At 31.7% G+C, this 72,089-nt stretch overlaps 4 protein-coding genes across 4 annotated transcripts in view; 2 read left to right on the top strand and 2 right to left on the bottom strand.

Moving 5' to 3' along the window:
• The window catches only part of LOC129965764 (WASH complex subunit 1-like), a 14,810-nt gene extending 6,089 nt beyond the window's left edge, over positions 1–8,721 (top strand). The window contains exons 3-6 of the mRNA XM_056079929.1: positions 3,024–3,238; positions 3,515–3,972; positions 4,693–4,777; positions 8,290–8,721. Coding sequence (XP_055935904.1) covers positions 3,024–3,238; positions 3,515–3,972; positions 4,693–4,777; positions 8,290–8,456 — 925 coding nt within the window. The 3' untranslated portion in view covers positions 8,457–8,721. The remainder of the gene's footprint in view (positions 1–3,023; positions 3,239–3,514; positions 3,973–4,692; positions 4,778–8,289) is intronic.
• Positions 8,722–19,624: 10,903 nt separating this feature from the next.
• Positions 19,625–32,210, bottom strand: LOC129967056 (uncharacterized). The gene is made up of 5 exons (XM_056081702.1): positions 32,061–32,210; positions 27,701–27,837; positions 24,015–24,103; positions 21,353–21,454; positions 19,625–19,824 (listed from the first exon to the last, which is right to left on the bottom strand). Exons 1-5 carry the CDS (start codon positions 32,205–32,207, stop codon positions 19,691–19,693), a joined length of 609 nt encoding a protein of 202 aa, XP_055937677.1. The 5' UTR covers positions 32,208–32,210; the 3' UTR covers positions 19,625–19,690.
• Positions 32,211–37,675: 5,465 nt separating this feature from the next.
• On the top strand, positions 37,676–51,459 carry LOC129967070 (apolipoprotein D-like). Its single transcript, XM_056081732.1, has 5 exons — positions 37,676–37,846; positions 42,061–42,185; positions 43,658–43,734; positions 46,026–46,160; positions 50,604–51,459. The coding sequence occupies exons 1-5, from the start codon at positions 37,706–37,708 to the stop codon at positions 50,756–50,758; spliced, it is 633 nt and encodes a 210-aa protein (XP_055937707.1). The 5' UTR covers positions 37,676–37,705; the 3' UTR covers positions 50,759–51,459.
• Positions 51,460–56,853: 5,394 nt separating this feature from the next.
• LOC129966124 (apolipoprotein D-like) lies at positions 56,854–69,182 on the bottom strand. The gene is made up of 5 exons (XM_056080508.1): positions 68,980–69,182; positions 61,480–61,607; positions 59,630–59,715; positions 58,478–58,573; positions 56,854–57,021 (listed from the first exon to the last, which is right to left on the bottom strand). The coding sequence occupies exons 1-5, from the start codon at positions 69,091–69,093 to the stop codon at positions 56,897–56,899; spliced, it is 549 nt and encodes a 182-aa protein (XP_055936483.1). The 5' UTR covers positions 69,094–69,182; the 3' UTR covers positions 56,854–56,896.
• Between the last annotated feature and the right edge of the window lie 2,907 nt (positions 69,183–72,089).

Raw genomic sequence — 72,089 nt, 5'->3', positions numbered from 1 at the left:
GAAATCGATTCCATTTTTTATTAGTAAATAATAGATATAACTTAACTAACATCTGTTATTTATTTTTTCAGTGACTTATAAATGAAGACTTATTCATACATTTCGTTGATTTGATTTTCAAAATATCTTTAAAACTACTCCTTTAGAATTATAAAGTACTCACCTCTTTGTAATTGCATTTATGTAAAAATATGTTACTGTTCTCTGTTTCAAGGGAAGAATGTCTATCGCTCTGTCGTTCTTAAAGCATCTCTCTACAGTAATAATTTTTCTTCTTTTGTTCCAATTAGTGGTTTTTGCATGCTTCATCACACCTTTTACAGGTAGCATGCTAGATACAAATATTAACAAGTTAAAAAAAAGACACATAGGTATCATATAATCCATCAAGAATTTTTAGCCAATTCTTGGTTCTAAATTCTAAAAATTTTCCATATGCTACCAAAATATGCATCTGAAACTTTCTCATTTAGATATGTCAAGTATATCATTAACTGATTTTTTACTGATCAAATCCAAAATTCAATAAAGAAGAACAGTTTTATTTTTAAAAAATTATATTTGCATGAATTTAGATGGATAGATAGACAGACTTTTTCAGATTTCATTCAAAATTTGATACAAATAAGTGATTTTGATATAAATATCATATTACAAATTTCATCCTTCTAACTAGTTCCATTTTTAAGTTTATCTGTTCTCAAACAAATGAGTGCAATTTGATTTTTTTTTCAGATTAAAAATGATCTGAAATATGAAAATTCATTAAAATCTAGTGCTGAATGGATTTGAAAGCTATAATTCTTTACCCTGAATAATTCATATACAGATTAGTAAAAGATGTTTGTTATAAATATTGTTTCATCATCGTAAATATTTTTGTCATGCAATTCTTTAGCTATACAATTTGAATTCCACATCACTAATTTAATTAACTTTTACTTTTGAAATATAGTCAAATTTCAAATTTTATTATGTTATTAGAAAAAAAATCATTAAATGTTTAACATAATTAAAAATTTAATTGAATTCTGTGTAAAAATCATATGTGTAATGAATTCGTTATAATAAAATAATCCTATGAAACTTTGTAACTCTTATCCGATTAACAAGAGTTTCTACCTCAACTTAAAATTCTATCCTAATAAACATCAATAGTTTTATTGGCTTAAAATGTTCTATTTGATATTCATATCTCACCAGTAACCTTTTTTAATGGATTAAACCACATATCTATTTTGTAATAAAAATTAAGGAGTTACTAGAGGGGGGGGGCAGGAGATCAACTAAAGAGGTTAAATTATGACTTGATTTGAGAAATTATTCAAATGTTTGAAAATTTAAATAAACAATAAAATTTTTATAACTTGAAAAATTTTGCTTGTATTATGGATAAATCTGAGTCGTGGTCATTATCGGAATGAAATTTCTGTGAATAAAAATGAAAGAAAAGTCTTTTTTGTTGTTAACAAATTAATAGTTGCTTAATATATATTCCCAGTGGGTTAGTTCCTTTGGAGGGGTGGAGTAGAATTTTCATTAATCAAAATTAATTATATTTCAAGAACTGCTGTAAAGTTTGGAATAAACTTTGATATATATATATATATATATATATATATATATTATAAAACTGCTGGAATTTTAAAAAAATCTTGATTTCCATAATGGAAAACTTAAGATACTAATTAATTGACATGATTAATTAAGTTGTTGATTAAAACAAACCTGTACTTTCGAATCATTCCCACTGACACCAATTTTGTGAATAATATGATAATAAATAACAATTACAGAATTTTGTTGTTGGTGGTGGTGATTGTATCATTAATTTATTGAGTTCTATTTCTGTGGGATTTTTAATTTGTGTGATATCTAATCAGTCTTTAAAAAGTTTTTTTGTGTGTTCATTTCAACCATATATGGTGTTTAGATTTATTGCCTGTATAGGAAGACTAGAATATTCAACCTGGAGACTGTTGAAAAAGGATAAAGTTATATCTGCAAATGATTTGATAATAATGAAAATGCTTTTAAGTTTCTTCATCAGAATTCATATTAAGTAGAATGCTTGGGATTTCATTTATTCTGCAATATAAAATTGAAAACTTCTTAAAAGGATTTTTGTTTTTAGTGTATACATTGTATTTAGTGTATAGTGAATGTACATAGTATGAGAAATTTTTTTATTAAAAAAACCATTATATTTTATTGAATCATGTTTTGTTTTTCAATCTTTTTGAAACATTATTTAAATAAATAAATTAAATATTACATATAAAATTTTAAAGATAAGAACATTTGTTTCATTATACAAAAAAAAAAAAAAAAAAAGTTAAGCAGCATTAAAAATATACATTAATTAAACCAAATGATTTTAATAATAATACTATTAATTTATTTAATTTATAAATGGTATTTTGTCTAAGGCAATCAACTTCTTAATATATCTTGTGTGATGATCTTATTTAGATTTTTCTTATTGATTTTGATGAATTGCAATCAATTCTATTAAAAGTAATTAGAATCTTTAATCCTTATATTAATGTTCTTGTCTTTAAAAAAAAATAAGTCCACCTTATCTTGTTTCTCAGAAATGAGATTCCTATTTACCTTATCTTGTTTCTTAGGAATAGGTTTTCCTATACAGGATCCGAAATATATTAAGAATCAGATCATTCAAAGTCAAAATAAATTTTCATAAACATTGAACTGAATCATTTTAATTTTCCCTATCAAGGGATATTTTTAAGAATTTGCCCAAGATTATATCTTAAGATTTTAAAATTATTTACTCTGTTTAATTTGTTATAATGAATGAATGCATCTTTAAAAAATTCCTAAACTTATTTTGAACTTTTCAATGGTATGCGATGTACTCCTAGTTATCGTTGAATTTTTTAATGATTTGTTGTACTAAAATTTTTTTTATACAGATGATAAACCAATCCATTTTGTGGCTTAAATTTGATAATTATATATAAATTTGGCTGTGAATTTTTTTTTTTTTTTTCAATCTTTAGGTACAAAAAATACGTTGTTTTGGATCCACTTGGAGCTATAACTAAAACTAGAAAGAGCTTAGAAGAAGAAAAATCAGAAGAAATTGGTGCTGCTCCTCTATCTATCACCCAGAGAGAAACTATGGAAGCTGTTGAGAAAATAAATTATTTCTATAATCCAGGCCTAGGAGAAGTTCCAGAAATGGATGTGCCTTTAGCTTTACCAGATTTACCTGGTATGTGTAATTATCCATAGGCTAATTTTATCTGTTTTACCCTTTTCATTTACTTAATTCACTTATCTTCTATAATGACTTCTGTATAATTGCTTCTCTGTTAAATAAAAAAAAAGACTTTTTTGTGTGTGTTTGATATGTTCTGTATGTCTTCTGTGTTTAAAATCTTAGACACATTTAGAAATATCCCATGCAGTGGTATTAAAAAAAAAGTTTTTTTAAATAATAATTTGTAAGAATTTCTTCAACTAATAAATTTTGTTTTGCTTTTATTAGGTGTTGCTGATGATTTATTATATAGTGCTGATGTTGAGCCTTCCATTGCACCATCGTCTTTACCTGTTATTACCAGTTCTGTACTTCCTGAATTACCAACTGTTGTACCTGAAGGACCACAAGACAGTCCATCTTTTGAAGTACCTCCTGCTGCTCCATCTATTCCTGTTGCTAATCAGAGTGTGCCACATATGACAGCAACTGCACCACCACCACCTCCTCCTCCTCCTCCTCCTCCTCCACCACCACCACCTCCTCCTCCACCCACAGTTTCAGAAGCTCCAGCTCCTACTGATGATGGTTCTGCAGAGAAGAAAGCTAAGAGTCCTGAATCCTTACCACAACCTGATGATGCTCGTGCCAATCTGTTGGAATCTATACGACGTGCAGGGGGCAGTGGAAAGGCTAAGCTGAAAAGTGTACAAGATAGAAAAATTGAAGCTAAAAAGAGGAAAGAAGTTAGTCTCTCTTATTAGTTGCAAATGATATAGATTTTTGATTTTCCTATCATTCCTCAGAGATTTTTCATCCAAAAGATTTCATTAGAGATGTTACTTTTAATTCGGGTTTTCATTTTTGTCACATTCAGGTATTTAGCTAACTACCTGTGATAATCACTTATTTACAGAATTAGAAAAAATAAATGGATTTTGGAGATGTGATTAAATCAAGACCATTTTTGTAAATAATTCGTGCTGGGCAAACAGAGATGGATAAGATAAGTTAGCAGAAATTGAGCATTTAATGTTTTGAGGAAGAACAAGTCTCATGTGAGGGGTATGCGGTGAGGCAGACATTAGTGGCAGAGGGCTGTTGGGAAAAGAGTCTGAATAACTGATAACATTTTCATTTTCAGACATTAAAATCTTTCACTTCTAACTCAAGATTCTGACATTGACTAAATTAAATTTAATGTGGATAGAATAGCAAATGAATGCATTTATCAAATGATAATTCTCAAATATTTTATTTAAAATTCTTAATTATGTATTCATAATTTTTCCTGTTTTAAATAAAATCCTTTATACTTTCAGCATACCATAATATCTTTTTCTTTCTTTTTTTTTTTCATAATGAAGTTGTGACTGAATTATAATTTAAGAAGGAATTTATAATAGCTATTTATTTATAATGAATATAAACAGTTTTCATATGTAAAATGAAATACACCTTTTCAGGAAGAAAAAACTGTTGCTAGTGGTGGTGGTGACCTGATGAGTGACCTATTTAATAAGCTTCAGATGCGAAGAAAGGGTATATCAGGTAAAATATTTGCTTTTTAAAAATAAATATCAGATAAAATATTTGAAAATTTATCATTGTTTTTTAATTGCTTATTATGATTTATTGCTGTTTGTGCCTATACTGAAAAGTAATTTTGCAGATATATTATTTATAAAGAATAAAGGATGTTTTAAAAACATTCTTTCACTTTCATAGAATTATATATATAATACACTCATGTCCATAAACTAAGGATAATTCAGAATCACACAAAAATCGAACTCTAAAATACATATATCACCCGTATATGACTACACACATCTTCAAGAATCATATGCAAATTGAAGGAATCTTACCAGATGACACCGATAGTACGTCACAATGAGGAGAGTGTAAGAGAGTGATGTATAAGGAATACAGGCAAAGAAGTAAAATTATTTGCAAGCGCTTTATAAGCCTTTCAGTGCAATAACCACATAGTTATGCATAGGTCGCATTTGCATACTTTTTTACGTGGTAGAATTATCGGCCGTCTGGAATGTGGGCGTACTCAGCTGGAAATATCCGAAGAACTTCGAATCGCCCACTGTGTCATCTCCAGGCTTTGGCAACGATTCTAAGATTATGGTAATGTGAGACGTTGCAGCACAGGTCGTCCCCGAGTTATAACGCCGAATGAGGACCGGTATTTGGCAGTTACTGCCGAAAGAAACAGACGGAGCACAGCATCAGACTTGTCTCGTCAGCTCTCTTCAGCTACTGGTACAATAGTTTCAGGGCAGACCGTGTACAGACGCTTAGGGCAGATTGGTCTATATGCTCGTAGGCCTGTCAGATGTGTTCCATTTACTGCAACTCATTGTCGCCTGCGGTTAGCCTGGAGTAAAGAGCATGAATTGTGGATACCGCAACAGTGGGCTTGCGTGATGTTTTCCGATGAGTCCAGGTTTAGCTTGTAGTCTGATTCTCGCCGGACTTTCATATGGAGAGTGCCAGGTACCCATTACCACCAAAAGAACATCACTGAGCGACGCCATTACGGTGATGCAGGATTGCTCGTTTGTGGTGGAATTATTCTGGGTTCCAGAACTGACTTGCATGCCCAAATTAGAACCATGACAGGCCAAATCTATCGGGACTTCATTCTGGAACAACATGTACGTTTGTTTCGGGGCGCCATAGGTGCAGAATTCGTGTTTATCTATGACAGCGCCTGTTCTCGCCGTGCAAACATTGTGAACGAATTCCTTCGATCGAAGGATATCACCCGTATGGACTTGTAATGGTAATTTTTATTAATGATATCAAACATATAGCATCTTATTTGCTCTTTACCTTTTGTTTAATAAATAGGCTTTACAAATAAGTCGCATATTGTTTTTGCTTCTGACTCTTTCTTTTCCTGAACTTGCATTATCCTTAATTTTTGAACATGAGCATATATATATATATATATATATATATAAATGTTCCTGTATTTCTTATGTGTGTATTTGAAATTTAAAAAAATATTAAATAAGGAAAAAAACTAATTTAGATCATAGTTATTTATTTTTGCTAAGAAATTCAACTTTTTCATTGCATTTTAAAATGCATTAAAACTGCTTTAGTTTTATTAAATTCTTTATTTAACTTGTAATGTTATTTTATTTACAACTTCTCTTCATTCTATATTTTTGACTAATATGATTGATATTTATATTATTTTTTTAATCACTGTTGTTATGAGAACAGAACAGGGTTTTAGGAAGACTGATTTTCCAAAAGGCTATGAAATTTGAAAATTCTTTAATGCATTATATTTCCTCATTTTAATAAAAACAAACAAAAAAAATGAAAAGTTTATGAAATATTTATATAGAAAAATTTGTGCATTATACAAGGGGTGTTCAAATGAAAAGGTACGAAACGACACTGTGGGTATAAATGAAGACTTTATTCAAAGTATACACCGAAGGATTCCTTGTTCCCAGAATTCGTGTGGCCGTGACGAAGCCCAGTCCTTCACAGCGTCCTTGAGTTCGCCGTCCGAGTTGAAGCGCCTCCCTTTCAGATTTGTTTTCAGGGGACCAAATGCATGAAAATCACAGGAAGACTTGGCCGGGCTGTAGGGCGGATGGTCGAGCTGCTCCCACTTGAACTTGGCCAGTTCCTCGTGTTTGACCCGGGAGACGTGTGGACGCGCATTATCATGGAGCAGAACCGCGCCCTCCGTGAGTAGCCCCGGTCTTTTGTTCTTGATGGACCTGCGTTGTCTTCGGAGTGTCTCACAGTACACATCGGACTTAATGGTTCTTCTGTGCTCGAGGAATTCAACAAGTATCGGACTTTGGACGTCGAAAAAGACGGTGAGCAACACCATGCCTGCTGACGTCATGGTTTTGAACTTTTTAGAGGTAGATGACGACGTACGCTTCCACTGCATGCTGTCTCGCTTTGTCTCTGATTCGTAGTGATGGCATCAGCTTTCATCACCTGTGACGCTCCGCTCTAGGAAAGCGCTCTAGAAAACAATCAAACCAAACCAAACCAAACCATTAAGTCCAACGGCAGCGTACCCTCGCACCCTCACCCTTCTATCAGACAATCAGGAGTCCTGACACTCGCCATCTCCAAATCTCGTCGAAGACGGCCACGGCAAAGTATTGACCCTCAAGCTATGTGAAGTCTCTCCTTACCGGGGATAAGCCCCTGCCGGGGCTAGGCGCCCCGTCAACCCAACCTTTCGACCGAGGAAAGTGGAGTATTAGACTGCAAGCAAGCTGCAGAGCTAGTGATTAAATGCGCTGTGTTTTACGATTGATTGGCGATATTTGTTGATATTGATATTTCTTTTGATTTGTGCTTCTTTAGAGTTTTCCTGTTAGACTTCATTAAAATAAAGAGCTTTATTTTTGTAAAATCCTGCTTATTGTATTGCCTCCAAATACATCCACAAGGAAAATTTTGTAACACAATAATATATATATATATATATATATATATATATATATATATATATATATATATATATATATATATATATATATATATATATATATATATATATATATATATATATATATATATATATATATGTATAATATAACGACTATGCATATTCTAAAGGAAAGTATCTTTCTGGTAGATAAAAATAAAATTTATTAAAATTTCATAACCAGCAGATAAATTGATAAGCTTAGATATGATATCTAACAAAATCATTCTGCTATCGCGGTTTATATATAATATAAAATATAAAATTTCAATGCCTCTTACAAGATTGAAAAGCATTTATTAGAGACAAAGAATGAACAATAAATGTTTGTAGATGATACTGTTAATTGTACTTCTAGCTGTTATTTTTCATCTATCACTTTAGAAAAAGCACTGCTGCTGTAATGCTTATTAACAATTTGACGTCATCTTCATAATAAATTAATATGACAAAGAAGTGTTTAACCAAAAAGATTCTAGTTATGGTTATTTGTATTTTTTTCTGTCATTTCCAACTATTATTTGACACCTTTTTAGATATGATTAAAACCTTATTTTCATTACTTTAATTGTAGGTGCTAATCGTACTGGCAGTGTCTCTGAGGGGGGTGTCCAGCCACCTGCTTCAATCAATCCAAGTGCCACATTACAGAAGATTTCGGCTATGATACCCCCACCCCCCATCCCCAAACCGTCAGAAGACCACTCAGAAGGTAATGATGATGATGATGATTGGGATTAAAATACTCTTTCCTTAATGGTGAAAAATTCCATGGCTACCATCGTTTAATTTTTATACTTTGATTTTGTTTACTGTATCAATATTTATTTGCTTGAAGCAAATTTTGCATTCATTTCAGAACAATACCTGAATTCAAATTATGCAACTAGTAATCTTTTTATCTTTAAATTCAGCATTCCTAATGCATTGTATGATTGTGATATTTTGTAAACATGTACAAATATATTTTAGATACCTGAAAGTGGCTTAAATAAAATGTATTATATCTGCTATTGTATTGTATTTTATATGAAATCTTATCCATTTTATTTACTTTGTAATTGCCTTGTTTTTTCTTAAGTCATGAAAATGATAGTGAATATTTTCAGGAATTCCATCATGCCACCCTGAGAACAGGGACAGTCGGGAAAACACAGAGAATTTAAAAATCGCCTAGAAAAACCGGGAAAACGCAGGAAAATTTGAGAATTTTCATAAAAATAGAGAAAATACATAATCTGTTTACCAGCCCAGAATACCCACCAACGTTATTACAATATTGTTTGGTGAAATGTAAACATTTCCCAACAATTTTTCTTTGTTTTGTTTTTGAAGAAGAAATAAGAGAATTATAATATACTTATATATATAAGAATATATATATATATATATACCCCTATAAGAAATTAAAATGATCACTATGACTGATTTTGAGCATATTTAAATTTTTTGAATTGTGAAACCATTTCTTATAATGCTGTTAGTTGGTTTAAAAAGATCTTATAAAAGAAGTTTTTTAAAAAATCAGTATTTATTAATTTCATTTAATGCTGCTGAAGGTTACTTGTAGCAGCTGAAGTTTCATTCTGTTCTACATTGGTTTACAAAATACAACATTGGTTTTATTATTATTTATTTTTCAGTACCGCTGGAATTTGGATATTAGCATTGTTAATGTGTTTATAATAATCGTATGTTTTGAGTCGGGCAGTTGCATTTTAGTAGTCCCGCCTTTCTGTGATTATCTACCATATATGATCATGTATTCTGTTTTTTTTTAAAAACTATTTTATAGTAATTAAGTCAAGATAGAATTTGTAAATGGTGTGACGCAAAAAAGGCACAAGAAAGACTACTATAGTACGATCAAATCTAACACATTATTTCTGAGGCTATAGGTATTAATAAAGAAAAGGAGGTTTCAACATTTTACTTATTGAAAATTATCCGAATATTAAAGTTTTCATCAATAACTTCGGAACATAGAACTATTTACTTGCATAAAATTATTTAACACCATTTATAAATTTAAATAATTGTATAATATAAATAAATTTTAGTATCATAATAAATTACATGAATTTATAATTTATGCATGACTTTTGTCTACTAAGTGCATAAATCATATACCACATATGTTAGATGAGTTCTTTTCAGTTTTGAATTATCTCATGCAGAGATAAATAGTCATAATTATAAAAATGATTTTGTTGAAGCTTTGTGAGATGCAAAATGTAGAGGTTCAGTAAATTCGTGAAGAAAAATTTTTTGACTTTCATAATATTTTTCTTTTTATAATTTCCCTTGTTCATTAGGAAGCAATTTTTCTAAAATTTTAAATAGTTGAAAATAGAATGAAATTTTGGAATTTTCCTAGTAAAAATAGAATAGCAGAAAAATTTTTCTACTCTCAGTGGCGAGTTTTGACAATATACGGCGGAAGGCAAGTTATTTAGAGACCCCCTCTTTGGTAAAATCTATTGATAGCATGAAAGGAGTGAAAACTTAACTTATTTGCATTTTTAATTTGAGCTTAATACTTATTTTCTAATATCTGTTATTTAATCTGAATTCAATAACTGTGACTTGAAATATTGAAAAGTGTGATCCCCCCCCCCCCATTTTCTTTTGAATAACTATTTAAACAGAAATCTTTTGAAATTGCAAAACAATGCTATATGATTTTTTTTACTCCGTAAATTCAAATAGAAAAGTATTTATAATCGTTTTTTGACACTCATTTCTTTTTTTACTATCGGGTTAATTGAATTTTTCGAAAAATAAGGCAAGTATTGATCTAAATTTTTTAGCAGAATACCCTTCTATGTAGGAAAGGATATTCAGTTATTTTAGAGGAATTGTAAATTTTGTTCACATAAAAAAAAGACAATGAATTTATTGCAATCGCACAATTTATTTGTTATATTATTGAAAAGCTTTGAAGTTTTTTAGCAAATCCAAGAGTTTATATCAGTTGGCAAGAACTAAAAACTTATCTCCGCATTTTAAACATATTCGAAGAAATTAATTTATCTTTTTGCAATTGCTTTTCTTTCAATTAAATACGGAGGATACCATTTTATGACAGAAAGTGCGAATTTAATTTCAATTATATTGGGTGGGAAAATTGCCTACGTTTCTTAATTAATGTTGGAATTAAGATCTTATCTGATGCAGTTTTGAATATTTCAATTATTTCTATTAATTGGGGTAAAAATAAGTTTTTCTTACAAAAATCGCCAGTTTTTTTAAAAATGTACTTCGTTATTTGTATATTAACAGCATGCTAATATACAATGGCGAATTTTAAGCTTAATCGCATGACTCGGACAAACAATACTCAATAAATAATATGATTCTTTGGCGATTAATCGCCGTTCTGTGTTTAATACAAGTAGCTATACTTGGATAAAAGCTCTATCGTTTTTTTAATACAGTAACAGATAGTCAATTTCATGATAAGTATTTTCTTTGGACAGCAAAGTATGAATTAAATCTTTCTAGCAGTATTTAACCACATTCCAAGAAGATATCTACTACATTTCAAACAAACACCTGACAAATTTCGAATGAATCTCTGATGAATAATGAGATCCCGTAATGAGTGATTTTTCGCTTTTTTTGTATATTGTTGCGAAAAAAAAACACAATTTTTGAAAATAATTTGGTGTATTTTAAAAATGGATAGAGAATCGGGTACATTATGGCATGTGGTGTCAAATTGGCAGTTTTTTTAAACTATAAATATATTCAAAAAAACAAACAAAACGAAACAAAAACACACAATTTCTTGATATTTTTAATTGATCATTTTTGCATAATGTTGCCATTAAATCTTTCTTTATTTTTATTTCGTTCATTTTATTCAACTTTTTATTCTTTACTCCGTGTGCATTTAAACAATTTCAATTGAAAAAAGAAAAAAAAAAAATGAAGTTTTATTTTATATTTTAAAACCGGCAACATAAATTGCTAATGTTAGAAACAGTCAAAATGAGAGTTCACGTCATCGGAACTGCTTTGCTACTGTGAGCTGACTGAAACTTCATCTGGAAACAGGGGATAACAGCCATTGTTGCTATAAATCCCAATCTCCTTCTTCTTTCAAGTTTCAATTCGAGTTTGAAAATCAATTTTTAGCTCTTCACTTCTAAGCAATTGCAGTTATTGAGAAACTTTAAATACAAAAGTTATTCGCCTTAATAAGGCGCTCATTAATCGAGCAAGTTATAAATAAATGAAAATTTCACCCCTCCCACCATTTCTACCCAATTTGAGGTAAAAGGGTCCACATACGAAATCATCCGAGGTTTCTGCATTTCTTGCAACTTATTCTTAGCTGGTTAAAGTCCAAATAAAATTATTCTAGTTGTCTTGTCAACAAGACAGCTTGAGGAAAGCGTTACACGCATATAGACATGAGTTGTCCAAAATAATGGAAAAGCCTCGCTGAAAATAGTGATTTCAGTGTGATATAAAGAATGTGTTTCATATGTGATAGTAAAGAACTAAATTAAATACGTAGCTAACTTTTTTTTGTGTGTGTGTGCTGCATTGTTTCTTATAGTCTCAAGGGTGTGTACGAGTGTATTATGCATCCTTGTCTGCTTGATTTCGTTTCGGATGAAGCTGAAATGAGAGACTTGTCAAAATTTCAAAGAGGGAAGCTAATGGGAGCCCGTCTGGTGGGTGCATCGGTAACCACAGTGGCACATCTGTCGAGGTGTATTAATAGGCGCCTTGTCGAAGGTCATGACAGCATATAACGAGCATGGTAAAACAACATCTGATAAAACGAAATGTGGAAGAAAAACCAAACTCGATGCGAGAGACAGGTGGACATTAAGGAGGATTTTGACCACCAGAAGGAAGACCACGTTACCAACAGTGACTGCTGAACTGAATGAACACCTACAGAACCAAGTGTCAGTTCGAAGGGAATTACATAAACGAAACATTCGGGGCACAGCTGCGATTGTAAAACACTTTGAGACAGATGTAAATCGGAAAAAGCGAGTACAGTGATGCAAGGACCATAAAACCTGGACTGCAGAGCAATGGAAACATGTCTTGTTTTCCGTTGAATTCAGTTTCTCCCTATTCCCCACTACGGGACGGGTGTAGTGTATGAAACCCTCTCACAAACTACAATCCAGACTGCCTCCTTCCTACAGTGAAGCATGGGAGGGGGGAGTCCGCAATGGTCTGGGGCCTCATCTCGTGCTTTGGAGTAGGTTCCCTTTCACTTACATGGACAGGCCACTTGCAATGACTTTATCACTATTTTGGCTAACCACCTGCATTTTACGACGCAGGCATTGTTTCTGTTTGAAGACCGCACCTATCAGGATGATAATTCCCTGATTTACCGTACTTGAACTATTCAGTCATGGTTTCGGGGACACGAGGACTCAATTACACACTTTCCGTGGCCTGTCCAATTACCGGACTTGAATATCATAGAGCCTCTGTGGTCTATTTTGGAAGAAAGAGTGAGATCCCGTTATCCTCCTCCTGCGTCTCTCCTAGAATTTGGGCAATTTTTGCATGGGGAATGGTACAACATTCCACTTACCATCATATAGAATTTGTATATAGTCCATTTCAAGGAAGATTCAAGCAGTTTTAAATGCCAAAGGGTTTCCACACCATATAAGGTGCAAAACACTTCTTTTCGTATGCTTTTTTCCATTATTTTGGACAACTCCTGTATATAAGTTATGCACGAAACGAACTTGATCGATGAAGATCTGCAAAAATTTTCCCAATGTCGTCGTGTCATGAAAACCATTCTTGAAATCTTTTCATTTAATGTAAGTCATTGTGAGAACTTTGGATTATGGCTAATCAAACTTCGAATAAACTTGTAAGATGATCATCTGGTCAAGAACCAGGAAAGTCGCGGCATCTTCCTCTTTTTCATTGACATTAAAAAAAAAAAAAAATGTTGTTTCTTTCAATGTTTCGTAAGACGACTTTCCCTTTTTTCTTTTTTGATATTGATAATGTAATTATATTATACACTGTACATTGCTTCTAGTGATTCCTTTATATCCAAACCTGTAGTATTTCCTTAAAAATACTGCAATTTTGTAAAAATACAAGGACACCAGAAAAGCCACGCCATCATATATATTATTCATTCATTTCATCAGAAAAGTTGATGCAATATACAGAATTGAAATAATTCTTACATATTTTTTATTTTTTAAAACTTTTTTTAATAAAGTTATTTAAACTAACATATTTTTTGAGTTATTAAGCATTCATTGGATAAACCGTTTATTTGAATATTATTCATCAGAAGACAGACGCGTTTAGTTAAGTTGAGTTATATTAACGTCCCGTTTTAAAGCAACACTAGGGCTATTTTGGGACGGACCTCGTCATTTTGAACCGCGTTCAGATAACGAGGACGACACCTGAGCTGTCACCCCCTCTCTAAACTTGCACACCACACCAGCGGGAGGACATTTGGCTCCGACGGATTTAGCTTCTTTATGATGGAATGACTTTAAAGTCTTCGGTCTTTTGACGAAACAAGCACTTTGATAAATCTCTCCTTCAGCGCGCATTCCAAGTCCCCATCTTTCCTATATCGCTTTCGCTTAAGCGTCAAACTGTCATTCTACCGAATTTCACTTTTAAACATCAGCAATGAATTAAGCAACAGTTGGGGAATTTTCGATATATTCTCAGATTCTTGCTGACTTAGTGTAAGAATAAGCTGAGACTATTCCTTCAGACAAATGCAATTTTTTTTAATGTTCAAAGCGCGACGTTTGCTCATCATGAAGCTGACAATATATTTTTGGCAACAACTATTGAATCGAAGGAAGTACAAATACTGCAGAGGGTGGAAGTAACAATCTAAATGTAAGCGGATTTTCGTTAGTTTGGTTTTCTTCCTTTGATCCTACCACCAGCGTCTCGAAATTGATCAGCACGAGCGAATTGTGGAACCGGCGGGTTTTAAATACTGAAGATCCGTTTCAAACTATTTTGACCAGTACAACAGATGGATGGTTACGAACGGCGGCTGGTGTACAATTATGATAGCAAGATAAAAAGAGTGATTTCTGATAATTATTTATAATTATACTGTAAAATATATTGGCATCCGAAATTATATCTGTTAGCATAGTTTCTGAGAAAAAAAGAGCAGAAAACCTTTTTGAACTGTAATGATAGATAATACTACATAAAATTTAATTAATTAAAGGGTCACAAAAACACATGATGAATGGCATTAAGATGATATTTTTGAAATGGTAATAAAGGAAATGAAAACAAAAGGGAAAAAAGTCGTACAAATGTAAATACAGATATTGAAAAATATGGAAATGTCACTTTCATTTCAATTAAAACCTCGCTTAACGTGTGCAATTCGTTCCCGAATTTTATTCGTGATACAAAGCAGTTTTTTTTTTTTTTTTTTTTTCCCGAATGTAAATTGGGCCTAGGAGTGCCATTACGAAGAAAATACTCAAACAATGTCATTTATTATTTATAATGCATATTTTGCAAGAAAATTATCTAAAGACATTTGTCAGCGTTTCAAAAGTCGGCAAAGATGAAGCGCAGAATTATCATTAAATGTATTTATAGTGCGCATGGCTATCGCCCTATTAGGGTGATGCTTTTCAATGTATGCTGCAATAATTTCCCACGCTTTCAGCATCTTTCTTATTCCACTAAAAGGTTTTTGTTTTGTTGAGTTTATTATTTCTGCCTCTCCTGACCAAATTTCCTCCGCAGCTTTTTGCTATGACGCAGAATGTAGAACTGTCTTCGGTAGCTGAACTCCGTTCATCGATGTCTTTGCGACCCACGTTTAGCACCATCATCGTAGCCAAATACAAATTCTCGTCGGTTAAAGCTCCACAACACTTGCTCAAACCCCTCGAAGTAGTATTCAACAACGTTATCCGGCCAAAACTTCTTCCATGTAGATATAAGGAGTTCTATACAAACAAATGCTCTTTACAGATTGATGCAGGCCAATCTAGCATGTGATGCCGCGGTGTTGTCTTGTCACTCGTTCTACGAAATATCTATCGTTAATAGCACCACTTTTTTACATTTTGTTTTGCTCGTTATGCGAATCACTCACTACTGAATAAACTTTTCTTTTCTCAATTTTTGTGCGACGTCATTTTTAATAAGGCGATAGATCACCTAAAAAACAGTTGATGCATGCTATTAATCCACTAATAACTCTTGATGTGTTTTAGAACAGGAAACGATCTTTCTCTGCTTGTATTTGAAAGTGGCATGGCTTTCTGTCGAATTTCACTGTAGAGGAAACTAATTAAAGAATTTTTATTTAAATATTTCATTTTTATTTGTAATTTTTTTTCCATCGATCGAGAATCGCCAATGGATGCAAATGATTCTACTCAAATTCATCCCTTTAATAGAATAAATAAAAAAAATTGTACGCAATTCTTTTTATACTTTTGTATTAAAGGGTATTTCTAATGTATTAATATCATTTTAGAAATTCCTCGAATATTATTGCTTTTCAAATTATTTATTGGTCTGATTTTTTTTCTTTGTTACTTCCACTTGGTTTATTTCATTTATTTTCTTTCTTTTTTTATAATTAAAAAGTAAGCGAGACATTTTTTTGTGAACAAGGTTTAAATAACAAAAAAACAAAAAAAAACCCTACTTTATATAACTTGGTGTTTCTCAATTAAAACATTCTTAAATTTCAAATTTTGAGAGGCTAAAAATTCTTTATTTTAGAATCCTTACAATGTTCTGCTCATTGTATTATAAATTTTTCTAATTTTCTGTCTACAGCATCTTTACACCTCCAATATCACAGAAAAGAGCAGCAGTATTTAAAAATGGGTACACTCTTCAGAATTTTCACCTTTGATTTATTCTGAAGTTAAATCTTAATTGTAAGTTCAACAAAGTTTCAAATCGTTCATTAAAAACAAGCCTTATATTGAAATCTACTCGGTATGAAGATATACACCAAATTTAATATCCTGATCATCAACCCAAATGGGATCTCAAAATGAGGATGAGATGCTTCCGGCATGGTGGTTGGATCTCGCCACCCTGGAGGGTACACAAAAAAGTGGGGGTCTGGCTCCTCACATCGATGACGGGACGTACTCCTTAGGGAAGAGTTGTACCGTGGCCAGTGATGGTCCTTAGGACTCAACCACAGTTCCTGCCAGTGTTGCTGTTGTGGCGGTCCGGTCATTCAGTACTTATTATCCGTGTGCCTTCGTGCGGGTCGGAGAGTCAGTGATAAGACTATCCTGATCATAAACAATGGGAAAAGACCGAGAGAGGAAATATAAGTTGCGACACTTGTCATCTTAGGCGACTAGCTGGATCATCAGGAATATTGATCATGCTTGTCTTCAGATTAATCATTTAGTTATAACTTCATGTCCATGAGTCCATCGAATTGTTTGATATTAATACCCTGTTACTTTAATTGTATTACTTAAATTCCTTTCATTGTGTACATGAAATTTTTTAATTGAGATCAGTTATATAACATCATAACGTTGTTAAAAAAGTCAGTATCCGGTTAATCTATATCTTAAATTTGGATTTATTGTAACTTCACTTTTTTTTTATTTGACTTGCAAACTGAGCAGATATCAAACAGAATCCTTCTTTCTTAACCATTTGTTTTTGGTGAGCAGCTGATTCGACAAGGAAATTGGTTATCTTTCATTTCAGTTCAATTATAATAACTGCATATCCAAAATTCTGTATGACACTCAAGCTGTGTTAATTTAATTGTTTTTTTATATGCTTCGTTCATTGTGTAATGAAATTCGGACGTCATGACACTATAAAAAATGATAGCGGTTCATCTGTCTTTTAAATCACGCGGTATTGTAGCTTTACTTTCTTATCCATTTCTAAAACTACACAGATAGTAAACAAAACTCTTGTTACGAATTTAAGTCTTAGATCTCATTTCGCTTATTTATGAAAAGCTTTTTTCTGGTTTTTCTTCCATTAAGATCTGCCTTATGGAACACGTTTCTTATTGTTAATAGGCTGATTTTTTTTTTCTAATTCCTTTTCAACAATGATAGCTAGCTTTGTATGAAAGAAACGGATTTGCTTTCATTTTTCTTATTAAATACTGCAGTTCTGCTTCAGTGAAAGTCTTCCTTTGGGTTCTCTTAGGCTTATTTCCCACCTGATCATTTGTTTTGCGTTTTATGGTGTCATGAACCGTTGAATGACTTTTGTCGATAAGCTCCGATATTTTCCATCTTCAGCATGTTTAGCAGCCAATTTTCTTACCTCAAGGCTCTTTTGAACCCTTTGCCTTGACATTTTAAATAAGTGAATGTTTACTTTCACAGTAAATGAAAATAACACTGTTGGGAAATTCCCTTGAACAACTACAATATGTTAATGTTATGCTACAATGTTAACCATAAAATTGGTTGTCATTTTTACACAGAGTTGCAATTATTTCGCAATTAATGATGAGGTATCCGAGTTTGGCTTACGGGTTCTATTTCACAGATTTTACTTTTTTGTCTGAATTGTTAATTATAATTTATAAATCGGAGTTATTTGGTTTCAACTGTACAATAAATTCACGGTTATAGAAGCACCTTTTCGCATTTTTTAAATTCATTTTAATAAAAATATTTTGGCAGAACAAGTTTTTTTTCTCCTATGGTGTCTGAATTTAGCTTGTAGCGACTTTATTTTTGTCAAATTTGACAGCTGTAGTTCAAATGTTCTGTCTGTAGAGCGCTAATACACACATTCATCTTTATTATAAATAGAGACTCGTCGCCTTCGACGACCAGCTGGTACACTTAGGATATTGGTTATATTTAATTTCAGTGAAATCATTTAGATATAACTTCATGTCTATAATGCAGACAAATGGCCGAATATTAAAGCTTTATTATTTTAATTGTCTTTTAGATGTTCTGTTCATGATGTATATTGGTCTTCCCAATAAAGACTAATACCACGGCATCATATAGGTGATAACAACTTAAATATCCATCTACTAAATTTTGCAGTATAGTAACTTCATTTTTTTTATTCGCCTGGCAAACTATGCAGATTTAAATAGAGTAGTTTTTCTTTAGCTTTCAACGACGGATGAAAATCAAGCGATTAAATATTTATTGAAAAAATGAAAACGGTTTATTTAAAATGGCTTATTGAATTTAAGACAACAATGTCATTAAATTGTGGGAAATTAGGCAAAAAAAAATTTTTTTTAATTGTCAATTTTAGGAAATATTATTATGAGGATTATTAGATTAGTGTAATTAAAAAGTTTTTTTTTTTTAATTTTGAATCAATGTGAAATTTATTCATAATATTTTCGGAAATTATCGTGGAAAAAAGCTAAAAATTCGGTTAATTTTTAATCAATTAAATTACAGAAAAAAACCCCTCCGAAGTGCAAATTCCCACCATATATGCCAAATTTCGTAGATGTAGATCAAACGATCTGGCCTGTAGAACATCAACACACAGACGCATTCATCTTTATTATTAGTAGAGATTATGTTATATTTTATTAAATTAATTAAAAGTATAGAATAAAAATATGAAAGAAAATAAAGTGGTATCATTAATAAAATAAATTTAGAATTTTAAGATGGTGTAAAAAGTTCTTTTTGTGCTGAAATATTTCCGAATTTTATAGAGGACAAATATTATTTAAAATTATAATTAAAATTTCAAAAAAAATCGTTGCGAAGTTTATATTCCTAATTTCCAAAGTATATATCTGCCCAGCTCGGTAGCTCTAGAGCGAACGTTTGTCTTGTTGAGAGCTAACGCACACACATAGTCACCTTCAATCAACAAAAGTCTTTCTCACTATTAAATTTTTAAAAGTTTCTTTATTTCCAAGTAAATAATATATAATGGGTGTAAATTTTTGGAGTCTGTGGATTATGCTTCTTAATCAGTTTAGAATTTATCAAATGGATGCCTCACCCACTTTAAAGGCACGAATCATACTTCGTCCAGCCGAAGTCATTTGCGGTCATGTTGCTTATATTTACCAGGTTTTCTGTCAACTTTTCGATTACTTCTTCATCCACTTCTAGGGACTGACACATCACCCATCCACCTTCTGTCAAAGAAAAATACTTTAAATTATTGCAGAAAAACAAAAACAAATTAATCTTTTTAATATGAACAATATGTTTGTTGCTATCTATTTATAAAAATTAAAACAAAATAAGTTTGTATGCTATGATGTTGATGGTAACTGAATGATTTTAAAACATTCTCTACATTAGCCAAATCGAATTCATGCCACGCAATTCATTATTTTGCGGGCCGGCTGTCGAGGCAGACATTTTGATTAAAAAAGGAACTATTAGTAGGAATAGTTAAGGAAATAAGACAAGCTATGATAGAATAAGTCAGACAAAGGATTTGAAGTTTCTGAAAGAAGAATTTCTCAAGAACCTGAGGCTCTACAGTGATGAAAAAAAAAAAAAATTGATTACGAACATGATGAAACTTCGTTAAGTAAAAATAGATTCAGGATATCCTTCTATTTTTCTGTTAGTAGGAAGGGTTCTAACAACTTAACTAAAAGAAATTAAATAAAAGAAATTGTATTGTATATAATATAAGAAAAAAAAAGTAAATAAAAGAAATTGTATTTGTATATAACATCAAGAAAATGGAACAATGAAATCTTAGTCGTGCGCTTCGTTATGATTTCTATTTGGTTTTTGAGTGACGCTGATTTAACTGGTTTCCAACTTCACTTAGAAATATTAGTAACGTTAAATATTATTAAACTAAGCAACCAGTCCACTGATTATTTTAACTTGCTTGACTTTGTAAATGAGTAAAAAGTTCATTTGTAAGTAAAAGTTAACTTGTAATTTAAGATACAAACATTATAGAATTTAAAAATGGCTGAGAGTTGAAATAGGAGGTTGCCTATTGCTTAATGGGTAGATAGAGTAGTCTCGGATTGGACTGTAAACTGAAAATTGTGAAGATTGCGAGAATCGTTTGTGAAAAAAAGGAAAGAAATTAATGTAATGAATAAGATAGTTTCCTATAGGATGAACAAATAAACTTTTTGTTAATTGAGTGGTGTAATTCGTTAGGTAAAAAAAAAAAAATGCAATGATTGATGTAATCAAGCCTAAAGCATTAGTTTGTTACGATGTTTTGAATTACAAGTTCAAGTTACTTTTTCCTTTAAAAAATTTTTTTCTCTATTTATTTTGCTTAAGTATGTGGGCTTAGAAATGAAAAATATAAATTCTACTAAATCCCAAACTATTTCTGCTGAGATGTTTCTAGTTAACTGTTGCGTTTCTCACCTTTTTGTTGATATTTAGTATATAATATGTATACTGTTTAAAATATTTTTCACGTACTTTCGGGAAATATTTACCTAAAATTTTGGAAATTCTCTTCATTTCATGCAATTATGAAAAAAGATAAAACTATGAGATCCAGAATTATTGAATTTAACCTTGATTTAATAATTAAGGCAATTCTGGCAACAAGATTTCTTTGCTAACTCATTCTTTTAAAATGATGTTCATACTAAATGAGACATTTCATAAAGTGTCTGAAATATAACCAGCATTTGAGCAATTATGATACTTTATTGCGGTGATCATTACTTTGAACCATAGATGATCCAATATTAGCGCAGGACCAGAACGCCATGCACCCGTTGTCCTCGTCGAAATCGGAAAGCATTATATTGAGAGGAAATCTCGGACCTGGAAAAAAAAAAAGAATAATAAGTTGAAATTCAAAGAGGAATGTGTACTACGAAATGAGTATAGTTCTCATTTTTACAAATTCTGCTTAAAAGATCTAAAAACTTTGTTTAGATGAGGTTCGTTTCCGATCTCATAAATTCAGAAGTCGTGAAATCATGATCAGATGCCGTATTCATTAGCATTGCCAAACACAGACAGATCGAAGATTTATTTTTATTTGAAATGATCCATTAAAATTTTATTCATCAACATGACTCATAAAATGTTTGCTTTACAATCCCAAATGAAAAGGGGTTCCAGATTTTTGTAACAAACGAATTCCTCCCTACTGAATCTTTTCACGTGCGAAATAATCTTTTTAAGAGCATTTTTCTTAGCTTAACGATAGTCTTTTGACGATTTATTTTTAAAAAAGTGCATTTTCAGTATTGAATGAAGACAATGCATCGCACCGTCAGTTTTAATTTTTTTAAATGGATTCATACAGTTATTTACTTCATTTTCAAGAGGAAAAGAAAGTGCTCTGAAAAAATGAACGTGATGTGAGATTAAAAAAGCTGGAAGTTGACTTGCTTTGTATGATCTAAAATTTTTCACTGTTACTCGATCTTGGAATTTCAGTGCTGTGTAAAGCGATTCGATACAAAATGTAGGACTTGCAAGGAAAGTGATGACTTGGGTCTGCTACTGACTGCAGGTTATTTCCTTTAACGGAAAGAAATGAAAAGCCTAAACGCGCGATATAATATGTGGAATGAAAAATGAGTCGAGTTGGATGCCTTTCATTTACTGCCGCGCTGTTTCTTATGAAAAACCTTCCGAAGCACACTTTCTGGTCATGATCCTCTGGATGAAACTTTTCTAAAAACAGCAACAGAGAATTTTCATTCAAACTGAGTCATCGAGCAAAACGATGGGCTCCAGTCTCATAATGCTTAAAGCATTCACATTCATAAGCTTACATCTTATTAAAAACTTGTGAGATAATTTAGTAAGATAAGTTTAACAAAATGGAGGAGAGGTCATTATTTTCAGCTGCAGTGCTGTGAGCCACTCATAAAGACGAGTAGTACAAAAATAGTCCTGACACGAGTCGAATATTAAGACTTTCCGTGAAGATTAGAATAATGACATCATTATAAATAATTTTTTATTTAAAAAATCACCGAATATTTATTTTTTAAATAGATTTCTTTTATTTTGATCATCTCAAAATTTTTACATATGCTGGTTTTTAGTCTATTTATTTTAATTTTATAATAATATTCGTACAGATGATGTATTTTTAGATAAGATTTTAACTTTATGAATGTATTAGAATATATTTTTTCCTTCGAATTTATCAATTATTCTTTTAATAAAATGTCTGGCCTTAAAGTTTTTACATTCGTTGTTCAGCAAATTTAATGTAGAGCAAATTTCTGTGTGATGCACAGGCGAACCGAGAGAAGATGGGATGAGGAGAAAAGAGAAAAATTCCGTGTCCGAGTGAAGGTTCGTAGGCCCAGGACTAGGAGGATCCTGAGAAGGCATTAGGAAATATTCGGACATATGCAGAAACAGCATGGCAGCGCTTGGTCCCATTCTCGAAGGCGCCGGCAAGGTATAGCTGAGAGGAAATCTGTCAAGGGCTGTAAATGCCGTGTCCTGATTGGATGAAAGACGAGAATAGCGTAAAAGGAAAGACGTGTTTTTTTTTGGGGGGGGAGGGAGCACAGAGGCTGTTCAAAATATGGCTGCCATAATCAAACCCAATAATGTGAGATTCCCAGATATGGCATATTAAGCTTTTTATATAATTTCTTTGTTAAAAGTCAATTTTTTATATAATTTCGTTGTAATTTAAGTCCATCATTTTCATTAAATGTCAGCGTGGGCTTATAAATTTACGACATTTAATAGAAAATGGTTTTCATATCACCTCTTGAATGCATCCATGCTTTTATCCAATGCAAGATACAATAATTTTTTTTTTTTTTTATCAAGCTGCATTTTATCGTACTTTAAATATTTTTGCTTAATTTTTAAATATTTTGAGTTTGGAGTAACTACTATATTTTCTTGAGACACGCATCAAAAAAATTACTTGAAAAAAAAAAGGTAAAGGTTTTTTATCCGCTCTACACTTCCAGAATGACAAGTAAGTTAAAGCAATCTAGTCGATTGCCATTGTTATTTTAATACCCTCGAGTTTTGCGGATATTTAACAGAAGAAAAAGAGAAGAAAGTGTATATCTCATAAAATGCTTCATTTTATTTTGGTTCGGCGTCCTGGCATAGGGGTAGCGCGTCTTCCCATGATCTGGGCGTCCTGAGTTCGAGTCCCGGTGTGCGCATGGTTGTTCTTCCATTGTTCTATCTGTGAGATGTGTGAATGTGCCCTCCTGTAAAAAAGGGTTGTGCAAGCGAATGAGTGATGTATGAGTAGCAAAGTCGTACTGTTGGCGCTATTATAAAAACAAGAGACGCCATGACAAGTGCCATAAGAAACAACAACAACATTTTATTTCGGAGATAAATGGGAACAAAAATGATACTCGATAACGTTCTAGCTTACTTAATGGTATATCGACGCCGAATGGATCTTTTCCTCGAACATTTACTTCACCCCTAAAGAAGGGAACTTCTGCCGCATTTGCAGATCCCCTAAAGAAAAAGGATATTTTAAGTAACATGCGATTGAAAACATGTGATAAGTGTTATAACAACAGCAAATGAGAATTAAGAGAAGAGAATTGTTAGTGTCAGACAAAAATGTATGTAACTGAACGTTAATTATCCGATTTAAAGGGAGATTCGGATATGCAAAAACCATGATTATTAAACAAAGCTAAGAAATTAATGAAAAAAAATTAGATATAAAAAAAATTCGTGCAACTATGTTTAACATGCATAAGGTACAAAAACAATTGCAACCATTATAAGAATTAACATAAACAAATAGACTACAAACTAAATCGTACATGAAAATTTATCATATATGCACATACTTTAAAATTACATATAGACATTGTAGTATGTATGCACTTTGCTTTAGTTGAAACATATCGAAAACAGTGCGTTGCTATAAATCATAAATTCAGTCAATTTGAAGAATTTTTCCAATTTCGACATTATTTCTTCCCCCCCCCCCTAAAACCGAATTATTGGATGTGTAGATAATTTTGTCGGTTTGAGGGACGTGTCACATAGTTCTTGAACATTCGGACTGAACACATGATATGGGTATTAATATACCATTGAAAGTGGCTGCGTTTTTATTAAATGAATATTTTTCGTAGAATAGTAAATTGATTACAACTGATATTTCAGGGGGAAAAAGATAAAAAAAGCTAAATTTTACATTAGTGTTTTTTTTCTGTGTGTGTGTGTTAAATTGGCCCAGATTCAAGTCAGTATGATAAAGCTATTATAAAATCTTAAAACATTCTTTGAAAACATTGTGTCATAAGTTGGATTTCTTTCATGGTGATGTTGTAACTTTTATCTACTTTCTTGAAGAATCTGGTTGAAAGTTTCTTTTTGAATTCTTGCCATGTTCCAAGGTTAAGGCCTTTACGGATGTCATTGTTTTTAATAAACTACAGCATGTTAATGACTTGCCAAACCGTCCCATTTTGCACCTTTCTGTGATGTGTTTCTTGGAAGCAGACGCCCAAATAAGTGATATGTAGGAGATTGGGGACCGGGGCATGGTCTTGTAAATACGAAGCTTGTTCTACTGAGACAATTTTGACTTGAAATTTAGAATGGCATAAAGCTTGTCTTTACCCCATTCTTTGTAGCTGTTTTTAATTTTGCTAATAATCTTTTTAGAAGTTAAGTACTCATCCAGGTTGACACCAAGGTAAACTGTGTTATGACTCCTTGGTATAGCTTTTCGAAGCAACTTTGGTGGTGGTGGAAGGTTTCTTTTCCAAGAGAAGTGTATGATTTTATATTTGATGACAGTGACCTGGATTTTATACTGAATAAGTCCCTTTTCAGTTCATTTAAGTGCTCGGTAAGTTTATTTAATATGACTTCAAAATCTTTATCAGTGCAGAGGAGGGTTGTGTCATCGCGAATAAGTTGATTTTAGTTTCCTGGATTCTAGGGATGTCGTAGATAAATATGTTAAAACATGTTGTTCCGAGTTTGGAACCCCGAACTACTCCTGTTAGATTTTTCTAGGTTTCGTTAATGAGCTCTTGATTCTTACAATGAATTGTCTGCCAGACAAATATGAAGAGAACAATTCATTCAGCCCGTCAGGGATCTTCATATGTATCACTTTATAAATGAGCCTGCAGATCCAAACACGGTCGAATGTTTTAGCAATGTCCATGAAAACTGCACTGGTATCTTGGTGGTTGCAAGATACCGATATGATGAATTTAGTCATTCTAAGAAGCTTCCAAACAACAATACAACTTGAAATGGAGAGACATCTTCTACATGGTTATTCAGTCTATTTTAAATATTTTTCTCGGTTATTTTATTGAGAAGAAGATTAATTCGTCGGTAACTGTCCGGTAGGATCGGATTCATGCCAGGCTTCTGAATTGGAATAACATTTGCTGTTTTCTGTGGGTTTGGATTTGTTTTAGTTTGGTTTAGTTTAGTTATATCAACGTCACGTTTTTTAAAGCAACATTAGGGCTATTTTGGGACGGACCTCGTAATTCTAAACCGAAATCAAAACCGGGTTTGGGAAATATTTGAATAGTAATATTGAGTTAATGATCTCAGCCAGCCTAAAGATATTTGCGAGAGCTTTTTGATGAGATTATTGTTGATGCTGTCGAACCCAGGACTCTTCCTATTTTTCTAGTGATTTTTATACAGGATGTTGTAACCTTCGGATCTACTGTGTTCTACTGTCCATGCATATCTATATGACATGACAACTCAGAACCGCATTTCCTTTTCGAGACGGATCGAAAAATAAAATAAACTTAGAAAGTTTTTTTTGTTTGTTTTTTGTATTACTGGAATCTGAAGGCTGCTAATAAGTCAGATATTATTTATTGTTTTTCCAGAAATCCCACTCATTTTAATGAGCACCGTAATTATTAATCTCATCAAATACTTATGAATCTGTTTCTAGTTTGGGATGTTTCTTTGTTTATTTAGGGCAAAGGAAATTTTTATTCATCCGCATACGTTTCAAAAATCTTTAAATTTTGGTTTGATATGCATATAATTAAATACAAAACTAAAGCGGTTTATTGTAAAGACCATTGAAAAACTTGTACACAAAAGTAGACAATGTTTTTTCAAATATCCAAATAATCATGATAAATTTTAAAAATATATAAACATTGAACTTTTATTTTTTTATTATTATTCCTGTCTTGCAAACTGTATGTAAAATCTTTTGTTTCCATGTCATCAGAAATGAGTATTAATAGAGTTCTGACAATTTTTAAGCATTCTTTCTCATTGAGGCAAAATCAAAAACCTATTCATTGAACTAAAATTTAATTAATAGACACAACCAGAAGTGATAAAATCCAGTTGAAATCTTTGCGGAGAAATATGCTTTCATTTTTTTTACTTGTGTTTTATGAACGGGCGGGAATGCTCTCCTCTCAATGTGCCCAATGTGCACACATCACACATCGTACATTCCTAATGACGCATATTAGCACTGCAGCGTGTTTCGTGCTTTTCAGCAGAGTGAGAAATTCTGAGAACACATTTTGGACACCGTCCGTTCACCCGATGAGATCCAAAATGAGATGGACGTTAAGTTGCAACACCACGTACCGAATTCTATATATCTGAGTTAATTCACGTCTGAGTTATAACGTTCATGTTTACGCGATTGGAAGTTCCAAAGCACATGGTCAAATGGTAGATAATTTGGATCATGCTTAGTTAAGATTTTGATTGAAATCTATCTTATTTTTGGATGAACGTTGCATGAACGGAGAATTTTCCATAGATAAAATTAGATACAGTTCTACTGTTTTGATTATTAGACCACATACATAAATTTTATCTGTATACTCCATTGCCTTTTTCTGTTATGTTCACCGACACGCAGGCAAACATAATTCCCCCAAAAATTTTTGTTTGAAAAAGTCTAAAATGTGGAGATTTATCCAAAGCTTGAGAGATTGCTTTTAAAAAGATATTAAAGAAATAATTTTAAAAATATTAGGTCAAGTTAAAGTTTTTACTATTTCCATTTTACATTCTAATGCCCAGTCACTCCATGCCTCCCTTGCTCCATCGCAAGTGAAGGCAAATACTCACTCTTTCGAATAAATGACGTCGATCCTTATTTCCGAATTGAAACTCATCCTGCGACCGAATTTGATGATGAGGCAGTCGGGTGTGGGCGCCACCTCCAGACTGTCCGTGTGCTTCATCACATACCAAGTCTCCATGATCTGAAATGGAGAGCCAGTTCACTCAAATTTGTAATACTTAATTGCCAAACGACTGCCTGAAAGAGGTAAATCTTTTTAGTATTAAAAAAAGCTTTATAAAACAATGGGAATGCATCAACAGTTGACTTTGTTAACTCCTTTTTAAAATATTTTCCATATTTATATAAATAACGGAATGATGGCATTTTTTTGTGTTGCCTATGCCCCAGATTAGGGTGCTACATCGATCATTTAAGATAAATTTTAGTCTTAATTATGTCTCTTGAAGTTTTCATTCTTTTTGCTGTTCCTGGTCCATGCGTTAATCCTCGTGTAATTTTTTTTTTTTTTTTCCAATTTACAAAGTAATTTTTGGAATGATAAATTTCTAGAAATTATTCATTATGAATGATTACTCGATAGTTTTTAAGAAAAGCAATGTGATACAAAAAAATATTTTTTTTCAAACAAATGATTCATTTCTTAACTTTTGCGCTATTTAATGTTGAACATTTAATCTTTCTTTTTGATGATTCGATGTTCTTTATACGAAAGAAAGCTTTAAAAAACGTTTCAACATATTTTAATAACTAATTATTTTAATTAACAAATGCTTCAAGATAAATTAAATTTTTGATGTACTCATCTTTTTGATGAGACTCTTCCTTGAAGCATATCGGAGTGCATTTTGACTTTTAAGTTCTGTCTCTTGGTACTTTCAGACATGTTAGATATAAGATTACATGAACGTCTTCGAGGTAAATTTCAATCCTTTAAAGCTTATCCTTGAGTTCTGCTAATAGTCATTGCAAAGGTCTTTCAAAAGAAATTATCGCTTTGAAAAATACAAAATTTAAATAGGCTTCAAGAAGTGTTGACTTGATTTTCAAGATAATATCCTTAGATTTTTTCTTGTTCACTTATTAGAAAATTACCGGCCAGGAAATGACATCGAATGTCTTTCACAGTAAACTGAATTCCATTGGTCCAACCTGCGTTAAAATGAATCAGCAACTGGCAAATACTTTAAAAAGCTATTTCGATATATTTATTTTAACTTCATTTGAAGTCAGCAGAGTTGAATTATCTCAGTCAGCAATTTCCAGCAGTGAAAATGTTAGACAAAATGATTATCAAAATATTTATTCAAAACTACATGTTTTTGTTTCATCTTCGTCAATGGATAGAAAATTAAGAAAAAGCCAACAAAAGACATAATATTAAACGAAGTTTTTATACTAATTTCCTTTTCCATGAATGAATCCCGAATATGTCAATATATTGTTTATTTCGTTATTCTTAATACATCAAAACCATAAAATAAAACTTCGCATTTGCACACTTTTTTTCACAACAATTCAATGCGAAACAAAATTTAATTTATTCGCATCATCATATCTTGAGATATGCTTAAAAAACAGTAACATACGTTTTTACTTTGGGGGCATACATTTCAATTGCTCGTAACTTATCAACCGCTTCCTTGAATTGGCATTTTTGTTTACCTTCAAATTAATTTTACTGATAATCTATTAAGAGATAAAGTGAGTGCTCTTGCTTGTAACGAAAGCATAGTGCGAATTTTAAAGTGGTGACAATTCTTTGCATAAATGAAAATTACATGCACTTTCAATGACAGAATTTTCTGAAAGGACAGAAAATTTGAGTTATAATGAGTGATAAAAGCTCTGGAATAACGTGTAGCTTTCAAATATTGTTTCGACAGACTGTGCAACCCATTTATTAGATTATCAGCTTCCCATTTGAGTCTAATCTGTTAGGGTCTTTAGCCAAACTACAGATAGCTTTATTCTCTTAAAATAATATTCATGATGGCAAGATTTATTGCTGAAGAAGGAAGGCAAACATGGATAAACCATGATAATAAAAGGTGGAGTTTCATCTTCCGATAAAGAAAACAAAAGAGAATTTCTTCGTCAAAATGCCCGTCTTGACAGGACATTTAGGATATTGCGCGATAACCCGACCTAGCCAGAGGCCATGCGGGAAAGTTGGTGAGGCGCCGAAGAACTATCCCACCTAGCACGAAAGAAAAAACTTCACTTGGACATTAGGCCCTTGCAAAGAATAAAGAACCCTCTAGAGAAAACGCATATTGGTATAGGAAAAGAAAAGGAAAATAAAGTTACATTTTACATTACATATTAAATTGTGAAACATCAAAAAATGCATAAAATACATTAAATGTATGTTCATTTTTAATATTAGGAGAAAACTAAAGACAAAAGTTTTGGCAAAATGTCCCTAATAGAAGATTTAATGGCTGGAATATTTGATGAGTTCTTCGACTTTCCATTTCTTGGCCATCTGTGTCTGTGTTCTCACCATTATAGATGCTTTTTCAGTGCCACACTGACAAGTCGAACTTTGATCAAAGAAACGACTCTGATACACAGCAAATACACCATGGCCAGTGTATACTCGGTTAAGATAAAAATCACCCTCCATTCGGCTAACCGAAACGTCTTTAAAATGTCGATGGGCTGTTCACCCCTTGAAGGGATTATCCCATCTCTCCCGCCAATCCTTATTTGCTAGTTTTTTTTAGTCTCATTTCTGAGTTGGATTTTGGATTCAAGGAAAAATACTTTTGGGGTTGGGACATTTGGGATGACTTCCAGCTGTTTTTCACTATTACAAATAAATCAACTCGTAAGCCAAGTATGTCCAACAATTTATGGCTAGATTAATAGCATTATAATTTATTTTTAGAATAATCTTTTTACAATTGTATCTCATAAGATATACATGATGTTCAATGATACAAAAAGTAAATAGTAGGCAGAAGATACCAGCCGCAAAATAATAATGGATTTGTTTCTCGATACTTAACAAACATCATTAAACACATGTTTTAGACATGTCTTAAAACATCAAATTGTTATTTAGATAACAACAAGCTGCGCCTTTTTCGCTTTCAGAATACTCAATGGATTCCAAAACTTTATCGGTTTGTCATCCCTCATGGATATCATGTATGAATTGATTCCAGCGGTTAAAATCAGTTAAAATTAGTAAACAATACATAAATTAAACAAAAACAATATTTCGGACATAAAAACGAAGGGATATGAGCCAAAACGTATTCGAACATTTGCAAATTTACAGATTTCTCGAATTTTCCAAAAAAGTTGGACGATAACCATGAAAAAAAAAAAGGTTGAATTCACATTTTTCAGTACAAATTCTGTAAAGATACCATTAAGGGGGCTGGACTAAAAGTACTGAAAGAGAGAAACATTTGAACCCGAACATCATTTTCCATTTTCACCAAAGATTTTATTTGATTTGCATAATATTCACATGCATTTTCATGAAAATAGTGCATGTGTTGAATAAGATATAAAGGTTTTCATAAGAACATTTTAAATTTAAAGAACTAAATTTGTGAAAAAAAAAACTCTCATTATTTCATTTCTCTAAAAGAGCAACTGAGATTTCCCTCGCTTCAACGTTCATTTTCGAACCTAAATAGTGTGTAACTGAAATGTTTGTTCGAAACTCTTCTATATATTTAGTATTGAAACAAGGAATGAAAAACATGCCATGTTTCTCATATGTACAATTAAAATGTATTTATTACAAATACTTATATTTCCTTGAATATTCAAAATATTTTTTATAATGCTTCGAAAACATTGTCATGCATTCTGCGAGTTTCGTTTAATTTGATGAGAAGCTCTGTATATTATAAACAAAATCAATAGTTTATGGATAAATACCTTTATATTTTCTCCGCTATATGTGTTACTTTTACGAAAATACTTATGAAGATTGCGTTTAGCAAACAAAACGATGTTGAAAAGCATGTTAACGAATGCTAAAAAGCATTATTTATTTCCTTTGAAGCGGGGTGTAGCCAAATCCTTTTCTTCTTCTGTATTTTTTGATCGGTCTCTTTAATATATAACTTTAACATTTAAATCTTCACAATGAAATCTAAGTACAAACATAATCTTTACAAAGTCAAAGATCGAATATAATTCATCCAGTCTTTTCGAAAACATTAAAAAAAAAAAAAAAAAAAAAAAAAAAAACCTTGTAAATCCAATAATATGCGGCTATTTTTAATCTTATTATGTTAAATAAAGATTTTTATTTAAAAAAAAACTTGTTTTGTTAAAAAAATCTGAAAACACATTTCTTTTAAAATTTGATACACATAGGTATCTTTAAGGTTTTTATAATTGTAATTTTGTTTTGTTTTCTAATTCCATGCTTACCTGAGGTGGATAAACATCAATGAAGGATTCCACGCATTCCCCGGGCTCCGGCTGCTTGGCCGATGTGCCTAACTTCCAGGACAGAGCGCAGACTATGGCCAATAAAATGGACAAATCCATGAAAATTTTCTGAAGTGGACTCAGCATAGATTCCGGAGAGCGCTGTCAGTTTTATAAAGGCACTGATCAAACATCCGATGATCGATGGGTCTCGTCAAATACGAAATTTCAGCTGCCCTCTCTCACGTGACGGATCCAACACAAGTATTTCCTCACGGCATGAAAGGATTCAATCTTTCACGAAGTAGATGGTCAAATATCATGTGCAGTAAAAGCTTTTAAAACTCTATATTTTCAGAATTCTATGTTCCTACCTTGATTTGAAGGAAATATTTTTCTCTCTGTGTGTCTGCTTAAATTTCAGCCAAACTATATATATATATATATATATATATATATATATATATATATATATATATATATATATATATATATATATATATATATATATATATATATATATATATATAAATGACTTGTTTTTAAATTTTTTAAATAATTTTTTCTCTGTTATTTTCAAATTGGATTAATGCTTATGTTTTTGGCCACACCGGGAGGACCTTCATTGGAAGATATTTTATTCAGAATTAGTAAGTTTTTCTGTGTTTGAGAAGGTTTGGGATATTGTCATACAAGATAAAGTTTAATAAAATTTTCTAATCTTGAAACTAAAATTCAGTGTTAATAGCTAGAGTTCCTTTCTCAAAGGGGCGCTATATTAATATTCATTTTTGCTCTAAAAGGCGCATATCAGCTCTGCAAATACCCAAATATTTTGTTTTCTATCAAAACTCTATTCACTTTGTTGTCTTCTTACTCGGGAAATAAAGATTACTCATCCGATTTCCTCTAAATCGAATCTTGCTACTTAATCTAAATTTTAACCTTCTCAGCATTTTCCTCGTTCGCTGCTTGACTGAAGTGATTGCCATTCCATTGACCCAAAAAGCAGCAAGATTCTTACTCCAGGTTTTTTTCACAGTTCCTTTCTTGTTCTTGATAGAATGACTTCTTCTTATCGCTCTCATCTTATTTGAATATCGAATGTTTTCATTCTAAATCCATTGAATACTGAAAAGTTCTAAATGGCTACAACCACATTAGTTTCTAATTAAATATGTTCCTTTGTTGAATCTGCACTCGTTTGGTCATTCGTTCAGTTACCAGAGAGTTCTTTTGTTCATGATCTCCATTAAGATTTTTGTTACGAACATTTTGAAAAATCATTCTAAGATTTATTTTTCGATTACATTCCATTTTCGATGCAACACGATAAGAAGAAACTTTATGCAAGTTTCCTACATACTGCCGGTCATCCCAATTTGAGCATCAAATTAAACATTCCTTGGATGGCTTCTGAGCGATCACTGATTCTGCAATATTGTAGTTCTTGTTTATTCTTCCTAAAACTGTACTTATTTTTTAATATACTTCTTCTATTTCTACTTATTTTTGCTATCATTATTTAAATACCATTACTATATTGATTTTATTTACACAGTTCTAGTTTTCGTGAAGAACGTGAAAAAATAAAATGAAAGTACTGTTATTACTAAAGTTAATGATAGAACTTCAGTATCAAACTGACACTTATTAGCAATAAGCGAAAAAAAAAATTGTATTTCTTGAAGGAAGGGAATAGCCATCATCGATGTAAAAATCGAATAAACTACTTAAAGACCTTTAATAATAATAATATTCTACCAGTAGAGGGATTTTGAAAGCCAGACTTCAGTAAAGGCAAGTGTATCCCTAAACTCTAACACTACGTTAAATTTTCAATCAAAATATTCAATAAAGATTAAAATAATATATTTTAGCAGTAGCACGAAAAGAAAAATACCGTAACTGTTTGAAATGAAGTATTCATGCTTTTCAAACTTATTACATTTTTATGATCATATTATTTTTATTTTATCATATTATTTTATTTTATTTTTATTACATCAAAAACAGAGGTTAGAGCAAAAAAGTGTACACGAGAATGATACAATAAAATACTCTGTTAAATAATCTATTATTTCATACAACTGTATGAATCTTGTGCTTTTACAGCGTACTAAAACAGCATCAGTCAACTGCATCGGCTGAAGGGGGAGAAAGACAAAAATTATTCAACTGCGCAATAAACTTTAACGTTTGTAACTTCGTCATTTAGTTAACTTTTATTTCTTCTTGGGGATATCTCAATTCTCATTATCTCTTTTTCTTTCTGACTTTGACCTCAGAGATCAAAGACAGGTTTATTTACTTTGCCGCTAAAGGTCCGGGATGTAGCGGCCGACATTTGGCGTTCAAGGTCAGCAGAAAGGTATCTCCAGGCCAGCAATCAGATCGAAGCAGACGCTCGACCCACATTTTCAGTAGTTATCTATCCACTCTGCACTTCACTTAACCGAAGAATGAAATGATTCTTTCAACCTGCTATTAAAGAACGGGTAGACTATTTTTCGCTCTTTCCGGTTTTTATTTGTTTCGAGCTCTGAGGTTCGCTATTATTTAGCGATAAAAGCTTACTGTGTATAATATACTGTATCCCTAATAGCACGAACTAATAGGATTCTTTTGGAAAGAAATATCACCTCTTCCCAGAGCTTTAGAAACTTACATAAGTCACAATATCTAACAAATACATAAATACTCTGCATCTGTCAGCTGTTTTTAAAGCCTTACAGTTTTAATATTCTTACATAATACTCATTGACAGTCTCATTGGGATGAATTGTTTTAGTTTTAAAAGAAAAGCTAGCAAAACCAAATGAACATTCAAATGTTCAGCTAATGACCCTAATAGCATAAACAATTTGTGCCATTTTGCACCATGTCACCCACTGCTTGAGGATTTCAGTTGCATAATATATTCCGCAGCCCCATTTGTAAACAGAACAGTTTCACATAGTCATAAAGAACTATTCATTCTGCCATGAAGATATACGGTGAAACTGAACGATCGTCACAAATGGCAATACGGATGCTGCGAACTGTGTACCTGCCATTACCAGAATCACGTAAGCGGAACTATCACACGGAGGTATGTTCCGTCATCAGAAATGGAACAATTAGTCAGTCAATGAAATCGAGTTTACTTTGACAGCAACTTTTGATCCTCCATCGTCGAAGTGTCCTCCACCCCCAGTGGACTTTTCAAGTGAATGCAAGCAGGAAAATTTCAATGAAATAATTCGAATCTGCTTAATCATATGAAATAATTTTGTTTCTTAGTATTAAAGAATCGGGAATATAAATGAACATTAAAAATCCCGAGTGTGACCCCAAAATTCAAGAACAAGATTAGAATCTCGATGTACACAGAAGCGTTAATGTATTTCTCCATACCCATCATATAAACTACAAATAATTGCAAAGATCAAGCAAAATTCTAAATTCCAGAAAAAGAGAATAAATTTAATTATTTCTTAATCACAATAGTATTCTTATATTACGCATAGCTAATGCTACTTCTTAATTGCTATTAACTTAAAAATCTCAAAATTATATCCCTTCTGAATTATTCTCATTTATTTTTAAAAGTCTCGTTCGCTAACAGATTTATTATTACTCTGATTAAATACACATATAGAAGGCACCTGTATTAAAATCAGAATTTTGAATCTCATTATCATCACCTTGAGAAGTAATCATTTATTTCATAATTCATTTCGTTTGTTATTTGGTTTTTTTTTTTTTTTTATCTAACACGTGCATAGCCGCATTTCAGTTTTAAAAGATGTCACTTCCCATCAGAAATTATCTTTTTTTTTTTTTTTTTTTTTTTTTTTTTACTTTTTAGATTAATTCAGTTTGACAATACATACACAAAGCGATCTGTACCATTTCGTTTCTCACCGATAATGTTATTAACAAAGCTTGTCCTTGCTTGGCAACGATAAAAATATTTATAAGCTCCGCAATTAAAAAACTATATTTAGCACAGCGTGGAAAAATCTCACTTCTGATTCAATATGATATTCCAAACCTTAGCAATTATTTTTTTCAACTTGTGAGAAAATTGTGGAATCTTTAAAAACCTTCATCAAATTTAGGTTTATAAAAGCAAAAATAAATTATTTGTATAGGTTTGTTTCGTCAACATTTTTTTTTCATGGGACTAGCAGAAATTTGATTCACAGTTTATTTCATTTCTTTTTATTGCAATTCAAATCAAAACAGTTTTAATTTCCTTTCAATTTCAATTGAGTCTTTCTTTCTTTCTAAGCAATTATTTCCCAACTGAAACTTCCATTTTACCAGCATGACAAAAAAATTTATTCATAAATGGACCATTAAGGCTTCTATTTCATAAATCAGAAAAAAAAAAATGCCATGATAAATTGAAAGTAAAAAAATATAATTATTAGAAAATTTCATACCATTAATATATAGGTCTATCTATAAGCGGAACACGAATTCTTTCCATCTTCCCTGCTCCAGAATCATTTCAAAGCTGTTGGAATTCAATAATTAACTGCATATTTTGGGATACCTAAGAAAGAAGGACGAGTGCCTATTCATTAAGTGCAAAACAATAACAACTTCTTTCATTCTGACTCATAATAAAGTTTTTTTGTTTGAAATCTAATCGTCAAACATGTCAAATCATTTCACCTTAATTAAGTGTAATCAGTGAAAATCCCTCTCTATTATTCAACATTTAGGAATTCAGCGCCTTTCGCACTTCAGCCTAGTTTGAAGAAAAAATATCGAATTCTGTTGCGATGTACATCTGCTATTTTGAATTTTTTTTAAATTATAAAATACTTGCTTCAGCCTACACTAAAACATGAAAATAGCTATCGCTACATATAAATAATATTTTCGATTTTTTTCACAAATTAATTATTAAAAAATCGCTCTTTTTTTCCCTTCAATTTTTTTAAATACCCATTTTTACAAATTTACTGCGATTCTATTGTTAAAAAAAAATAACGTTCAAAAAAACTTCATTTAAATTCGTGATTTCATTTTATGTTGAAACATAAAATGAAATATTTTTCTTTCTAATTTATACGTACTTATTTGATCATTGCCTGGTTTAATGATTGTATTCAAATAAATCGCAAGGGAATTCTGCATCAAGCTAAGAGAAAAAAGTCATGCACAGTATCTTCCAATACAATAAAAACAAAAAATGTTACAAAAACATTTTTCTATTAGCTTCGAAATTCTTTACATCTATTTCTGAAATGATTTCAATTTCTGTTATTTCAAAAATACGTTACAAGTTAAAAGAGAATGACATCTGAAATTTCTCTTACAAACTGAAAATACATATTTTAATATAGTTATAAATCACTGAAATTCCACCATTTCAGAGAACTCAAAATACAGGAACCATTTCTCTTAAAGTAAAGAGAATAAAAAATAACAGGAGCACTCTTTTTGTTTCCCTCTGTTTACTTTTAATTACCGGATAAATTTCACATCAAGGTCAGAAAAGTCGGGCGGAAGAGCTGTTCTGTCACTACTTTATCGTGACCCCCGGTGCTCTTGAAAATCGGTCACAAGTTCGCTTATGACTTTTGCCCACTTCCTGGGTATATAAGCGAGACTCGAATCCGGGACGGGAACTGATCTCTCGAAGCAACATGGCAGGACATCGGAACTGTCACTTTGTGACTGGTGCAGCGATTTTCTACGCATTCCTCGTCTGTTATGTCCATGCGCAGACACTATTGCTCGGGGCGTGTCCAAGCCCGCCGATGCAGTCCAATTTCTCCGCCCAAGACGTAAGTCAACAATATTTATCTAACTTATTTGATTGATATGACAGACATAAAACAGAATAAACGTTGTCAATTGACTATCTGTATATCGCGCTCACATCAAAAAATAAATGCTAATTTTCGCTTACATTTAACACGCGGCATTTAAATATAAGCGAATGTTCCTGCTGTTTTTTTGTTCTGTGGCTGCCACGGCGGCCACTAAAGTCTCAGTTTTGATACAAAACAGTTCCTGATCCGGAAACTGATTTTACTATATTTACGCAGTGTTTGTGGACTTGGGGAATTGAATATGTTGTCTAGAATCGAAATTCTTCTCATTTGTGTGGTGTGGAAGTTGAAAAAATGGTGTCCAAGCATGGTTTATTTGTGCCTAGCTGGAATTTTAGAAGTTATTCTTTTGTTAAATTGTTAAACAGAAATATGTAGGATGTTGAAATAAGATCATTGCAGGACAACAGTTTCGGTAAAATAAAAGAATTATAAGTGTATATTTTGAAATCGATTTAATTAGAATAAGAAGTCATGACAAATATTTTACTTGTTAATAAAACTAAAAAAAAGAAGAAGAGGAAAATTATTCTGTGCAATTATTTATCAAGTGGCATGAGGCTTTGAAATTATATATTTTGTTAGCAGACGATATTTGATCAGTGTATAACTTTTGAAAATTTGATTTGAATATACTTTAATTTCCTATTCATTAATTTTTTTTTTTTACTCATACTATTACAAATATTTTTAAACATCGTTTCAGCACAATATAAATTTCATGATAAATCCAATAATGCAACATAAGCATTTTAGACAAACAACTTATGGCCTGTCTTTAAAAGCTTAAATACAAATTTAAAAAAAAAAATCATTACATAGGAAATAAAAAGAAGAGCCTTTCAGGTCTCGTCTAATATTAAAAATTTAATGCATTTGCTTCAGTCTGATTTGTAATGACATTTATTTGGAAACCAAATGAGAATGGTATCTTGATTTTCATTCCCCCATTGCTACAACATAAAGAAATCTGATATTTATATGCATGGCCTGCTTAAAGAAGAATGTTTCAAATGTACTTGAGTTGACTTTTGAGAATGACTACTGCGCTCTGTAGCTGCGCGAATGCCATTGTGACCTCATAATCTTAACTTTAAAGCAAAGGCATTCATAAAATGATTAGTCTAGGATAATGACCGAAATAGCGGTCCCCTACACTTTTTATAAACTACAATCTGCATATTTCGCCGGAATTTAATGGTAGGCAGTGCTAATATTGAAATTGCAATCAAAACTGAGAAATCTATGTTTATAAAAAGAAGTGTTCGTGTGTGTGTGTACAAATCTATCACATTTCCGATCGTGAAATTTTACACATGGCTACTTAGGCTGTCTCATCGCATCTTGAAACCTGTATTTTAAAATTGAATGTACCGAGTTTTTTACTTAATGTTTTATGTTATCTTGGACCTTTACCTCCCTATCGACTCGTAGTATCGTTTCTGTAGAAAAAAAACAGTCTGTGCACCATCGAAGAGAGCTAACAATTGCGATAAAAGAAATTTTTTTGAACCTCTGACTAATTCACTGAATTTTGAGAAATGCTCAAAAATTAGTAACTTTTTACGGAGATATTTTAAGACTTGAAACTCAACTCCTTGCTCCAAGCATGCTAACACATTTCTTTTTCAGATTTTTTTGTGGTCATTAGTCTAGGATTTCTCTCTCATTTATAAAAGAGCAATCAAAATACTTCCTTTCTTTCATTGATTTTTCAATGAATTGCTTTTTTGCTGAGTTCAATGATTTGCTTTACTGATCCGCCACTGTACCGCAGATCTGAGGGAGGATCTTCCTTAATCTGGCAAGGAGCCACATTTTCCAGTTCCAATAAAGGAGTGAGGTGTAAAGAGGAAATCAAGCATCATGAAAATCTTTTTTATATAATTTAAATTCCAATAACAATATGTGCAACAAACTTCCTACTTCCATTGTCTCTTTGTTTGGTGCACCTTCATTTCCAGTTATTTATTGAGGTTTTGATCATCTTGCCCACGCAGTATCATTATGACAAAGACGTGGTTCTTTTTTTATTTCTTTTCTATAGCCTTATTTTATATTATTTTAATTCCGATTTTGCCTGACATTCATGTTATCACGGGCAACGCCACACAGGCCCTGCTGGTAATGTATGAAACATCTTCGAACTGAAATAATTATATATTAAGCAAAGCAGCTGATTTCTGAGATAAGCTAGCACACCCACCAAATTAATTATATTAATTTCGTAATGGCAATAACTTGAATTTTTGGTACGCTGCAAGAGTCAATTGCTGTAAACAACTAAAAAAGAAATTGGAAACTACCGGGTGGGGGGGCATTGCACAAAAATTCACTACCCTCGGAACTAAATTATATTTTGAAAACAAAATGAAAATGTATGCAAATGTTTTGCAACTAACGAAATGGTTGGCTTAGGCTCTAACATTCACCTGTTATAAAAACATTCAACAGAGTGATTTAATAAAAAGATGAGATTTAATTAAGATTATTCACTATGAATTAAATTTAAGTAACAATGACCGCTCATTGCTTAGGTATCATAAAATACATAATTAAACAGATTAATGTACAAACTGAATAACAAATTATCTACTTCTTCTTCTTCTTGTGTACTGCCGACCACCTCGCCACCATTGAACGTAGCAGTATCGACAGGATTTGTTGTGGCCCACTGCTGCCTTTAACATAATCCGCCATAACACTTTCTTTCTTCCGCCACAGAATATCCCCGAACTTGGAATCTCTAGGATTCCCTGTTGGTTGAAAGGATATACGTCGGAAGATTTATTAAGAAGAAAAAAAAATTAAATTTACATACGGTGCACACACACACACTTAAATAACTATATATAATACAATGTTGATAAAGGGAGTGTTTTGTGTGTTGTGGAATTCTGTTGAAGTTAATATTTTTTGGAGAAGGGCTTAATTGAGGTACGAGGCGAATATTTATTCAGGACTTGGGTCTGGGGAGATCAATTCTTCGTTGTTTCGCAGGAGCTGTACAAGATTTCTAATTTTGATCTTCAAACTGACATCTTCTACGAGGCAATTGGCCCCTAACCACGAACTGGTCAAACACGGACCTTCCTCCTCACCTTCCCAACAAAATTAACTACTGTAGGGGATTTTAACTGCAACTAAGCAAAATTGCTATATTATGAAATGCGCAATGAAAGTTAATTAGAAAATGGGGGGGGGGATCACAGCAATGAGTTAAATCACTTATCTATACAAAATGAAATGCATTTCATGTCATCATCAGAACTGCATATACCAAACATATTCCTTAAATATATATTAACATATATTCACAATAGCGAACAAAAAAATACCGTGTGAGAAACTGTACTCTGGAGAGTTCATTTTCTTTTGTTAGATGTCACTCATCGAAAAAAGAATATGTCTATGATTTTCTAAAATGCGATTCGAATAAGTAAAACGAAACATTCTGAGCTACTTAGAGGTAAATCTGTGCTTAAAAAATGTTTTTTGATTGTATTCTCTTGTGAAATATTCTTTGCAGCACTGAAATCATGAACCGTGAGTGAGTGAAAGCACATTATTCGAATGGAGCATTTTAGATTCTCCTACTGTATTCAAGTAAGGATCGATCAAACAGAATAGTAATTAGTATCCGTGCTTAACAAATTTAAATCGATATGCTCGAGTGATGTGCTGCCGGATTGGCATTTGCATTTCGCAGTTTTCCTTTACTCAATTCATTTACATTCTTACCATAAGTATCTTCATTTAAATTTGTGATAGTTCTCCTTGTACTTAGAGAGAAACATAATTGCGAATTTTATCGACAAAAATATGTTCATAGATGAATGCGAATGGAACATGGGATGGCATTTTACACAGTTAGCATCATATAAAAATTATTTTTTTTTTAATTTTGCTTTACAATTTCAAGAGAAATCAAAGTGTTCTCATATAAATACCCATCGTATTTAATAAAATTTCATAATTGATTTTTTGGCAATATTTAAAAGAAATAAACGTTGGTTCCACTTTTTTTTGAAATCGGGGTCCATTTGCATAAGTGCTTGTTATATTTTCTAACATGTTGTGTAAGCATCAGTATACCTTCTCAGTATCAGTATGCAATCGTATGCAGTAGGACATCATCATACCTCCTCTAATCTCTTCCTCTTCAGTTCCTGGGCCGCTGGTACGAGGTGGAGCGCACGTTCGTGATGGCTGAGATCGGCTGGAGGTGCATCAGCGTCGACTACAGGGAGGAGAGTGGCAGGATCCGAGTGGAGACGGCCAGCGCGATTCCGTGAGTACCCTCTCGCTAATCTCAGTGATTCTCACTCCCAAATGGATGATATTCTATTAGCACAAAATGCACAACAACACTGTTACGATATCTTCACAATATTATCCTGCCTTCAGAATGTCGAGTAACAGTGTGGAAATAGAGTGCAACATCTTGTGCTGATGGAATAGAGTCACTCGGTTCAAGCAGATATTTTTCACTCACAGACAATTTAAGAAGGTGATGAAGATTCAATACTAAATCGCAGCACCTCCAACATTGCATTCAATGTTACTTATTCCTTCAGATTTAATTCTAATAACTCCTCGATAATTTTCAAGTAAATGTAAGCAAACTCTTAGAATTTCAGTTCCTCCTAAAAAACAAAATGTTTCATTTTATCATTTGCTTTACAGAAGAGAATTGCCGAACTCATTTAGCGTTTGATCTGAGGACTGTCATCTGTTGTAATGATTGTCCCATCATTTCAAGTGTGCAAGCTTTAAAATAAAAGACGTATCAATATCTTCTTTAGTATCTAAAGTATAATGCACAATTTTTCAGCCACGTTAACTTTGATTGTTTACAATCGTCGAAAGCGAGAAAATAAGAATGATTGTTTAATTTTGAGTATTACTAACATTCTTTTAAGTATTATTCATGAGATAGAAGCCCTACCCGTGTTGACGCTTACATATCATTATCAGAATATTCCCTTTTTATATTTAGATTTTCAAAATGGAATCTAACGATAAATTAAACTTCACTCATTCAAAAAATTTCTAATTAGAGGTAAATAGCGTCGTATTTGAGCTAAGGATTTTTTTTGACTCACGTCGGGTAACTGAAATCTTAATTAAATGCTTAGAATGTATGTTTAATTAATTAAAAATACGTTTATATTTTAATCTTTCACAATAAGATTATAAAAAAAAATTATTATGTAATTGGATTAAACTACTTTAAGCGTTGCTTCAGGCTAATGTTCTGACTATTTTTATCTTTTTCAATATCAAATTGATTAATATAGATTGATAAAATTGATAAAATTATTTTCTTACCATATTTTCTTGAAAAAAGAAGGTTTCAGATAAAGGAATTTTAAATTTAGAAGTTACATTCATTCAATTTAATCAAATTTTCACTTATAGTAACCATTAAAAATTAACTTTCTAGCATTTCTTACTCTAATTTATGTAAATTTGTACACATTTTGTTGAGTGGTTAAATGTATCGTGCAATGTAATTCTGATATTTGACATCACTTTTGAGATGAAATAAGCACAAAATAACAAACAAACAAAAATTCATTAACTCTGATGGGGTATCTTAAACTGTGCATTATTATAGCCTATTTTTTATACAAAAGATGTCATATTTTGTCATTAGAAATGTTAGGGTTTTTTTTTAATTCTCAATGTTTTGAAATTACTCGACAGTAAAAATGTATACCTTTCCTTCCTAGACTTTATTAGAATTATTTTTATTATTAGGTTCAGAAGATCCATGACGGCGGTGGCAACCTTCACTCCCAACAGTCCGGCCCGAATCATCTTGCGAGGGGAAGGATGTAAGTATATCATTTGTCAGTTTTGAAAAAAAATCAGATCGAAATTTCTCATCGCACGAAGTTAACTAAGAGTAACTACATGCAATTTAAAGGTTAAAGGCTAAAAAGTTGTGTATATTTAATAATATTTAATTTTGTCATACAATAAGAACTAAATTTCTCGTTTCGAGTATTCTTTTTCTCATTTTCCATGCCATACTCAGTCACTGGAATCATCATGATTCTACCTTGCAGAGGGAAAAGATGAGGCGCAATTCTGCGAAGTTCCTAGAAATTATTGAAATGATATGAAAATTCGTAGTTTTATAGATTATAACAACGAAATGGGCCATTTTATCACACTGAAATGCGATCTGATAAGACTGATTTATCTAGGAAACCTTCAACCAGTTGTTAAGACGTCATCTTTTACTCTCCTGTCGGTGATCAACCAGATTTAGAGGAGATGCAGTAATGGTCTAGGGAGTCGCTCGCACTTTTGTCAATGCCTTTTACAAAATGGCGGTCGCACTGTATGCATTTCAAGTTGTTATTAACCTCGACGCTTAGATACACTAGGAACGGAGATTCCTGATCAATTAGTAAGACAGGTTTAACATAGAAATCAATGATTCCAAATTGACGAAAAATCTCGAAATGTGCCGCCTTGAAATTTGGCGGAATAGTTGAAATGATCGGAAATGGGCCTTCGAATATTACTATTCGTACCCAAAGTCAATATTAATCGAGCTTCATTCAATTCAGAAATTATTTAGTACATCACAAAACTCGGATACTTTATGGCCATTTAAGAGGTTGGCAACCAATCTTCTTGGTGCTAAATTATTGTGAAAACAAAACATCTCTAGAGTGAAGATTCATCCTGATCATTATGAAGATTCTGGAAAGACGGAAGCATGGTATTTAATATAAGTTTAATTTGGTTTAGTTATGTTAACGTCCCGTTTTTAAAGTAACACTAGGGCTGTTTTCGCACGGACCTCGTAATTTTCAACCGTGGTCAAAATTTTTAATTAATCATTAATTGATTCATAATTTTCAACCGTCAAACCCCTCTCAGCAGGAGGACGTTTGGCCTTGAAGGATTTAACGGGCACCAAAGCCGCTAACACGACGGTTCTTCAGTGGAATCGGGTCTCGAGCCTGAAACCCTCCGGTTCTGCAGCCGAGACCTTCTTGGCCAAACCGCAATCCCGTCTTGACTATGAAACATTGGCTAAGGAAGACTTTAATATCCTTCACCAGCTGCTCAAACATACATTACAGACATTTTCAGCATACTTTCTGCATTAATTTTTTCCCCCTCTCTTTCTTTTTGTGATTTTTCTTTCCTCGGTAGTTGTACCGAGTTAACAACCCTATACTAAAATTCACTCATCTAACTTTCAATGTTATTATATAATAGAGTTTACAAGTTCATCAATAGCCAAACCGAATGTCAACTCGTCATTGGATTGATAGCCATATTTACAGATACAGCATATAACCGAATATCATGGAACATTTAATTTATCAAATAATTGTGTTCGTTATTATCATATTCCCGTGGCGAAAGATGGATCCTCCTGTCATGAATGGACATCGCTCGAAATCTGGTAATGAACGATAGTTTCAATAGTTTTTAAGTAAAGATTACATACCAAATACCAGAAAATAAAATACATTTATTTTACTGAAGTCACCGATGATCCCACGGTGTTTGAAATGCAATCGTTTGTTACGTTTGTATGTTCTATATTGCATTAATTTCTTCACACAATTTTCGTAACTATGCAATATTTAAAAATTTAGAAACAGGAATTTTACTCGAATTATGAGTTTTTAATAATCTTAGCTTCAACGATCACCAATGACCCCAGTGGTGCTTCGAATAAACGCAGGGACTGTGAACTCTCGCCAATGTATTGAGATTTGAAATGAAATCGCCGAGCAGAAAATATTTGCAATTGTTATAAAAAAAAAAGTTCACGCAATTCATTTCGAGCCTTTTAAGAAAATAACAAAAAATAACTTCGAATGTGAGATATCAGTTGTTATTAGTTCATTCGTTCAAAACCATTTTCAGTTTTTAAAAAAATGGCTTATTATAAAAAAAAAAAAAGGTTTCCAGTCATAAAGTGAAATCTTTACGACTGGAAACAAAGAAAAATCATGTTCCAAAAAGTAAAATTACATTCACGAATGTTTCTTAATAAAGAATTTGCGACTATTTTTTTAAAAGGTATTTTTGTTACAAAGTTACAGGCAATTAATCTCCTTCACTGTGACTGATCAATTGAATTCCCTTCCAGCACTCCCCACACAAAGCACGAATTACGTCCTGATGTCCGATTACGAGAACTACGCCGTTGTTTGGTCCTGCAGAAATGTCGACCCGCCTCTGCCCATATCAGGCCTCGACTTTTTGAGGAATCTGTCACACACTGGTAAGCAGGGATTCTTCTTTATGCGAAATAACTCGTCTTGCTCACTTGAAATTTATTTCAAATTACAAGACAGACATCATGATAATTGCTCTTCGTAGTTTTTCACACATTTAACTGCGTAGTGTTGCTTCCGAAATACATCCCCAGATATCAACATACACATATGAAAATGAAATTTACTTTTCAGAAGTCAATTTTCTGTTGACTGTCGACAAGGAAAATATTAATGCAGCAATTGGCTAGCCTAATGGTTTAAGACAAGCCAAAGCACGGCTGCGGAATTTCAATACGATGCATCCTTCTTTGATCCTATCCAGCTCCATTCAAAAATTTGCTTCATGTCGTATTTTTGATTAACGCTTGATTGTGAAATATAGAGCAGTTCTCGGCTAAAGCATACACACTTTAGATTTATGCTTGAGTCGAGAATTGCTTGTTCAATTTAAACTAACTGTATGATTTTTCTCTGCTGTTTTTTTCACAAATGTAGGTCGACTACCCTGAAAAGTTTTAAGTATCTATTAGGTTGTGTGACACTTGCGCTCAATCGCATAGGCGCTGATTCATTAAATAGTGTCACTTGCACTCAAGCATTAGAATGGCTGTCATATTATAAAGTTTATCTTTATATATAAACTTTGACTATTGAAAATGGAGGAAAAACAGCAGGAACATTGAACAATAAATCGAGAGGTAAAATTTCTAAGATATTTCTCGCCTTCTTTAAGAGGCTTAATTAATTTTACCGTAGGGAAAAAGGTGATTATTCCATGAGCGATAACTCTCACCGATCAATCATCTTTTATAAGAATGAGAAATAGGCGTTCTCTGTAATTCCTCTAAATGCTCGCCAAGCTTTCCTGCCAAAGGTAATGAAGCTCCAGTAAACCTACGGAGTGAGCGCAAGTTCCATTATCCCATCTATTAAGCGTATTAAGTCAGATTTCTACCTCAGATGAATTTCTCTCTAAATTCCCAAGGCCGCTTTGACCAACACAGTTCTGCAATTCTGTACCTTTATCACGAATCCTTGGTTCATGAAGGCTAATTATTCTGGAGCAACAATGGAATTTTGTTCTCATTTCGAATTCCGTAATTTTCAATATACCTCTCTTTAACGACATAGTTTTTAAAAATTGAAATCTTAAGTTTTGGTTGTATAATCTGAGAAGCGATTGTTCAAATGAACTATTTCTAGCCTCACTGCTGGAGGCGTACCTACATAAAATGATATCTGTGATAAAAACCAAAATAGCGGCCCAACTCAAATTTTAAATTGCCATCCTCATATTCTCCCTCAAAAAAATGTATGCCGAGATGGAGAGTTGAAGTTAATCTTAAATAATATATATGAAATATTTTTGAACTAATATGGTATAGCAGCTGGTCAATACATACTAGTTAATCTATTTATGAAAAATAAATAATATAGCAGTTAAAAATAAGAATTATTAATGAAAATATAATTAAATTGTGTGAAAGCATTTACAAGCATAATGCGTGACAAATTAAAACACACATGCTTAGTTTTGTTTAGTTATTTTAAAGTCCCATTTTTAAATCAACACTAGGGCTATTTTGGAGCGGACCTCGTCATTTTGAACAGCAATCAGATGCCAACGGCGACACCTGAGTTGGTACTTCCCTCCAAACTTCTACACCACATCACCGGAATGATGATTTAATGTGCACCGGACCCGCTTGCAAGACGGTTCTTCGGTGGAATCGGGTCTCGAACCTGAAACCTTCCGGTTCCGTAGCCGAGACCTTACCACGGGGCCACCGCGGTCCTAAAGCATATATGAAATCATTTTGGAGGAGGCCGCCCCAAGAATGTTAGCCCTATGTAATGTTCTCCTCAGCAAGTTTATTCTGGCCCCATGGAATAAATTTGCATATTGATTTTATATTTTTCTAATATATCAAAATTTTCACACAAATAACAGTTGGAATTTTTCTTATTTTAAACTTTTTTTAGAGATTTAAACAATTTATATATATATATATATATATATATATATATATATATATATATATATATATATATATATATATATATATATATATATATATATATATATATATATATATATATATATATATATAACATTTTCTGAACAGGAATAGTAAAATTTTGTTAAAAACTTTCGAAATGATTTATAAATTTGTATAAAAAGCATTTTTTTATGTATCCTTCTGATGCCTCTTAAATGAAAGAGTTGCTTATATTTAATATCCATTATACAATTTTATACGTATATTAATATTAAAAGCGAAAATGTATCTTTTGTCTGTCTATCTGCTAGCGCATGATAGGCCAAACTACTACAATTAGAGTTACTAGGCTTGGGATAATATATTTATAGGAAGGGTACGTGCATTTCAAAACAATTTCTCTATTCTTTGAATTAGTTTTAATTATTAAAAAATTTATCAAAATTTCGATGCGTTTACGATAATTTCAAAAAATATTATCTCACGTGAAAATAATTACCGAGTATATCACCTTAAAATTATATATATATATATATATATACAAAATTCTAATAAACACTCATTTTTTTCAACACTTGCTTAACGAGCAAATAAAATTTTTAAAGGTGAGTGACTCACTTAACGTGTGATGTTTCGAAAAATGAGTAACGAGGGGACATTTCATGCTGGTTTGACTTGTATCAGTCCGTATTAAGCGCTTGTTTGAAGAAAATCTTTATATTTACATGAAAGAAATTTCGGCTCAACGCAACTCCAAGCGGTTTGAGGAAATCTCTGTGAAATCTTAATGGATGAGATTTTATCCATGACCAAATTTATGGGACTATAGGTGGATAGCAACGACATCGATGAACCGGTGGAAGAATATACTCAACATCATTAAAGAAATTTTGGAACTGCAAAGTAGCAGCGATGTGCACTGCAAATTCACTTAACGATGTTATCACGTTCGTGTCTCGCTTTCACTAAACTTCGAAGCATAGCCTAGAACAAATACTTTTAGGCAATTATTTTTGTAAAAAGGGCATGAATTATAAATAATTATTTACATTATTAAAAATTTGTTTAACTATTTTTTTTTTTTTTTTTTTTCGGGATGACACGCATTATCTCATTTTGCATGGTCTCGGTTGAAAACAATTGTTTCGCTAAAAAACGTTTCGCCTTACAAATGAGATTCGAGAACGAATTATGCTCAATCAGTGAGGTTCCACTGTACTTAATTATGCAATTCCCCCCCCCCCACCTTTCTTAAAATATTTTTCTTTTTCTTTAAAATATTCCAAGTATGATTTGCAACAGTCATTTCATTTGTTGACATTTAAGTCAGGCCTGTTTCCCCGCTTTCCAAACCTTCAAACCCTTTGTTTTTCTTCGACTGAAAAAGCGTATTACATCTCAGCTAACTTTTTAAATACTGAATTTTATTTCAATATTCAATAATGAAAAGGTCGGAAGTGATTTTGTATCTTACAAGTATTAGATACAGCTCTGATTTTCTAGGAACACTTATTTCGGGACTAGATTTTCCGCGTCAAAATTATGAAAGAAAACCTAAATTACCTTGTAGATTTTTCCCAACTTCTAAAACGTTTTTTTTTATAATAAGTTAATTAAGTTTAGTTAATTTCTTATAAAGTGAAGATTTTAATCAGTATTCTATTCTTATTTTTTGTATTTTCAATATTTGTGACACCGATTGCTGAATTATTTTCTTCAATTTATTTCAATGACAAGCCATTTTCGGAATATTTAAAGTGCATTTTCTTTAAAAGCAATTGCTTTCAAAAGTTATTTAAAAAATTTGTTTTCAAGCGTCACGCTAACATTACGGCCAAAAAATGTCAAGGTTTCTTTCTCGGTTATGCTAATACGAATTTACTAGGAAATAAATTCATTCCAGTCTTAATACGTATCAAAAATATCCAATTGATATTTGGTTACTCTATCCATGACTCGCCCATTACATTCATTTTTTTTTTTGTTTATAACTTCTACATTTTTACTATTGGTTAAATTCATTCCCTGTTCTTCCCACTCAATTTAGTTTATATCAGTTCTAAACAATCTATTAAGTATTTCAAAATAATAATCCTGATTTTTTTTGGTTTGTTTATAAGAATGCGTTATGAATGAAAATAAGAATGCTATAGAATAGAAACCTGATCATCCGAGTTTATTTATATTAAGCCCGATTTCACATTGAGTCAAATTTTTCAAATAATTCGCTTAATAATAACATCTTTCAAATGCCCAAAAATTCGAAATGATTTCTTTTTTTCCTTTTTTTCCCTCAAAATTTTTTGTGTCAATTGCTATAGTCCCATTATCTAGTATTTTAAATATTTTTTTCCTTCAATTTCCCTTGGACATAGCTCAAAATGAATTTGAAGAAATAAAATTGATTTTATGATGGATTTTAATAAATTCAAAACTTTTCTCTATCAGAAAACTTGTGGATTCTCTCAAGGAAACGCACCCTCGACGCCGATGTGAGAGAGAAAATATACGGCTTTCTGGACACGAACGCCATCACGAGACGGACTCTGAGACCAGTTCCCCAAGATAACTGCCAAGAGACTTCCAGCGTGACACCTTCATAGAACCTCATTCTCAATCAACAAAATCCCAACAATGCAGCGAATTATTTCTGTAATCTGTGACAATATAGCCTGAGAGTGAAGATGAAGAAATTTCTCCTCTTCAGTTATCGCATTCGTATACGAACAGACAGATGGACAATCTTTCGATTGAAGGATTTTATTCGAAATTTGATAATGTTCAATTTCGGAGCATCCTATAACAAATTTCATTCGTTGTCTTCTTTCATGCCGTCTTCACTAATACTCAGAAAAGTACAGAGACAAACGAGTCTTCTTGTCGGATTCAATGAGGTCTGAAAATATGGATATTTAATAAAATCTAACGATTACAATACTTTCTCTTAATACATTCCGCATATGAGAAAGTATATTAATCACATTTCGTATGTGAGAAAGGATGTTGTTTATAATTTGGTGGAAGAATAATAACATATGCAAGCAAATGTCAAAAAAACCCCTAAATAATGAATACTCTCTTGTTTTTCTTTGCTTGTTGAATAATTGTCCCCTCTGTCTCCAAGTCAAGATCTCCGCTATCAGGTTAGGTTGTCACAGAATATAATCAGAAAATTTTATGTTTCGCGAACAAAACAATCCTCTGTCTGTTAACTTATGTAGTTGTTTTGATATTAACTTATTTTTTGTGTTGTGAAATCGTCTGCAGGCAGACATAATAAATGTGTAAAAAAAAAAAAAACTTTTTGTTGGATTCTCTCGGTTTCATTTTAATGAATGCCGCCTGCTGTGAATAAAAGTGGGTTGGTGCTCGAGAAAATAGAAAAACTATCATAAATGCTTCAATAACTAAACCAGAAAAGAAAATAAGTGTGAAATTATTTAATATTTTGAAACTTATTGTTTAAGGATGTTGCTCACTGCTGCAAAAATTAAAGAAATTATTTTTGAACAATGATCTAATGTTAATCTAATGTTTTAACTTATGTTTTCTATTTCTGTTGGAAAAAGTAATATCAAAAATCAAGAGCAAAAATAAAGTGTTTTTGAATATTATTTGAGAAAGGATTAAATAATACAGAAATTTAATTAACATTTACGAAATTATTCTACAAAGTTTCTTTAGAAAAATATGAAAAAGATTGATAATAGTCTCTGTATTAATTTTTGTGCAAGCCTTTCTATGGATTTTATTCTAATTCTTATGAAGAGGGAAAATGTTTAATGGATTTCAAGAAATATCGTAGATAAAATGTTGCAGTAAAACAGATTTGTTTTGTGATCTAATTGATGCCATGCAGTGGAAAAGAAGAAAGAATATTTATTTTCCATTAAGTTTGATATTTATTCACTCATATATGCTTTCGCACCGAGTAATAGCAAGGAAATACAGTTATGCTGTTCCAATTTATGTGCTTAGCTTACGAAGAAGTTGCATTGTATCATTTTATCTGCTTAATTTCCTAAAGTGAGGTTATGGAGAAGGGAAGGGAGAAAGGGCTGCTAATTATTGCTGGCACAGTGAAGTTTCGTGCCTTTGAAATAAAACCAATGGTTTTATTTCTGTTTCTCAAACGCCAAGTTAATAATATATCAGACTTGGTTGAAAAGAACAAGGGCGGTATTTGATAATAAAGCATCATGAAATCATCAAATACTTTTTTTAAATCAGAAAAATTGTGAGAATCTATTCTGAGAGCCGGTCCATTGTGTCAATTTGTGTCTTGTTTCACCAAGAAGAGAGTTGCTGAGATTTTTATTTAGATGAACGGGAACTGAATTAATTTCTGCCGATTATTATTCGTAGAAATAATATTCATAACACCTAACTAATGCAGCCGTATGATTTCTTCGTTTTCTCGGATAAATAAGCTGTCTAGTGTCTTTTCGCATTATTTCCTTCGTTTGATAAGAATTTCACAAACCGATTGAAAAAGTTATGAATGGAAATCAGAATTGATTTTCCACAATTCAATTTCCATTTTTGAGGATGTAGATTGTGCAAATTTGTTGAAATGCTGAAACATGATATTTGGGAAGAATTTTTTTTTTAAGTAATGCATTCAAAAAGTTTCTTATTATTCTTAAATTAACTGTGGATATTTCTCAAATTCATGAAAAACATGTCTGTTTTAATTCAGATTTTGAAAATGCTGTGAAATTTGACAGTGATTTATAGAAGATGAAATGATTCACGTAAGTTCTTCGAATGCGAGAAATCAGAGATTATTACGTCATATTATGACACTTTAATTGTCAATAATGGGACGGTTTCATGTTAAGAAGAATGAAGATGCCGACAGGGAGTTAAGCCATATTCAATGCTCTTGTATTGTTGGGGACAGCTTATCCCACGCTGTTTTGTGCTCATTTAAAAGTTTGAAATTATTTTCTCTGGCGTTCTTGTTGACTGAATTCTTGAATTCGAGATTCATTACTTTCTCGCATATATTCTGAGAGAAAGTAATGGAAAAATTCCATTTACGGAAAACAATTAATGAATGGAAATTATAATATATTTATGTAACATAACTATGATTAAATATACATACTGATTACTTTATTGAACAAATGTGATAAAATAAAAATAACTAGGAATTTTACAAAAGTTTATAATATTTTTATCTGTTGTCTAAGCAGGTTGTGAAAAGGGATAACAACAGTTTAAATTTCGTTGTTTCCTTTTTCAGTAACAAGCGGTTTTATTCAAACAGATAAGGTTCTTCCAATAAAAGAAGGGACGTTAATGGTATAATTAAAAATTGATTCTAAAAATTTAGAGTTTAAAACGTTTATCGTTAGAAAACGTTTCAAGCATGAACAATAGTAATATGATATCAACAACCAGTTTTATTTGTGTCAAAATATTTAAAATTTGCAGTTTATAAGTTTCATAATCTAAAATTTTCAGAAACTAATAAAAAATTAAAAGTATTCATTCAATAATTCTTAAATTCTAAAAAATTCAGAATACGCTCTGTCATCTATATAATTTTGTTTTGATTTCCTCATTCCTGATAAACGAAAACCACTTTTCATAATATTGCTAAAAATGTATTTCATTTTTTCTATATAATGAACGAAATAATGGAATTTTTTCGTGCTCACATGTAACACGCCAAATTTTAGATTGCAAAAAGAAACATCAAAAATATCCTACCAGTATCCTGCACAATACGCCATACTTTGTGTTTATCTTCCGAGAATCTAATATGTGATACAGATCAATACTATTGATGCCAAGATCTTAATAAGATTTCCTTTATCAAGCTCGCTGCATTTTTTGAGTCATCACATTCGCATACACAAGGACAAATAAGCAAACAAACAGTTTGTTTTTTGACTGACAAAATTAATAATTTGATTTTTGTTTAGATATAATATCAAAACTAATATTCACCCATCTAGCTATATCGAGTTCACGAACCAGTAGATAGACATAATTTATTCTCTGGCTCGGGAGGTCTGAAACGTAGAGATTTCTCAAAATCTCGTGGTCAAAAAAAAAAAAAAATTAACGAAAAAAATGTTACGATATTTCTCTTTTATAATGCAACGCAAACAAACCATACAATTTGCAGCAGATGGCACGCTTTCTTCTGTTTGCCAAGTAACTATAACAATATGTTAATTCACTCCATTTCATTATCTCTATTAATATGTAGTCAACCCTTTAAAAATTAAATTTTCATGGAAATAAATTCATTCGGGATTCCTATAAAGCGGAATTCGTCCCATCAATAATAACTTAAGAAAATTAAACCAGTTGTTGTCCTCATCATCTGAACAGTGATTCAAAAATACGATGTCCGTCCCAAAATAGCCCTGATATTGCTTTAAAACGGGACTTTAATATAACTAAACTAAAGAAAATTAATAATATGACAAGCTGTAAAACTAGATTACTTAACAAAAGGTCACGTTCTCTCTTCACCATTTATTCCGATTGTAACAAAAAAGGTTAAATCAAGCATACAGAATTGAAAGAACAGATTTTGTGCAAAAATATTCCGTTTGCTCTTTTTATCACTTACACTTCAGCCGAACTTTATAAGAAGAAAATGCATAACAGCAATTTCGGTGGTTTAATTTGCTGAATTCTCCGTCCATATATTCATTCCTTGATAAGGGATGAGAAGTGGGAATGACTTAACATAAAAGCTGATTTCAGGGGAAAAAATTTTAAAAAAATTATAGGTATTAATAATAGAGGTTTATACAATAAACCGTCGAACATCAAGACAGCTTTATTATTAGGAATAAGTTTTCAAAAAGTAAATTTGGAAAAAAATTTAAATTTTATTTTTATATTTGAGCAAAATTTTTGTAATTCCTGTTAAGAGTAAGGCCCATTGAAGGGGATAAATGGTAAAAATTGCAGATAAATATGCGCATTATTTCCGAAAGAATTTAACTTAGTCTGTAGAAAGAACATAGACGTCGAAAAATCTCTGTAACTGCTATCTGTGCGAATTCGTTGAAAGAAAACCTAAATCCTGTTCTAAAAATGTCATCCTACAATTTCGATTTTCTGCGATTCATTCTCTGATAATTACCAATTTAAAGGGAGAAAATGGTGAGAATTAAATTTGAGGTTGTACTTTGTCAAAATTATTAAGCTGGAGCTCATTTCTCGATAACGGATACGCTCGCAAACGCTGCTATTTAATGCTTTTCAAGAAACTGTTGCCACAAAGTAAGAAAGGCATAAAACTTATATAAAAGAACATTTCATGTGATGCCTAAAATGTAAAGGTTATTTTCATGTAGAAATAAATTTGGAATAATTACAGCTCAGTTTCAACATTTAAGTGGATTTTTACGCGCTCAAATTGACTCGCCTCCGTACAGGACATACTTGCTACACGCATGAACACCTCATTTTTGGTGAGGCAACACCAAAGTGTCTACATGTCAAGTGGATTTTTCCATAAATCATATTCTAATCTAATGTCCATCTTATAATTCCTCTCGTTCAAACTTTTTAAAGTCATTTCCATTACCTTGGAAGATCTGGTGGGTGAGAAATACCACCCAAACATTTTCAGATTTTTAAAAACCATTGACTTTTATACCTGCATATAGCACTTTTTAGCTTCATGTTTTGTCTTTTTACCTGGATTCATTGTTTCATTTTACTCGCACCAGAGTTTCACTTAGATATTTTTAACATTGTACATACTTCTCATTTATTATTAATGTTGATACCTTCTTTTTTTTACATTTTGACATGTGTATTTTTATAGTTTGCTCTTTGGTTCACCATTTGCTTGGTGCAGCATAGCCGAATATGGCTCTTGCGCCAAAACACACACACACATACACCCACAAAAAAAAACCACCACCAACAACAACAACTTTTACTCACTTGCAATTCATTTTTCGCAATTTCTTCTCATATTTTGTCCCATGGTCAGATTTGTATGCAAATGGCGTCACGTTTGTCCCAGCACTTATATCGTAATTTAGTTTTAGGAATCCATACTTTTATCATTATTAATCTCTAATTCAAAAATGAATTGAAAAATTAGAAATCAATTTAACTTTAAACAACAATATAGTCAATATGCCACATTAAGGAATTTCTATTTGTAATTCAAAAATTGTTTAATAAATTCGTTTGTGCAAGCCAAAGATATTCACTAGATTCTAATTAGGTTCGCTAGATTCTAGATTTGATTCGACCAACCTTTGAAAGTGTCATTGATATACTGACATTGCATCAATTGAAAAAAAAAACACCGATTTTTTGTTATCTGCTTTCCTTAAGGCATTCTCGTCCTGAAATGGAAAGCTTCTATCACTAACACTTTCCCCGACTGTAGGCAGTGATCAGAGGAGTGATGATTTTTTTTTAAGTGATCTTGAGGGAAATGTCATTATGTAGGTCGCATGTCATGTAAATACACATCACCTCGAATTTTGATGGGACGACAAGTCCGTTTCCCTGCTGAAAGATTTGAAATGAATTCCAAAATAAAATTGACAAAGGGGAACTTAATGCATGGATGAAATGACTGTATTATAATTTTTAAAAAATCACTGTGATTTGTACTTTTATTTGATGTTTTTTTTTGTAAATACGTGATTATTCAAAAATATCAGTGTTGCCTGTAAAGAGAAAAAGAAAATGCAACAAGAACAAGCTTAAAAAATTTATTTCAAAAAATTAGGAAAAAAAAATCAACAATCTTGAACAGTTGGAGACAATTTGCTGCGGTCGATCTTATTCTCGTCGAGGAGTTTGTAGATGTTGTGTTTGATGCTGTCATCGAGAGTTGGAGTTCGAGACAAGATCCAAACGTACTCTGCAAGAAAACATGTTTGGGAGAAATGAAGGATTAAAAATATTTCGCTGTCGCTTCAGAATTTGTATTATTCATTCTCTAACAGAAAAAAAAAATATGGAAGAGATTTCGAAATATATGAAACGATGGAAACGATGGAACAAGATCTAGGATTTATCAGAAATTCGAGTTATAATTTCTATTGTTCTAAGTCCCGTATAACCAAGTTTTATTTTTATTCCTAGTTTCACGGTAAACATGCTCCTTTGCACAATCATTAAATTTTAATAATAATATAGCAAAAATATTACCATTTATAGCTCAGTTTTAAAATACATTATCTCATAATTCAGGTTATTTTTTTTAATATAAAATACTCTTAAAGTGGAAAATGAGCAGAATGAAGCTTTTCAACGGAAAAGAGGGCTGCGGTGGCCTGGTAGTAAGGAATCGGCTTCGAAACAGGAGGGTTTCAAGTTCGAGACCCGAATCCACCGAAGTGTCGTCGTATAAGCGGATCTGGTGCATGTTAAATCCTTCAATGGGGTCAAATGTCCTCCCGCTGGTGTGGTGTGGAAGTTCGGAGAGGGCGGTGCTAGCTCAGGTGTCCTCGTCATCTGACAGCGGTTCAAAATAATGAAGTCCGTCCCAAAATATCTCTACTCTTTCTTTAAAACTGGATATTAATATAATTAAGCTAAATTAACCAACAGAAACAAAAAGATGCCAATGCATTTAAAAATACTCATTTCATCAGCGGCAAGGTGTTATTTCTTTTGTTAATATTCGGAGTTGAATATCATAAGAGTGTTTTCATTCGTCTAGAGCTAGAATCAGAGAGCTTTCTAATATACTATATATATTAGAAAGCTATAAACCTATGTTTATATATATATATATATATATATATAAACATAGGTTTTTGAAGCAGGGTCGTGGCCGAAGACAGAGAAGACACTTTGGATTTTTAACTTCGTTCTATTCCCATCCCGGGAGGCATGATTTATATACAAGCAACAGCAACGAGCACACTAACACAGAATGAGATAAAACGAAATGAGGAAAAGCTAACGAAAAATGTATCCTTGTGATTATATATTGTGAGATTTTTATAGGGATTTCTCTACACGTGTCGACCAGGCAAGGGAATCATAGGGATCTTTTAAAGAAAATTCTCTTGGCTGACAGTTTTTTATCCCTTCACTCGGAGCATGTGAACTGCCGATTTAAGCATTTTTTTAGAAAGTTTCTGTTGAATTAATTAAATAGAAAAAGATGGAATTGTATCAGGAAATAAGAGAATATTTTAGAAAGAAGTTAATATGGGCTAAATTAAACTAAAAAATTAGAAAATTTATTAAGTTTAAATTAGATTTTAAAATATCAGTATGCGCGCGCGCACGTGTGTGTGTGTGCGTGTGTTTGGAAAAGACTTCTTGCATGCGTTATTTTAGTTAGGGACAATGTAAGAACTTACCAGCATTGAATAAGTTCAAAACACTGAAGCAAGAGAAAACGACAGAATATTGCTTGTAGTCGGTATCCAAGACCCAGTAGTCAGCAGAGAAGGGCACTACAATGCAAAATTATAAAAATAAACCTAATTCTGCAACCACTCTTTCCAAATTCATGTACGTTTTTATAAGCTGAAATTTCCGTCATTTTGAAAAAAGAAAGTTAATGTCATTAGTTCATAAAAACTTATGGATCGATTGCAAAATGGGTTTAAGAAAATTCTACCACTTTTATGCCTGCTTTCTTTTCCTCTCCATAATTTCGGATTTTTTTTTTTTTTTTTTTTTGTAAATTAGGACTAATTAATTTATTTTATTATTAATAATTGAAATAATATTTTTGGATTAATGACGTAAAATAAAATTAAATGCAAACGTCTTTTTTTAATCAGTAGCATTTCTTATGTTAGTCTTTAGAGAGAAAGAATTTAATTCGTTTTAAAATAGTAATCGGAAGAACATATTAAATTCTTGTGTACTTAACTGTTTCATTAAATTGTTCATGTGGCATTTCCTTAAAAAAGAGCAAAAATAAACAATAATTAAATATTAAAAATGTACTTGTAATTTATCGCATACATCATAGCTTACATTCTTTATTATTTACTGAAATGTATAAAGTAAGTATCTTTAGCGGCAAAGCCTGTTATTCCCTGATGCCAGAGAATTTGCATTCTCTCGTAATAAAAGACACTAAGCTATCCTACTTTCATTAGTTACAAATAATAGATAATAAAATGCAAAAAAAAAGCTCATATGATTTCAACTGATATAAACTTTTTATTTATTTATTTTAATGTTTGTCTACCTTTTTCTAATAAATGAAGGATGGCCATTATAATTAAATGTCATTATATTGAAAAATGTAATCTGAGTATGAAGTTTTTATGAAACGAGATAAAGATTTTCCCAAGGAAAAAAAACTGAAGATTTCTTTTGTCAAGGAAAAAAAATCTTCGGAAAAATTTTGATTATAAAAAGTAATAAATAATACTCTACTCTAGATGTAATTAATACGTTCTATCCTTAAATAACATGTAAGAACTAAGTTCTTATGAAATAACCGCAGAATTTTATGAAAGCCTTATAAATAAAATCTTTATTTCGTTACTTACTTGAGTCAAATTTCACTTTCAATTTTGCTGGAACATTCTTATCTGGAATGGTAGCTTTTCCCTGAATAGAGCTTTCCTTTCCAGTCCTTTAAACAACAACAAAAAAAAAAATGGGAAATTCAAAGGATTATCAATTAAAATTGATTATCATTTTATCGATTTCAGATTTTCAATAAAAAATTGTATCTAAGTATATGAATTTTTCTCAGATTGAAAAATTTAGTTGAATTTATTTTACTGAATCGTTCGCTTCACAAAATATTTGTCACGTAATAACAATTCTGAGAAAATACTGCAACAGAATTGTATGGTAGTGTTTTCGGAAAAAGTTCTTTCTTCTCAGAACACTTCATTCGAAAGTTCTAAGGTGCATCGTTACTTCCTGTCAAGGTGTGAAAATTCAGAGAAAGAAAGAAGATAATATAATAGACAAATCCATTTAAAATATATTTAGTTGTAAAGTCTTTCGGTAACTTGTCAAGAATTCAACTTTAACGAATTAAGAAAGTATCAGAAATGATAATGGCACATTTATTTGCAAACACAGATGGCTTATACTTTTCCAAACGTTTAACAAATCACATAAAGAATAAAAAGATAAAACGCCTTCGAATCGGGGTGGCTTGCGCATAGACACTAAACAACTGCAGCACCCCTATTTTTTTTTTTTTTAATGTGACAAATAATCAGTTATTTATTTCGTTTTGTGCGTCATATCTAAGTACATCAAGAACATTACTTTTAGAGTTTGAATCTTCAGGACAAAACTCAGGAAGAAATGGTATGTCTCATTTCATAAAGCAAAATGCGATTACTAGTACGAAAAGTATTGTGATTAAAGAGTGCCAAGATTGCTAACAACATCGATTTCACACGCAAAATAATGATATGTAATCGTTCCGCTACTGAGAAGGAAAGAAGGTGAAAAATATTAGATACTTAAAGGTTTTAAACGCTTTCTCGCTACAGAAACATTTTTCGCAAACCTGAAATATGAATATAAATACAAAATGAGGAATAATTAATAATAAATCAAAGTTAATTAAAAAATATTGTACCATAAAACTAATTTCTTTAATTAATCGTATTTTCATGATTTATTTTTTATTGTTCAAACGCAGTTGAAATAATCTTATTAAAAAGAGAAAAAGGCAGAAAAATTAATAAAAAATATCTATTTTGAAGCTTACTTTAAAATTAAATTGATAACTTTTAGCTTATTAACTTAATCTTCATCAAATCGAATGCTTATTCTCATTGTTTAATGGTAATCATTCAAAACTTATTTTAAAAAAGAGGCGAATTTTGTTATGCCAAATGGCATCAACGTGCACTATTCTGTAGATTTCTGAACCTCCCCGCGGGCCAACCTTTGTCCTGAATAAACAAGATCGCAAATTCCGATATAAGTTTTATGACACATGATCGCTAGATATTCACTGCCTTCATTGAGCCAGTTTGTCTGTCAGCCGTTTTTTCCTCTCACTATCGAAAAAAAAATCTTTTAATTTTCATGACAAAAATTAGATTTTAATTACTTTTTGGACAGTAAAATTAAGTAGAATCTTCGATGGCTTTCTTTTCGCTATCAATTTCAACCTCAAAATTGGTCAAGTCTATTATCAAACGAAAGTCAACATACACTTCGATACTTAGTCTTGCCCATTCATATGTCATCAAAATTTCTCTTTAATAATACGATGGGGGGGGGAAACATCCACTCATTTAATTAGCATTCAAAGTAAAATAATGATTTGAAACAAAAGTATCAACAAAAATATTATATATCAAAGTTTATGAAGGTTATAGTTACAAGAATTTATTATATTTCTTAGATATGTGTATCTCACCTCTTGCTTACTCCTTTATTAACCACTGATACATAATCTCCTTCATCCCCGTAATTGGCCTCGTTGCACTTCAAACCAGCTTCGAAAGGAACGGGATTCTTTTCGATTTCATACCATTTTCCGACATACTGAAAAAAAAACATATGCACAAAATTTGTCAAGGATCTGCAGTTCATGAGCATTCTTCGGATCACAATCATATGCTTACAAAAGCAGTGTACAGATTCGACGTATTGCAATGAATCGCTCACAAATGAATTCTCATTTACAAACTCACGACTGAATTAACTTAGAAAGCTGAACTGGACTGATAGGGATTTGGAGATGGGAGCCCGAGGCTCGATTTTGACACCTAATGCATGCTAATTTTAATCGTCTCCTCGGACGACACCTGGATAATTGTGAAGTGAGCTTGGTAACGTGTGCATGAAATCAGGTGGGGTCTATCCTGCTTTGATTAATAATCCTGGGATCACCTGGAAAATATGGCGTAGAACGTTCGGTAGAGTGCTCAGAGGAAATTATCGCAAGTCGAAAGAATCTAAGCGAATATACGCCGATAGTATTCCAGAATGTTAATATTTCCATGAACCGATGATGACAGACAACTTTTTGAATTCCTAGGTACAAATTTAAATTCCTTCATGGCATCCCTACATTGCCTACGTTTGCCTATTGTTATTAATAGAATGTTCACCTGAGTGAGTTCGTTGCTCATGTTCACTGCAAATTTCATAATAGTAACCGGTTATGAAATTTTCGCCCCTGCTTTGCTGTTCATTCCAGTTCATCTTTGAGTACTTAGACCTCTTAAGAAACTTGTGCACGAGGTTGAGAAACACAGTGGGTGTACAACTTATGCGTCAGGATAAAAGCAGGCACATATATACGGATAGCCAAAAATAATTTTGGTTGCAAAAAAAGGATGGTATGAGGAAAAAAGTGTGTCTTTTAGTAATGATTTTTTGTTTGTTTTGTTTTCCTGCTTATATATTAAAAAATGTTTCAAAAAGGATTTAAAAAAAAAACACTTATGACAGGAAACTTATTCCAAAGTGACTATCCCCCATTCGACTAATTCTTCTGGGCCTCACAACTTAAAGTAGCTCAAAAACAAGAATTACAGCTTGGCCGCGAGCCCACACTTCAAATGCTTCATGAATGCATTTCGCACCCATATAATTTTGGAATTCACCCACAAAGCGTAGAGGAATGTTAGGTAACATGTTGAGCTGTGTTTGTTTTGTGTCTGTAACGCCACCTAAACGGAGTTAAAATGGGCTTATGAAAGTTGTTCAGAACAGCATTAAAACTTTCCACAGTCTCGACAATCTCGTCGTATGCATTCTGTCAACTGAAATTAACTTTTAGTAGAGAAGATTTCAATATGATTTAATTATTGTTTTAGTATAAACATAAGTGTAGGTATTCACATTTGAAAGCAAAAAAATTAATATTAAAAAAAAACTGAAATGTTGCATTTCGTTTATTAACATTTTCTTTGGTCCAACTTTTCGGTTTAAGTATTTATTTTATCACGGGATTTTTCCTAATACTGCAGTAGAAAATAATTTCAAAAGTAAAGCAATAAAAAGTATGCTATCGCATTCTAATGCAAGCGATGAGAAGACAAACTTCGTTCTTTCTCCTCTAAATCACAGAAATTAAGTAAAAATATGTTTGATTCATTATTTTTTTTCTGAATAATCTGACGTCAGTTGCATGTTTTTAAAACCCGTTATTTCACAATTCAATTTCAATTATAAGCAAAGAGGAAGCTATTTTACTGACAGATTGAAACAGATACTAGAACATCCAGGGTCAAACTCTCACGTGTAGCCAATTTCATACGAGGAAAATTTGTACACCTGGATTATTTCAATCTCCCTTTGCATATTTGTGTATGCATTTTTTTCCCATTCGATTTTAAATGTACTTCTATATGATTGATTGAAATATTGAATACAAAATTGAATGGCACTTTTTTTTTGTACTATTAGTATCAACAAATTATAAACATAGTAATTTTTAGTGCACATCTAAAGTTATTTTCATGTTATCAGTATCAATTGTCAAATAATGAACTGGCAGGATTCAGAATCCATTCGTTTTTTTCAACTATTCTTAGAAATCTTGATAGTTTATTTACAAGGAAGTAATCTTTAATACATTTGCAAGTTTGCTAGAGATACATGGGACAGAAAATACCGTCAAAGCATTCTCTTGCACTTGTTTCTCTAGAAAAATCATGTTTCAAATTTGTTCCATTCCTTACAGATATGTGCTGAAAATTATAATTTTCTAGCTTTAATTGTAATGAGAGTTAACTTCATCTTTCAATTTGAGCTTTTGTCACTCTGATAAAAGCTAATTTTCCTCATGAACGTGCCCATGCAAATTAAATTTTATACAAACATTTTTATTTTTATTTTATGCAAGATATATTATGCTTTAAACATTTTTTGAAATTAGCTGAAAATAGAAAAAAAAAAATTCAGCTACAAAGTAATTGATGTCGTTGGAAAGAAAATTTATTAAATTTCAAGATAATAAATTTCAAGATAATAAATTGAATTTTTGTTATTACAGCAAAAATTCAATTTTTTGCTGTAATATTTTCGAATATTATCGTGGCAAAACACCACAATTTAGCATAATTTTTATTAATTAAAATAACAAAAGAAACCGCCCTAGGTGTATATTTCCACTCTCTATTATTTGCTAAATCTGGTAATTCTTGGCCAAATACTCTGGTCTGGAAAGCGTCAACCTAGAGATTGTCACGCATTCATCTTCATTATAAGTCTCCTTATTAATTAAGGGATAAGATAGATGCAATCTTCTCTAGATTTCAAGCATAAACTTGGACATAGACTGACAGAATTCGCTCCACATCACTCGAATAACATTTTTTTTAGTGGACATTAGAATATCTAGCAAAAAAATGTAAGGCTTTTACGCAGAAGCTTAAATGTTGAAAATTTACAGCTACAGTGTCTATTTAAAGTAATATTCTTTTCCTAGAAATTTCTGATATTTAGTTTTAAAGAAAAAAAGAAATTCGTTCAGTAAAATTTATATTTCAAAGATGATGTATTAAAAATTTGGATTTTGCAGATCATAAAAACCTTAGATATATTGATTTTGAATAAAATTAAGCGCATTGGTTTTTTTTCTTAACCCTTTCTAGGGCCGTGGGAGTATGCTTCCCACCAAATTTATCAATCTTTGTATGAAATTATGTAGGTTGGCATCAGTTTTGATAAATTTTTTTAGAAAGACAGAAACTTAGATGCTTCAGTTCTTTATCTCACACAAAATGATGTGTCTTGCTTTGTTATTTAATTATTAATTAACAAAATTAATTAATTAATCAAATTAAATTTATCTAATAAGCTAAATGAATTCCTTTTCTTATTCTAATTTCAAGCCTAAAAATATTTTAACATAATATGACTAGAAAAAAATGACCCTTTAAAGGGTTAAAATAAAAAAAAGATTTTCTATAATCATAAAATTATCAAAATATAATCCCCAAACATCCTTTATCAAACAGCTTCAACTAAAGACTTTGGGGCATATATATCTGTATTAATAATAAAAATGAATATATGTGTATGTGTTGGCGCCCTACAGGCCAAGCTGTTTGGTTTAGAGCTAATAGTCACGTATATGCTTTGAGAACGTGCACCTCATAGCGTTTTGCTAAATTTTTATTAATTAAAAATTCAGTTGAATGTTGGCATTTTTACTCAATAGCTTTAAAAAATATCATTGTATAAAATTAAATTTTGCACTATTTCAAAATTTTAAAAATTGTCTTTTTATTGATATTAATTTAAGTATCATGCGAAGTTTTGCTGAATTTTGGCATTTTTGCAAATAATTTTTGGTCTCATTTCCAACATTATATTACATTGCTGTCATGAAATTCGAATAATTTTCATTTTTTCATCAAGTAGTTTATCATGTGATTTTCTTCCATTGTTAAAAGCTAAGGAATAAGGATTTTAATATATGTGTAATTTACAAGAGAAATAAAAAATTGAAATTACAATATCGCGAAATTTAGAGGATAGATTAACCAGATATTTAGGTTCTCAGTAGTACTAAAATCTGAGAGGAGCGTCTCCAATGGCACATTACACAATAAACAGAACTGAAATATTTCAATTGAAATAACCCGGCTTTAATGTCAGAAGGTTTAGTGGAATCATGGACATGAAGTTGTATCTAAACGATTTATCTCAAATCAAATACTTCCAGCGAACCAGCTGGTGAGGAATAAAAAAAAAACAAAGCGAAATCTCTATACAGAAAAGTTAAATAGCTCTAAAAGCTACATTTTTAATAGTACTGTGATGTCATAGGATTTGATTCTATCAGGATACAGAATGGAAAGTATAACAGACTATTAAAATTATGTACCTTTGATGTTTAAAATTATTTTCATTGAAGAATCAGCGATATTCGATTATGCATAAGAGATTTGAATGAAAGTAAAAACTACTCATTTTCCCGGCGAGCCAGCTGGCCGTGAAAGCGGGAAGTTGTTTAATAAAGCACGAGTGCCCATATTTATTCAGTTACGCCTTTCTAAATAATGTATGCATTAAAAAGGAAAAGTTTATTTCGACGTTATAAAGAAGTTGCATTTTTAGAAAATACATAAGAAATTATTTCATAATAAATAGGTATAATTTTCCGAAAGTGGAGAATTAGCTCAGCTTTAATTCTGGTAATCATTAAAGTTGAAACATTGGTTTCAGATAATTTAATTCTTTAATTTAGCCTAGATGCATGACAAATGTTACATAGAAACAGCAAATTGCTCCTGTCAACTGGACGTATAATTATTTAAATCAGATTAAATATTTACATTAAATGGTGCATGACTCAAAATCACTTCTCGGTCTCCATAAATGTGAGGATTCGCCTGAAGTACTCCAGAGATAGATTTTCATGAAAATTTTAAAGAAAATTAAACATTAACAGATTTTTAATGAAGGAAAAGTAAATTCATATTTGGAACATGTTTTCTAGTTTAAAATCACGGCTGAGTTTTCTACTGAAAATTCACCCCCGGAATAATAAATCTTTAAATCATTCTCTTTAAATGCAGAAGCTTTTTGAGATATCTTTAAAAATTATCCAGAAATTTAAGAGCCCCCCCCCCCACCACCACAAATTCTAAATCCTGATTAGGTGCAGAATTTTATTCTTATACTGCAATAATTTTTGTAGAAAATAATGTTTATGTCGATCATGAATCTCTCGATTTAATATTAACAAATATAGATTGGACAGATTTAAAAGTGCCCATATTTTTTTGCTCTTAAATATTGATGCTTTAATAACCAATATTTATTATAAGTGATTTTAGATCAATATTTATAGAGCAGAAATGTTATTTCACTTTATTCTATTTCACCAGTGGCATTCAGAAGAACAGAATAAATTATTTTTAGATTTACGCAATGGCTATATCATTATTCCCTATCTATTCATGAAACAACTTTGTTGATCTTTTCAATCAAAATCCTAACTAGTTCCTTGAAATTAAAAGAAAGCAAAATGTTTTCTCATTTCAGGACCTCTGCGGTTAAAATCTAAATAAGTTCTATGGAAATTATGCTCCTTTCCCTCTTTCTGTTAGGCCGCCTCGTAAACTTATTCAGATGTCAAAATAAAAGGTTTCTTTTGTCTTCTTTTTTTTTAAAAAGATATAGCTGCAAAATGGTGCTTCTTAAATATACATGCATTTGATAAATTGTTTTTCTAAGAGAAATCGTTTAATATTGATATTTCGAATAGGTTCAGTTTTTCATGTTCACGTTTTAGAATCTGCACATAGTTCTAAATAGGAGCATTTTGAATCACGAATAATTCTTCTTCTTGACAAGAAGTGGCTTATAACGACTCCTATTTGATCCAAGATTCGAATTGAATAGATCTTGATTTTTATATGAAGGCAATGGAATTTCAGGACCTCAAATGTGCTGAATAAAAGGATTTCTGGTCATATAGAATGTATATCATAATTATTTTTTAAAAAGAATTAGAATACTTGGACTTGTAATTTTTTCAGTTATTTTGTAGATTCAAGGCACCTCGCAAGAAAAATCTTACAAGCATCATGCTTGGTAAGATTTCCTTTGCGAGGAGTGTGTGCGAACAGAGTTTTTAATGCTAGCTTGTGTGAATAAAGCACTATCGCTTCATTTTCCTTCAATAATTAATCTGTGACGTCTCTAATCGCCCAGAAGATAGTTCCTATGCTTCGTTGTAAGGGCAGATTGATTATAAATAAGGAAAGACGAGAATAAATCTAACTTCAGATGAAGGAAAGTATTTTCCTATCAAAACTACTTCTTTAAAATACTGTTTCCTCTACTAGTTATCTAAAAGTTAAAATGAAAAGAAATCTAACAGATCACTTAGATTAATGGAAGGAAACAATTCCTCCAAAAAAAAATTCTCATATCAAAAATTTTGCCATGTTTTATTTTTAAATACTGGGAGATAATTCAAAAAATAATTCATAAAAAAAGGTTCCGAAATTTAAGACTGTGGTATAGTGGAATCAAATCATGTTCTGATGATGTGTGCCCAATGCGCAATGGTAACTTTATTGTAGAATCCATTGCGCATTTTACACGAGGAAAAAGATGACGTCAAGAAACAAAATAAGACAATATGACATTCGATGCACAGAAAAAGTCATGAGATGTCAGACGACATGCGTGAATACGTTTGTGATATGATTATAACGGCATGTGAATCCGTTCATTATTTCTACAGAAGTTCTTTAGCTAATTAAAAGCTAACTAAACATCTAACTAAAAATATAAAGAAAAAATGATCATCATAGAAATGATGATCATTTTTTCTATGTATGTCATAAAGTTGGTATACGCATTTTTTAAATGAATTGGCACTTGTTCACTAAAATATTAAATATTTTTAATGTTATCTTTACTTGTTGTTTAAAATTTTAAAAATATAAATTTAACCCCTTCGTCATCTGTAACGCGTCTAGCGCGTTCAAGTGAAATTTCTGCAGGGCGGCCCTAACGCACTTAAAGTATTCTTCTACATTTTAAAACTTTTAAAAGTTCAAAACGCTTTGTAAATGTTTGCTTGTTTGAGTTTTTATTTTTGTTTGTTCTAATGAAGGAAAAACAGAGGAAAAGCAGACATTTTCGCTGACAGGGAAGGACGGCGAAAGGGTTAAAGTAAAATTTTTAATCATTTCTATCCATGACGACTGTGAAGGAAGAACTCTAAGTTCGCCCTATCACAGGCGAGAGACAAATTGTAGAAAAGGAGTCTCACAATAACTGTTGGACTTTTTATTATTTCGAATTGGAGAATACTTATAAATTAGGAACGCAACAGATAGGAAACTGCCGATTCGGTTCGCGAAACCCATCGGACCAAGCTGAGAAAATGACAGTTATATTTTCAAAGGGTCGGTATTTATTAAAAACCAATTCATACCTGTTTGACGTCGAGGTTCTCTTTCACTGGCACATTGGGGCATCCTCCGACGCTAATTTTCTGGGCCGAAGCGAATCCGACGAGAGCAGCTAACGCCAGCAACAACAATCGCATCTTGCTTTTAGTAGGACTATGAAACAGGAAAACAGAAACGATCTTTACCTCAGCGGAAAGGCAATGGAGTAGAAATTCTCAATTCTCCTTCCTCTATAAAGAAAAATGTTACGTAAATATATTTTTTATCGAAGGCGAGCCAGATGATAAAGGATAAAAGTTGCATACCGTAATCAAATTGACAAGTGTTTTATCGGCTGACATTCCTTTTCTCTTGTTTTCCTCCGCAAGTGTTCAGCTATTGTTCCAAAATTATATAATGACAACTCCACAAGCTTACTCTGCTGGTGTGCAATTTGTAAGAAAATGACTTGCCCGACATTTTGCATCGTACTTTTTGTAAAAAATAACGTGAATCATTAAAAATGTTTTCGTTTTTAGAAGTGTTTCGGATAGCTCATTTTCGAGTGAAAGGAGTTCAATTATAATGCATTTATGCCTGTCACTTTCAGTCATTTTTGAAGCAGCTGGTGATAATAAACACCAAGTAAATATTCCTATATTGTTTTTTTATCATACTCACATTTTCTTTTCACTTTTCATTGATTAAATGATTTGATAAAAACAACCATACATACAATGGAAATGACATAAATAACATGCGATAATATCTAATACATTTAAAAATGTTTTTTAACACAGAATTTTTTTTTTCAAAATGAATCAATACTATTCGAGTTTAAAATTTTCTATAAATATATAGAACATATAACTTTTGTAAAAAATGGGGCTGTTCTTATCATTTTATCACCTTCCCTTTGAATTTTTAGTCCTTGAAGAAACAAGAATAAAATAATTCTCTGAATTCATTATTCATTTTTTCACATATAAAGATGAGTCTGACTCGTGCATTCTATTACTGCATTTTTAATTTTAAATCTGCAATGAAGTGAAAGAATTAAATAATTTAAAATACAAAAAAAATATTTAAAAATACTTCAATATCTCAAATGCCCTTAAAACTATTATAGGAATTAAAATAATAACTGCTCGAAATACAATGTGTCACCTAATTAGGACATTAAATAAATCCTTAGACCAAGAAGTTAAAACAACCATTGCACCATTTGTAACTTTTTACTTCATTTTTATGTTCTTTTATTTTGGCCAGAAGATGTGTCCATCTACATGGGCTGTTATCCTATTCACTACAGCTGAGATTATTAATGAACGAAAGCTGTAATAGAAAATCATGACCACTGACAGAATGTCTAAGAATCAGGATAGAATTGCTATTAATAATACATTCTAAATGTAAATATAAGGTAGATAACATCAAAAATTTTGTTTCTCTCTGATGGAATCTTCTCTATTCATAATGTTCGTTCAAATAAAAACTAATCATTAAAATCCGATTGAAACAAAAGATAATCCACCAAACAAAAACAAAAAAAAAAGGATGCAATGCCCCCCCCCACAAAAAAACAAGGACGTTGAAAGAAAATAATAGTAATGACCTCCAATGAGTCAGTATAAATTGAATGTTTATTAGCAATAACCTGCAATGAATCTTGATCCAGAGCCTAAACAAAATATTTTTGGAATGACGCCGGCCTGTATTTCTGCTCCGCCTATATTATACCGAAAAATGGCTGGATGAATGATATTTAACATTCGGCATTTACACCGAAAGTGAAGCCCGCTATCGAATTTCGGTCGAAATCCCTCCTCGGAAAGATTGTTTTCTCATTCTTGGGCAATCTGAATACGATCATTCCAGAATACCACAAGAAAAATAAATAAAATTTGGCGTATAATTTTATCATGAGAATTATAAATGAATAGAAATTTTGGAGTAAATCTATCCACAAGCTGAAAAGGTATTTTTTTAAATATTTATTCCATTGAATCATTTCATATCATATATATATATATATATATATATATATATATATATATATATATATATATATATATATATATATATATATATATATATATATATATATATATATATATATATATATATGTATCAAAAAATTCCCAGTGAGTAAAATGTGCCCCATCCTCTAATAAGGTCATGTACAAAATTTCAGCAATTTATCACAAAAAATCTCAAAGATATGAAACAACATAAATGCTCATCTAAACCACTTTTCGATGCCTGGATATGAGCTCGCAAAGAGGAAAATTCATGTCGGATGTTCTTGTTTTAGGGATCGTACACAAATGAACAAAGAAAGTAATGATTGAATAAATAAATAATAAATTTGCTATTGATTGGTTCAAAAGTATTAAAAATTTGTAGAAATAATAGCTTAAAGGAAAGATTACATAATTTTTTTTTTACAAGTTCATTGATTGTGCTATTTTTAAGTTATATTCTGTAATTCATGGTATAAAATTTTAAAGTATTTATTCAGGAAGCATAGATTTTAAAATTTGTATTGAAAACTAAAGATATGAAGCATATTTTATTTCCTTATGATGCATTGCTGCGTCGCGTCATCTGCACTGAGGCTGTAAACATTTGCATTTTAATTTGTGATTGACCCTTCTCCAACTTTGTTTTAACATATCTTTCAGAGTTTTCATGATAAAATTCTGAAATTTTATACCTGATCTTATTAGAAGATGGGGAACATTTTACTCACTGGGAATTTTTTGTAAGGGATTCGTATAAAAATTTATTTATTTTTTTATTTTTTTAAGTTTAATCTCCTGAAAATTTTGTTCGAATTTAATCGATTTCATAACACAGTATATGTCTGTGATCAACATTTAAGGAATAAAAGCCGCGGTCTAGGTTTTTTGAGACGCCCGTGTGTGTGTGTGTGTGTGTGTGTGTGTGTGTGTGTGTGTGTGTGTGTGTGTGTGTGTATTACGACCAATTCACGTTTCAGCCAACGTTGCTGTAAATTTACCGACCAATGTCCAATCTTTTCTTGATTTCGGGCTTTGGCCGGCCAATTCGCGAAGTGACTTGGGACGATCGGCTAAAGTAGGAAGAAAGGAATCAAGAGCAGATTGTTTTGCACACTGTTAAAAATGAAGTA

The sequence above is a fragment of the Argiope bruennichi genome, chromosome 4, assembly GCF_947563725.1.
Source record: "Argiope bruennichi chromosome 4, qqArgBrue1.1, whole genome shotgun sequence".
Classification (NCBI taxonomy): Eukaryota; Metazoa; Arthropoda; class Arachnida; order Araneae; family Araneidae; genus Argiope; species Argiope bruennichi.
The sequence above is the reverse complement of the archived record's forward strand: the minus strand, read 5'-3'. Positions and strand labels throughout refer to the sequence as shown.

Bases quoted from the DNA above. Each gene is read 5' to 3' on its own strand.
- LOC129967056 (XM_056081702.1), bottom strand. From the start codon at position 32,207: ATGCTGAGTCCACTTCAGAAAATTTTCATGGATTTGTCCATTTTATTG. The intron at 27,838-32,060 runs GTAAGCATGGAA...TCTCCATTTCAG, and splicing joins TTGATGTTTATCCACCTCAG to ATCATGGAGACTTGGTATGT. The intron at 19,825-21,352 runs GTAATGATCACC...TTTCTTTGACAG, and splicing joins TGGATCATCTATGGTTCAAA to AAGGTGGATGGGTGATGTGT.
- LOC129967070 (XM_056081732.1), top strand. From the start codon at position 37,706: ATGGCAGGACATCGGAACTGTCACTTTGTGACTGGTGCAGCGATTTTC. The intron at 37,847-42,060 runs GTAAGTCAACAA...CTTCCTCTTCAG, and splicing joins CCAATTTCTCCGCCCAAGAC to TTCCTGGGCCGCTGGTACGA. The intron at 42,186-43,657 runs GTGAGTACCCTC...TTTTATTATTAG, and splicing joins GAGACGGCCAGCGCGATTCC to GTTCAGAAGATCCATGACGG.
- LOC129966124 (XM_056080508.1), bottom strand. From the start codon at position 69,093: ATGCGATTGTTGTTGCTGGCGTTAGCTGCTCTCGTCGGATTCGCTTCG. The intron at 61,608-68,979 runs GTATGAATTGGT...TTTTTTTTTCAG, and splicing joins AGAACCTCGACGTCAAACAG to TATGTCGGAAAATGGTATGA. The intron at 57,022-58,477 runs GTAAGTTCTTAC...GTTTTCTTGCAG, and splicing joins TTTGAACTTATTCAATGCTG to AGTACGTTTGGATCTTGTCT.